The 72,089-nt window shown below is 35.2% G+C and overlaps 1 protein-coding gene across 1 annotated transcript; it reads right to left on the bottom strand.

Annotated features, from left to right (window-relative positions):
• Nucleotides 1-32,967: 32,967 nt before the first annotated feature.
• On the bottom strand, nucleotides 32,968-56,151 carry LOC131072264 (membrane-anchored ubiquitin-fold protein 3). The gene is made up of 3 exons (XM_058008395.2): nucleotides 55,520-56,151; nucleotides 50,959-51,129; nucleotides 32,968-33,600 (listed from the first exon to the last, which is right to left on the bottom strand). Exons 1-3 carry the CDS (start codon nucleotides 55,647-55,649, stop codon nucleotides 33,545-33,547), a joined length of 357 nt encoding a protein of 118 aa, XP_057864378.1. The 5' UTR covers nucleotides 55,650-56,151; the 3' UTR covers nucleotides 32,968-33,544.
• Nucleotides 56,152-72,089: the final 15,938 nt, after the last annotated feature.

The raw sequence follows: 72,089 nt of genomic DNA, 5'->3' as shown, positions 1-72,089 counted from the left end.
TGAGTCCGCCCTCGACGTGGAACTGTTTGAAGAATTAGGCCAACAGCAATGACCAAGTGACTATACTGATATACCTTGTTATCAATTTGGTATTCAGTGAAATGAATCCCATGTTGAACAATTTTAACTTGTTTGAAATATGTCCCTTGCACTACAACTGATCCTGCATGTACATGTATATAAGAAACGTGAGAAATTAAAAAATTTCACACAAGCGATTTGTATGTATGTACATATTCAAATCAGAACTCAAACCTGTGGAAAATGACATTCCATCACTCATCTCAGATTTTGATAACTTCTTTCTCTCTTCTGTGCAACACAATAAATAATAACTAACACCTTCTATATTTCCATCTTCTGCTATGACTGCAAAAATATCTCCTACAATTTGACACAAGTTAAATAAATTCTAAGTTATATGTCATTTTTAAGGAAATGTTTACATGTGTACGTCATGTACATACATACCTTTTTTAATCAATCCTGAAATATGATCGTAATCACCAGAAATCAAAGGAATGTCTTCAAAGTTTTCATCCTCATTTGAATCCTCGTATGTGTCAGAAACATCTAGTGGCACCATTTTCCATTCACTAACATATCCAAGCTCTTGGTTCTTGCAATCAACATAGTTTTCGAAAATGCATTCAGAACAAAAACATGAATAATCTCTAGTGTATAATGTCCATGGGCGATTATCTGTACTCATGACACAATGCAAAGATCTTGTCCTCTCCACACTCTTGCATCCATGCATTGATTTTCTATCCACATCTGTAAAATGTACATGTGTACAAGAATGTACATGTAGATCAAGTTGTTAAATTAAAAAAAAATAGAATAAAATACTAAAAGAGAACACGTACCGGTTATCTCCCAAAACACTCTATATGGAATGGGCTTATATGTTCTTGATGAGGATTCCCCAGGATAATTAGGTTGCTCAAAGTGTTTCTTACACCATTCACCAACATCGTGTGCATTTTCTATACGTTCTCCTGTGTACTTTATTTGATGCTTTCTTATAGCACGTTTGATACAAGCTCCTGCACCATCATGTTCACCCTTTCCATGACCACTCTCAAAAAAACTCCAAACATGTGGTATTTTGTCATTTCGATGATATCTACATAGTGCATAAAATGGCCTCAAAGATTTGAATTGTGCCGCACATCCATCAGACCAAACAAAATGTTTAACTATTGTTATGCCTCTATCTTTCAAATATTCAAAAAACTTCTTAAAGCAATGTTGTACAAAAAGTGTGTCATGCTCCTTATCATCACTGATATAGAAGTGGTACTCTTTCTTAATGACACGATTTTCAAATGTACTATCAACACCATCTAAATTCATCTGTGCATGTCGATAACACACATGCATGAAAATAGTGATTTGCTTTGAAAAATAATACTCTGATTGAATCTCTTTTTGATGCACAAAAGAGTAATTCTCTGCGAAGTCAACTACAGATAAAATAGTTCCAAGTGGGAAAGTGTCTCTTAATCTTTTAAATTGTTCTGCTTGCCACTTGGCAAAAAAACCATGGCATATGTATGGTTTTATCAACTTACGAAAATTTTCCATAAATGTTCCAATAGGTATTTCCTCTTCTACATAATCTAGTCTCGTAGATTCCTTTCCAAATTTTGTTTCAATTTTTTTGTACTTATAACTCTTGCAATTTACCATCTTCCTCATGTCAGTATCTTCATCTCTCAAAGGCAATTTAGCCAAGTCCCCGCATGTTCCACAAATTCCTCTTATGCAATTTATTTGACTGGTTGCATTATCATCTGATTTATCACATAAGATGGATGCTATGAATTGACTTGTTCGTTTAGGAGGAGCATTTTCATAACCATCATTATCTTCTCTAATCTTTCGAAACACCTGATAGTACAAGTCAAATTCGATGTGATAACGACAACAACAAGTTTCGAAAACTTTGTTTAACTTCACATAATATGGCCTTAGCTGTTCAAACATGGTTTGTCCAATCTTTATATGAGGGTTTGTTTTAGTAAACAATACATACAATTCATGTTTTGTTGTGTCTATCCAATGTTTTACATGGAGATCATAACGATCAGGACCAATCCTTTGCTTGATAACATCTCTACTATTTGATGAAGGGCGAGTATTATCATTCCAAAAACTTGTCACAAAGTTCCTAACAACATCTTCAATTCTATCAGAACGAGGAGCTCTACACATAATTGCCCAATTCCCTTCTGAGGTAGTATCATCCAAAATCTTTCTCCTTTTAACATATTTAGATATTGTCCTTCTACTAAAACCAAACTCAGATGACAGTGAAGAGATTTGTCTTTTTTGAGGCAATCTTTCATTTACTAAAGATGTCAACATCACTCTTCTTGAAATGGTCTTATCTAGTTTTCGAGATTTTTTACCAATGTTCACCAAACCTTTCTTAACATTATCAACAATAGATTTTTGTAGCTGAGAATATTTCCTCTTTTGATTTGTTGTATCTATACCCAACAATTTCATTGGATCTATTAAGTCTTTATGAGTAAGTACAATTGATAACAATTGAGCTTTTTCTAGTGTAGTATCAAGATTGTTGAAATGCAACATTATTTCTTTTGCACTTTTATTCATTGACCTCCTTTTAGTATGTCTAGGTTCTTCACTAAGACGTTTCAACTCATCCACGTCCATTTCAAGTAAATGATCTAAATTTTTATAAGAAATATTTCTCTTCACCTGTTTAGCTAGATCCACAATATGCTCATCCATATCAGTGGTAGGAGGTAAGGAGCCTGACCCCTCTCCTTCAAAGGTCTCCATTGGTTCAACTTGGACAATCTCCTCCCTATGTTCATCAACTATATTGTGTTCTTCAACAGGTTCATTTGCCCGTTCTGCACATAATTTAAGAGTTTGTGTAAGGTTTTTGAATTAATCAGAGATTATTCAATTAGGATTAAGAATAGGGGTGAATTTGGCTTAAAGCTTTACATGTTAAAATTAAAGCCCATTCAATTTGGTTTATTAAATTTAAATACTTTTAAGACCTTATTGTTATAACTCTAATTAAATTACTTGTTTAGGTTTAAAGTTCAATTTGTTCTCAGGTTAGGATTAAAGTTCAATCTCTAATTTTGAGCACTAATTTAACACATAAAATAAAATTTTGATAAATTAGAAATTCCAATTTTGAAAATTAAAAGTACAAATATTTTGATGCATGCATACGATAACTTAGGTGACCTCATATTAATTTGTTATGGACCATAATGTAAGTGGACTATAATTTGTCACATGTGAGTATATTTAATCTACCTATTATTGCATAATAGACCTCCTAATCTGAAATGTTTTTGCATGTACGTGAAGTTGAATATAAATAGTTCACCTAAATTATTCAACATGTTTAATAGGAGAAAAATGCAATTACACAACAAGCAAGTTGATGGAAATTGAAATTTGCAAATACACATGTATTATCTCAAATTAATTACATATGTTTTCCAATTAAAACAAAATTATTTTTAATCCTATTAAAAATATTAGATAAAAAATATTGAATTCTAATTAATTGATACGTAATACATATTAAATTAAATATCTTCTTTGTTATAAATTTATGTCACATTTAAGAACTATAATCAATGTAATAGTCCTAATAGGCCTTATTATTAAAATCAATATGACCACATTTGAAAAAACATTTCACAAAATTAATATACTTAACTACCCTTAAGACAAATATATTATGTGATATTAAAGGACCTATCACATGAAATTACTTGTACATGTAGATTAAATATTCAATATATATAATTTAGAACCTAAAAATTATGACATAATAGGTCTTATTAATTTTATGACTTAATAGGTCTTATCTATTATAAATGAACTTAATTATATAGGAGAAAAATGCAATTACACAACAAGCAAGTTGATGGAAATTGAAATTTGCAAATACACATGTATTATCTCAAATTAATTATGTTTTCCAATTAAAACAAAATTATTTTTAATCCTATTAAAAATATTAGATAAAAAATATTGAATTCTAATTAATTGATACGTAATACATATTAAATTAAATATCTTCTTTGTTATAAATTTATGTCACATTTAAGAACTATAATCAATGTAATAGTCCTAATAGGCCTTATTATTAAAATCAATATGACCACATTTGAAAAAACATTTCACAAAATTAATATACTTAACTACCCTTAAGACAAATATATTATGTGATATTAAAGGACCTATCACATGAAATTACTTGTACATGTAGATTAAATATTCAATATATATAATTTAAAACCTAAAAATTATGACATAATAGGTCTTATTAATTTTATGACTTAATAGGTCTTACCTATTATAAATGAACTTAATTATATAGGAGAAAAATGCAATTACACAACAAGCAAGTTGATGGAAATTGAAATTTGCAAATACACATGTATTATCTCAAATTAATTATGTTTTCCAATTAAAAAAAAATTATTTTTAATCCTATTAAAAATATTAGATAAAAAATATTGAATTCTAATTAATTGATACGTAATACATATTAAATTAAATAGAAATAAAATTAAAAATACATACTTGCATCATGATATCTTTGTCTTCTTTGTTCTCGATATCTTTCTTCCGTTTCGGGAGAATAATTCCTTGAAGTCTTATTTTGCCTTCTCTTCTTGTTCCCCATGCTTTTACAAAAAACCTTCAAATTATTTGCCTTCAAAATAATTTTCAAATATCTTCTCTCATCCAAAAATGCGAACTATTTTAATCATTTGAGTGATAAAAAGCGAAAAAAAATTATGGACATTTATACGATTCCACAAATGAAAAAAAAAACAAAAAATGCGTCGGCCCGAGTTCGAACGAAAGCCAACAGTTAAAAATTGTTGGGTTCGCTCGAACATGGCAGTTACAAAAATATGCGTGCCAAAATTTAGCTCGCTGGTTCGAGCGAATGGGGGTTCGCTCGAACCCATTTTGGTTCGAGCGAACCCAATCCGATCGAACACGTGTTCGATCGAAACCCCAAAATTAGAAGTTTCTCCCAAAAAATTTCAGAGTTCTGAAGAATTAATGACTTCGGAGCTCTGGTTCAGTACAGGAATGAAATAATCTTGATAACTCAAAAATATTAGATGGTAGTACTCGAAACAAGCTTTCCAACGAATATAATTTTGTTATATTTTGAATTTATTATGTTCTTGATTTTTTAATTTTATTAAAAGTTGGTTTTTCACCGAACATGAACTTCTCTGTTCAACGCATTGGGAAAAATAAGAAACTAATTCAAAAAAAATTTGAAAAATATCTATGCCCTTGGTATTGATGTCTTCTTTCTAACAAAAAAAAAAAATTGAATTTCGATTTATATAGAACAAGTTATGTGTTCAAACGTAAACCTATGTTTGAATTATGACTAGTCGGACTTCAAAACTTTATAAAATGAAAAATATTAAACATATCACTATAAAACCAAATGCAAGCCCTGGATATTGATGTTACAAACCAAAATTCAAAAGAATTGAGTTTTTATCATTTATAAAAAAAAAGTTATGCGTTTCGGGAGGCACATCACTCTTAAAAAATGTAGTTTGTTGTAAAAAACTACTTTTCGAGGGAGATGGAAAAAATTTTTAAAAATCTTTCAAAAAAAATTGAAAAAAATGTATATAGAATCTACAAACAAAATGCTAGAAATTACTAATTTACATCATCTTCAAATTTTTAATAGTTTAAAAGTTATAGTTCTCGGAAGTTGAAGATTATTTTAAAAATGTACATCTCAGTGTCAAAAGTGGCAAAAAAGTGGGAACCATTATTGTGAGTTCACCCGGCCTCTAGTATTGAGCTTAACTGGAATTGTACTCGAGCATAGGAGATGCTATACTTGTAGTTCAATCTTCATTCTGGATTGTAGTCTGATGTTTTATATAGTCAATGAGGCTCCTTTTGTGTTGAGAAGTGCGCTCTAGGTTGTTGGCCTTCCTGCATGTGCAAGCCCCTTCATATTGTAATCACATACTTGCTGCAGAAGTATTATTTGATTGTGGGTAGGCTTCCCATCATGGTTTTTTCCTTTATCAGGTTTTCCACGTACAAATCTTGGTGTCATGTGTTATGAATGGATGGTAATTATTCTATGATTTTATGTTTATATTTAATTGCTATGTCTGCTATTCCGGTATTTGGTTTATGCATTCTGGTATTGAGTTTATGTGTTCCAGTAATAAGGTTTTGAATGCTTAAAGTTCTATAATCTAGTGACAATTGATTCACCCCCCCCCCCCCCCCAATTGTCCTCTGGTTATCTGATTTGTCTAACAACATCTCTACGACATGCACGTAAGATGTAGGGTGGTTGTGAGGTGACCTTTCATGCTCACATGTGTGAGAAAGAGGGAGGTAGGGACACTTGTCACATGATGATAAGTTTAGATCTTGATCCATGTAGATGGATTCAAGGGCTAGGGTAGAGTGGACAAGGATTGAAGATAAGGTAGAATTAAATATTAGGGAAAATGGTAATGGGGGTTAATTAGCTTAAATCAAGTAATTAAGTAGGTATTAATTGATTGATTTAGTAGGGAGTGTTTGTAAAATAATATTGAGAATAATTAAATAAATATAAATTTATTTAATTAAAGGTGAGGGATAAAGATGAAGGTTAATCTTAGTTAAATAAACATAAATTTATTTAATTAATGGTGATGGATAAATATAAAGGATTAATTAAATAAATAATAAATATTTATTTAATTGGCTACAATGGGATAAAATCAAGTGTGGTTAGCCGTGGACAAATTTTATGTGTCTACACTAATGTATTGCAAGAATCTAATAGTTATTGAGTTGCCTCTAGATCTTTAGTTGGTGATACTCCTATGAAAGCTTTCTCTTCAAGTATATTGTAATCTTTTTTATTTAAAAATAATATATTGGGTGGCTTTTGGAACGTGGGATTTTTCTCTCAAAAAGGTTTTTCTCATGTGAATCAATATGTTTGAGTATGAATGGCATTTCTATTTATTTCTATTTAATTTCTACAACTATTGTAAAGATGTGAAATTTTTTTGCATAACCCTTCTTTCAAAATTAGTGTAGGGAGTTGTTCCACTACCTTAGCTTCCTTACAAGTGGTATGAGAGCTTGATCGCCTTTGGTTTCAACTATGGGTTGTCAGGTTTTTGAGCTAATCTTGTGCATGAGATACTTTATGATTTTGTTGTGAGAATTTTTAGATGGTAAGTTCATCAGGGAGAATAAAGGTATAAAATTTGTTTTAGTAACAATGTTGAGATGCAAAATTTGAAGATGGAAGATCTATTAATAGATCAAGATTTGTAGGATGTTATTGATGAGAATGTTTTATGGCCCACATATGTTACTTTGTCTACTCAATATGATGTTATGGACAATAAATCTAAGGTCTAATCAAATTATGCTTGGGAGGCTTTATTTTAATCAATATCCATAAGAGACCTCTACAAAGAAGCTATGGAAGAAATTTGATGAGATATATCAAGCCAATTTTTTAGTGAATAATATTTTCTTGATGAAGAAATTATATTCCTTGAGAAGGGAAGAGGGTGGATGAATTAGAAATCACCTAGAACCATTTAATATGTTGGTGATTCAATTGGCATCAGTTGGTGTAAAAATGGATAAGGAGAAGAAATGTCAGATCCTAATTTGTTCTCTACTTGATTCGTGTGATTCTCTTGTTATAGCTATTGGGAGTAGTTCTATTATCTCGAAGACTAAAGATGTTGCATGGTTTTTTTTCTTTCTGAAGAGATGAGGAGAAAGGTACCCACCAATGCTAAGGAGGCCCTAAATGTTCATGGAAGACCTAAGGAAAAAGGTGAGGGGGATGAAAAGCATGATGAATCTACTTCCAAGGAGAGATCTAAATCTCCCAAAAAGTCCAAAGTTATTGGTTAAAACTATGGTAAGCCTAGACACTTATATAAGGAGTGAAAAGAAGTAAAAAAGAGAATTTTGATTTTGATTTTGAGTTTAAGAAGGAAAATAGTGATACGTTCATTGTAGATTTGGCCACTCATACAAGTAATGATGGATGGTTAATTGAATTAGGTGAATCTTTCCATATGACCTCTAATAGAGATTGATGCACTAAAAAGGGACAGTCACAAACAAAGCTCAAGCGTCAATACGTTAGTTTCCAACCAAAACTAAAACAAATGAACCCAAAAACCTCTAAAATGCATATCAAAAGAGATTAAGAATACAAAATGGAGCATAAACAAAACAAAATAGAGAATAAAACTCCCTAAGATACTCTCATGTTGCTTGATAGTTCTCCCTTGTTCTTCTCCTCTCAAAGATCCAAATGAGTGAGTGTAGCTCTTAGTTTTAGCATAAAACCATGGATGCCAAGGAAGGACTGAAATGGTTGAAAATAAAACACTAATGTTATGCAAATGCTTATCTAGTGTTGCTATGAGAAAGCCTTAAGTGTTAGTATCTATGCAAGTATAATAAAAATGCTAAAATGTTTCCTTTTTTGCTTGAGGAATGAGTCTCTATTTATGGGCAAAATAGTGGATTGGAGAGTCAAGATTGATCTGGCTTGTGAAGGGATAGGATTGCATGATCTTCAATCCATGTGATAGTTTTCAAAGTAATCCCATGTTGACAAGTGTCACCATGAGAGGGCTTGAGAGGAGAGGGAAGAAGCATTAAATGCTTGAGAGGACATGAGGTTTACCCTCCATGGTTGGTGGTGCAGGAGCACCTAACCCAAACATACACCAGGAGGTTAAATATCATGTCATGAATCATTTCACTCATATTTGAGTTTATATGGTAATTTTAATGTATTTTGAGTCATTTTGTGAAGCATTGTAAGACATTTGCTCAAGATGTGTATTTGAGTCCTAATATGGTCTAGGAGGTCACATTGTGAAAATATGCCCATGGAAGGGTAAATAGAATGAAAAAGTTTGTTTTGAGTCCACCTAAATGTATTTCAAGTGCACAAGCAAAGATTAGGGGTCATATTTATCAAAATGTCAAAATTGTCAATTGTGTGAAAAAAAGTTGTCAAGCACAAATTGCATTATAAAGTTGCAAACCAAGAATGTAATTGATCTTAGGTAGTTGTAACTTCCATATGGATGTGTGGAGGTTATAAAAACCATCATTTGGTCGAATCCAATGGGTGTGTGTAATATTGGAGGAAGGAAATGAATAATATTTGAAGTTTTTACACACTCCACATTGTTTTCTGGGTATTGCAGTCTGATCATTCACATTTTTCTTTATGAAAAATCATTGGTATCCATTGGAAATGTATTGGATATGATAATGGCATGAGTTAACTTTGTTTTCCCTTTGGTTTCATTCAATTTCAATCATTTTGAAGCAAGTTATGGAAGATTTGGTGAAAACTGTCAAAAAACCCTCCAAATTGGGGTTTGTGGAGAGTTTCACTAAAATCTTTTGATTTCACCATTGGAAATTGTTGTAAATTTGGTGTTTGATAGAGGTTTGAACTATCTTTCAAATTAATTCAGTTTCAATGTGATTGGTTAAGTATTTAATGAGATATTTGATGCCCTAGGCGGACTGGGTATGCACATTTCTTGTTTTTTCTGTAACAGTCAAAAAGGTCTCGGTACAGAGGGAATAATTTTCAAATGAACTGTTGGATCGTTCTAAAATTTGGATATGGTTTTAGAAATCTACTTTTCTATAGCCTCACTGAAGCGATCTTCCAAATATGCTCAGGTTTTAAAGTTATTAATAACTGAGTACGGGTATATCAAACTGTCATTAACCGGGACAGCATAATGCATTTTTGGTCTTGATTAATGTTCAATGGTCACTAAAATCTTTTGATTTCACCATTGGAAATTGTTGTAAATTTGGTGTTTGATAGAGTTTTGAACTATCTTTCAAATTAATTCAGTTTCAATGTGATTGGTTAAGTATTTAATGAGATATTTGATGCCCTAGGCGGACTGGGTATGCACATTTCTTGTTTTTTCTGTAACAGTCAAAAAGGTCTCGGTACAGAGGGAATAACTTTCAAATGAACCGTTGGATCGTTCTAAATTTTGGATATGGTTTTAGAAACCTAGTTTTCTACAGCCTCACCGAAGAGATCTTCCAAATATGCTCAGGTTTTAAAGTTATTAATAACTAAGTACAGGTATATCAAACTGTCATTAACCGGGACAGCATAATGCATTTTTGGTCTTGATTAATGTTCAAGGGGTTATAAAATGATATGATTGGATTTGATATTGGATTGGTTGGTTGATATTAATATTGTTTTGGACTGTATAATGATGATTATGATCAGATTATGCCTCTAATGCAAGTGAAGATGTTGTGTTGAGATTGGAACTCCATGTTGATTTGGGGTTCTTGAAGGGTTTTTCATGATGCGCCGCATCAGTTGGGGTTATGGGATAAAGCTATTATCCAAGGGTAAGGTTATCACCCAATGGGTAAACTCTTGTGCAAAGTTTACCCATGGTTAGGCTTTGACCAAAGGGACAAAACTCATGTGGGTTAGTTTGTTGAAGAAGAAAAGCCATTAAGACTTTGTAAGAGTTTTAAATGGTTGAGATGATGGGTTGGTGATTAAGTTGGGATTAGGATTGTGCAAATGTTTAGAAGGGGGGTTAGGCTAATTTAGAAGGGGTTAGAAGAATCTAGAAGGAGGTTAAGATAAATAGGTGTTAAATGATTTATTTAATTAAAATAGGGAGTGCAACTTGCATTTGTAGGAGAATGTGAGTGGATGGGAAATTTTAAATAAATATTGATTTATTTAAATAGGGATTTGATTTGTGATTTTTAAATAAATGTTAATTTATTTAAATGAGAGGAAAGGGGGAATTAAATAATGTATACACCTAAAAATGGTCTGAAGATAATTAATTGAATAAGCAATTATTTAATTAACCCCCCTTCCTAATTTAATTGAATTCATTAGCAATTTGATTAAATTCTCCCATTCATCTACTTATTAATAAATCTAAGGATTTATTTAATAGGTTCATTTCAATAGTCTCCTTATTAATAAATCTAAGGATTTATTTAATAGGTTCATTTCAATAGTCCCCTTGATTAATTAATTCAAAGTAATTAATCCCTCCCCCCATTTAATTCATTTGTTCGAATCCCCTAATTAATTAAAACAAATCAATTTATGAGTTGTTGAAAGTTAATTAGCCTTTTCCTATTATTTGAATTTTAAATTCAAATTACCCACATGTCTCCTAACTTCTAACCACCTAACCTAACCATCCCTCTAACCTAACCCATTTCACCTAACCTTGGGTTTAACTAACCCTATCCTATCTTGCGCATCCTAACCTCCTTATCCTAACCTCCTATGGTGTGGATATTCTCCCCTTGAGACACGTGGCACTTTGGCCACATGTCTCCTCTCTTGGACACTTGCCCTCTTATGAGCAAGGCTCCTTGACACTTGTCACCACAGAGATGATAAGTGTCCCTGCCTCCAACCTCTTCTCCAACCTCCTCCAATTTCACCCTTGATATCTTTAGACTCAATCTTGACCGTTGATTCCTGCCACCTCACCCTTGGCCTTGGAAATCTTATAAATATCCCCCATTTTGAAGCACAAAGGATCCCATCTCATATCAATTTAGGCATTGTTACTATAGGCACATCCATTTTAGCATATCATTTGAGCATTGTTATTATAGGCAATTGCATCTTAGATCTAATTTAATTTGATCATTTTCTAGCATAATTGTTGAATCATGTAACTTAATCAATCTTGTTTCTAGCTTAATTGCAACATCATCATAGATTAATCATGCATATCATTAGCTTAATTAGACTCTTGGATCAATCTAGCATAATCAATCTCATCTAACTTGCATATCATCATCATTTCAAATCTTTCGTCTAGGTGTAGTCAAGTCACTGGGATTGTTTATCCAGATCTAAGAACAAATTCATACTCGCATCTCTTAGGAGGCGATAGGTCACTTTGTCATAGTTTATCTTTCATCTGCTTTTAATTTGCTAACCATGCTTGTAATGATCTATTGAGTATTTGTGTTGCAGCTGCAGGTACCTTACTTCACACACACAACATTTAAATTTATTAATTTATTTAATATTTGGACTATAGTTAGCAATTAAATAAATTTATGAAATTTATTTAACTAGAATAGCAGAATAGGCTGAGATGAATTAATTAAATGTAAATTTAACTAATAGAGGAATATTAATGCATTAAATAAATAATAAATATCCATTTAATTAGTGGACAGATTTATGTGTCTATAGAGATTATTTTTTAAAATATGAAAAATTTAATGGAGGTAAGGTGTACTGGGGTGATGATTATTATTTAAATATTGTTAGATGTGGTAAAGTTATAACTAGGTTTCTTGATGGTAGAATACAAAAGATTAATGGTGTGTTGCATATTCTTGGGGTAGAACAAAAAAAAATTATCTATGAGCAAACTAATAGATGTGAGTGTGCATGTACTCTTTTCGAATGTGTGATGTGGGATGGATAGAGGTGTTGTGATAATTGCTAGAGGTGTCAAATTTGGCACGTCGTGTAAGATAGATATATATAGTGTTGAGTATAATAGTACTTCTATCAAAAACATGTGCCTACTCTGTTGGAAGAGGTGAAGGTTTTATTTTTCGTAGATGGTCATAGTGTTAGTATTTTGGTATGGTTTTGTCATTGATGTCAACACCTACTGAAAACAAGCACTTTGGAGATCCAGCAACATTCGCCGACAAGCAAGTAACTATTGCACAATTACTGGTATATGGTTCACCGGCAGGATATAATGTTCACTGGTACCTGGAATGATATGGAAGACACTTGATAATGTCAAAGACATCATGTGGACACTTTGTTTTGAAGAATTGATCATTGGTATATTCATATTTGCATATTTACTTTTACCGGCAATTAGTCCAGGGTTATCTAGGGTTACACCAGCAGGTTTATCTTTTCCAAATCAGCATGGCACGCTACGGAGATGATTTATTATTGATGTAAATGCATTAAGCCGACATGTTTAATCAGTCATTGCATCGGATATTATATTGTATGTAAAATGTTTATTGTAATATCTTGTAGAGCCGACCTACTAAAGTTGGTCTTAGGTTATGGTATAAATGTAAGATCTTATTTGTAAGATCAAGTGTGGAATGCGAAAAAGAATGGAGTGAAGGTATATGCGAGATTAAGCAGAGGTATACACGAAGACATCATTTGAAGGTGAAGCTAGGTTTTTGTATAAGCATATTAGCATTACACCGGTACTGAATCCAGCATATGAAGATGCTATTTTGTGCAGTACATTCTTATTGGATTTAACCATCCAACTGTAGTCAGTGTGACTCCCATTTTGTGATTGAGCAGTGAGCTCTAGGTTGTTGGCCTTTCTGCATGTGCAGACCCCATTTATGTACGCTTACTATCTGTAGTAGTATCATCTGATTGTGGGTAAGGTTTCCCACTGTGGTTTTTCCCCTTACAGGGTTTCCATGTACAAATATTGGTGTTATGTGTTGTGGATGACTCTATGTTTATGTTTCATGCATTAATCTTTACCAGTATAGCAATTTACTGTTAACATTGTCTATCGACATACTTAACTGGTTTACCGGTATTAAGCATCAAGTTGGTTAATTAGTTTTTGGTTTGAATTTATTTGACAACTGATTCACCCCCCCCCCCCCCCCACCCTCTCAGTTGTCTCCGGGACCTAACAATTGGTATCAAAGCTTAGTCCTCTTTTGTAGAAGTTTAACAACTTGAAGAGATCCAATGTCTACTAATTACTTCAGGAAGGACAGTCCGAAACTTGATGGAACCAACTATGGGATATGGAAGATTAGGATGGAGACACATCTAAATTGCATTGGTAAAGACATCTGGGAAGTTACAAAGAATGGTTATACTGCTGCTGTAGCTGGTCAGACTGCTCCAACTACCTTAGCTAAAGATGAAGAAAATGATTGCAAAGCAAGAGAAGCACTTATGAGCGCATTATCAGATCAACAAATCATGGGATTATCAAATAGGTCTACTGCTAAAGCTATTTGGGATCATTTGGAAACACTAAATGAAGGAGATTCCACAGTCAAGATTGCAAAACTTGAAAGCTTCCAAGTCAGGTATGAACATCTAAAAATGGAAGAAGATGAAAGGATTTCTGCTTTTATGGAAAGAGTAAATGAAATTGTTTTGGGTATTAAATGTTGTGGAGGAACCCTGAGTGAGGATGAAATTGTTTCAAAAATATTAAAAGGATTGCCACCGGCATATAAAATGAAGGTTACTGCTATAAATGAGTTAAGAACAATGCCTAATACATCAGTAACTAGGGATACATTGATTGGAAAACTTTTAGCCTTTGAAATTGAGGAATTTGGTCCTGTTGCTACTATAAAAACTGATTTGGTCTTTAAAGCATCAACATCATCTGCTCCATCATTTGACAAATCAAACTGGAAAGCCTTTTATGCAAGAGAACTTGAAGAAACCAGGAAGGAGAATGAAGAGCTTGAAGAACTTGAAACACTATTTGCAAGAAAAATGCCAAAAGGTCCAGTTGGAAGTAAGTATGAAGGTAAAGCACCCTTTAAATGTTTTAACTGCAATAAGATTGGTCATATGGCTTCAAGATGCCTTGATAGACATGCTAGACTAAGAGAAGAAGCTAGAAGGACATACAAGCCTAATCCAGAATATCAGAGATACAGATTTAAGAAGAACAAAGACAAATCTTGTTACATTGCTGATGAAGGTGTGACTGATGATTCTGATGAGGATCCAGCAGACAATGGATGGGTTTTTGTTGCTATAACAGAGGATCAACCGGCACCTACTGCTCAACGGTAGAACAAGCCCTAGCAGCCAAAGTTGAAGCAAAGGATGAATGGATCATTGACTCGGGATGCTCACATCACATGACTGGAGAAAGGTAAATTCTTGAACTTTCAAGAATACAATGGAGGTTTAGTAAGATTTGGAGATGACAAAACCTGTTCAATCAAAGGTAAGGGTTCAATATCTCTTGATGGTAAGCATAACACTGACAATGTCTACTATGTTGAAGGATTAAAGCATAATCTTTTAAGTGTTGGTCAATTAGTTGAAAAAGGATTTCAGTTACAATTTAAAAATGGAAAATGCAAAATCATGAATAGAACTGGTTTGGAAATTGCAACCGATAATCAGACTAGAGGTAACATCTTTCATTTGAATAACAGTGAAAATGCATGCTTAATTGCACATATAGATGAAAGTTGGTTATGGCATAAGAGACTGTGTCATGTAAACTTTGATTGCATGGTAAAAATCAGTACTTCTAAGGCAGTTAGAGATCTACCTAAAATTGTGAAACCTCATAATACAATTTGAAAGGAATGTCAATTTGGAAAACAAGTTAGAGCTAGTTTCAAAAGTATTCCAGAAAAATCCAATAATGCTCTTGATTTAATTCACACTGATTTATGTGGTCCAGCTAGAACTAAAAGCTTACAAGGTGATAGATATTTCATGCTAATTATTGATGATTATTCTAGAATGTGTTGGGTTACTTTTCTCAGAGAAAAATCAGAAGCACTTGGGAAGTTCAAACTGTTCAAAGCAATGGTTGAGAATGAAACCAGTAAGAAAATCAAATGTTTAAGATCAGATCAAGGAGGAGAATTCACATCTAAGGACTTTAATACATTCTGTGAAGTGAATGGAATCAGAAGATAGTTATCAGCACCTCGGACACCACAGCAGAATGGAGTTGTTGAAAGGAAAAACATAACTATCTTGGATGCAGCAAGAAGTATGTTATCAGAAGCAAATCTACCACATGTGTATTGGAGAGAGGCAGTTAGCACTGTTGTCTATACATTCAATAAAGTTCACATCAAAGGTGAAACTGGTAAGACCCCTCATGAACTATGGTTTGGTAATACTCCTACTCTTAAGTATTTCAGATTTTTTGGAAGTAAATGTTATATTAGAAGAGATGAGTATATTGGAAAATTTGATCCTAGAAGTGATGAAGGAATATTTCTTGTTTATTCATCTAAGAGCAAGGCATATAGATGTTTTAATAAGAGATTGCAGAAAATTGTTGAGAGTACAAATGTAAAGCTTGATGAACAATTCAGAGGAACTTCAAGGTATATAGACTCTGAATCGGCAACAAAAATTGTGACAAATGAACCTACATTGAATCCACCGATACAGAATGAAGATCCAGTTACCCTGGTATCATCAGAGGATTCCACAGTAATTGAAGAACAACAACAAACTAAGACACCCTGATATGTAAGATTGAATCATTCTGAAGATCAGATAATTGGAAACAAATTTAAAGGAGTTATGACAAGAGGAAGATTGGCAAATGAAGAGGTATGTCTTATTTCTCAAATTGAACCATCATCTATCAATGAGGCATGTGAAGATAAATTTTGGATTAAAGCTATGGAAGAAGAATTAGGACAAATTGAGAAAAACAATACTTGGACATTAGTTCCCCGGCCTAAAGATAAAAATGTAATTGGAACCAAATGGGTATTTAGAAACAAACTTAATGAACATGATAAGGTTGTCAGAAATAAAGCAAGACTGGTGTGTAAGGGATATTCTCAGAAAGAAGGAGTTGATTACAATGAAACCTTTGCATCGGTAGCCAGAATTGAGGCAGTCAAATTATTCTTGGCTTTTGCAGCTCACAAGGACTACAAAGTTTATCAAATGGATATTAAATGTGCATTTTTGAATGGAGATATTGAAGAGGAAGTATATATTGAACAACCTAATGGATTTTCCTTGACAGATGACAATGATATGGTTTGCAGGTTAAGAAAAGCTCTGTATGGATTAAAACAAGCCTCAAGAGCTTGGTATGCAAGGTTGGATAAGTATCTTTTAAATATTGGTTTTACTAAAGGAAATGCAGATAACAATTTATATTACAAAATAACTAATGATGGCATCTTGATTATTGAAGTATTTGTTGATGATATAATCTTTGGAGGAGAATATGGATTATGTAAGGAATTTTCTATTAAAATTCAGCAAGAATTTGAAATGTCTATGATTGGAGAAATAAAATTCTTTTTAGGATTGCAGATTTCACAGACTGATAAAGGTATATTTTTGAGTCAATCCAAGTACTTGAAAGAATTACTAAAGAAATTTGGGATGGAGAAATCTAAACCAGTAAGCACACCTATGACTACAAATGACAAACTATCTCAAAGGGATGAATCTACACCTGTTAATCCAACTAGATACAAATCTATGATAGGAGGTTTACTGTATTTGACACAAACCAGGCCTGATATTATGAATGCAATATGTATTGTTTCTAGATTTCAAAGTAATCCTAGGGAAAATCATGAATCAACAGTAAAAAGGATTTTCTGGTACTTACAAGGCACAACAAATTTTGGATTATGGTATCCTAGAGATGAAAATTTTGATCTATGTGCATACACAGATGCAAATTGGGCAGGAGATGTGGATGACAGAAAAAGCACCACTAGAGGAGCATTCTTTCTTGGAAAGAGATTAGTTTCTTGGCTGAGTAAGAAAAAGAGTTGTACATCTTTATCAAAAACAAAATCAGAATATGTTGCAGTAGCAACTAACTGTACATAGGTACTATGGCTTAAGCAAATGTTGAAAGACATAAAGGTAAAATAACCCATTACTATATATTGCGATAACAATGTAGCAATTGATATATCTAAGAATCCGGTATTACATTCTAAAACAAAACATGTTTCTATCAAACTGAATTTTCTAAGGGAAAAAGTTGAAGAAAAAGAGATAAAACTGGTTTATGTGAATACTAAAGAACAGCTTGCAGATATTTTCACAAAACCTTTGCCTAAGGAGACTTTTGAATATCTCAAAGATCAACTTGGATTCATACCACCACCGGTAGAGACTTAGACAGTTGATGATTGTCATCAACCGGCAGAATTAAAAGACAAATCTTTTACTCTGGTCTTTGATGAGGAAGCTACTTCTCAAGGGGAGTAGTTGGTATTTTGTATGAACTTGATTTTTGTAACTTTGGCATTTGATGTCAAAGGGGGGGAGATATCTATGGAAAAACAAATTATCTTTTGAGGAGAGATTGGTATTGAAAATAAATCTTTGGATAAACTCATGTTGCTCCCAAAGGGAGAAATTGAGATTGTTGGTTTTTGGTATTTGGCATTTCTGTTTTGGCACTTTGATGGTTTTTCCATCTTGTGTTGTCATCAATACCAAAGGGGGAGATTGTTGGTATTTTGGTATGGTTTTGTCATTGATGTCAACACCTACTGAAAACAAGCACTTTGGAGATCCAGCAACATTCACCGGCAAGCAAGTAACTATTGCACAGTTACTGGTATATGGTTCACCGGCAGGATATAATGTTCACCGGTACCTGGAATGATATGGAAGACACTTGATAATGTCGAAGACGTCGTGTGGACACTTTGTTTTGAAGAATTGATCATTGGTATATTCATATTTGCATATTTGCTTTTACCGGCAAATAGTCCAGGGTTATCTAGGGTTACACCGGTAGGTTTACCTTTTCCAGATCAGCATGGCACACTATGGAGATGATTTATTAGTGATGTAGATGCATTAAGCCGACATGTTTAATCGGTCATTGCATCAAATATTATATTGTATGTAAAATGTTTATTGTAATATCTTGTAGAGCCGACCTACTAAAATTGGTCTTAGGTTATGGTATAAATGTAAGATCTTATTTGTAAGATCAAGTGTGGAATGCGAAAAAGAATGGAGTGAAGGTATATGCGAAATTAAGCAGAGGTATACACGAAGACATCATTTGAAGGTGAAGCTAGGTTTTTGTATAAGCATATCAGCATTACACCGATACTGAATCCAGCATATGAAGATGTTATTTTGTGCAGTACATTCTTATTGGATTTAACCATCCAATTGTAGTCAGTGTGACTCCCATTTTGTGATTGAGCAGTGAGCTCTAGGTTGTTGGCCTTTCTGCATGTGCAGACCCCATTTATGTACACTTACTATCTGCAGTAGTATCATCTGATTGTGGGTAAGGTTTCCCACCGTGGTTTTTCCCCTTACAGGGTTTCCACGTACAAATATTGGTGTTATGTGTTGTGGATGACTCTATGTTTATGTTTCATGCATTAATCTTTACCGGTATAGCAATTTACTGTTAACACTATCTACCAGCATACTTAACTTTTTTATCGGTATTAAGCATCAAGTTGGTTAATTAGTTTTTGGTTTGAATTTATTTGACAACTGATTCACCCCCCCCCCCTCTCAGTTGTCTCTGGGACCTAACATATAGTTGTTGAGAAACAAGGTGAAGAAAGCTTGCAACATTAAATTTCTGATGTGATTACAAATTTAAAAAGATTGTCAAATCTGAAACTAAATTTGAAATGAAGTTTGATTGCAACATCAAACATAAATATAAAATCAATCATACCACAAGATACACTAGATTTACATGGAGAAACACTTTTGAGAAAAAAAAAATCCACCAGAGAATGAAGGCAAGTATATTATTAATCTTCAAAAGAGATACTATAGCAATTATACACTTCAACTCACCTCTCCAAATGATCCCATAACTGCTTGGAAACCTCAAAGAAACTATAATGAAACAACTATTCCTTGGCTCCAATTTATAGCCAAATGGGAGAGGAAAACCCATTGTAGCTTTCCCAAAACAAGGAGCCAAAACCACTTGCAAAGACCACACCTTTGAAAATCAATAGCTAATAGGCATAATAAAATAATGAAACTCTTCAAGTGACTCCTCTTTAGATACCAAACCCAAAGCCACTTAGACATTAGACATTTGGAGTGCTTCATAACTCCTGATAACTATTCAGATCCCCAAATGGACACATTTTATCTTCCCAAACTTGGTATCTTTATGCGTGACCCTTAATGTCTCAATATGGACATGGGAAACATCATATTTTCTCTATTTTTATTTATCTTTATCACCTCTTCATGTTAACCTTTTTAAAATAAAATTACAAATAGCCATAAAGTACAAATATTTAATATTTTTCTCACATACCCTAGAGAACACTTTCCAAGGAACATGGATACATATGAATGACTTAGGATTGCAAGGTTAATGTCACCTTATCCTAACATTTTCCCACTTGAAATTATGCATTTAAATTACATCCAAGAGATACATAAAAATCAAATCAAATACCACTCAAGGCCCATGGCCTTCCTGCACGAAGAGAACTTTTATGCGATCATTGGCTTCATAAGAGACTCTACAACAATATCCAAAGTGTCAACATTATCTATCAAGACCTTACCATTCTCAACCATTTCTCACACAAAATCATACTAAACATCAACATTCATAGTACAAACATGATACATGAAATTCTTGAGCAAACATATAGCACTCTAACTATCACATCTGATCCTAATAGTCTTGCAATCAAAACCAATGCCAATACCAAGTCTATGTAATCATACCACCTCCTTAGAGGCATGAGTAGCAACCATTTACTATTCTTCAATGATGGACAAACCAATTGTGGTATGCCTCTTGCTCATCCAACCCATTGCTCCTCCAACAAAGTAAATACATAGTCATTAATGGACCTTCAATTGTCTAAGTCTCTTGCCCAATATGCATCAACAAATACCAATATGTCCAATGAATTAACCACATCATCAGTAGCATGATAAACCAAACAATAATCAAAAGTAGCTCACAAACATCTAAACACCTACTTAACAAAATTCTAATGCTTGTTACCAAGATTAGACATAAACTTACTAAAAAAATTCACTACTTGGGTATATCTAGTCTAGTGTAGACCATTTCATACATCAAGCTCCCAATAGAACTAGAATAATTAAATTTTGGAAAAAATTCTAAACTCGTCTTAATACCAACTAGAAATGGAATGCTAATTGGCTCGTAGTAATGCATATTAAATCTTTGCAAAATAGTATCAACATAGTTACTCTACCTTAACCAAATCTTTATGTGGACTCGGTCTCTATTTATCTCCATCACAAGAATATATTTTGTAGCCCCCAAGTCCTTCTATCAAACATGCCAAAAAGTTGAGCCTTGAGTTCTCTAATCATCACCTTGTTACCAATAAACAACATGTCATCAACATACAAGATAATTATTATTACCTAATCATCAATCACCTTAATATAAACATAATGATCTTCCTCACTTCTCATATAACCCAACTTCAATACAAAAGTATCAAATTTCTAGTACCACATCCTAGGTGACTATTTCAAATCATACAAAGATGTTTTTAACCTGCAAACCAATTGTTCTTTCCCTTTTACAACAAAACCATTAGGATGTCACATATAAATCTCCTCCTCAAGATCCCCATGTAAGAAAATAGTTTTAACATCCATTTTCTCTATCTCAAAATCAAAAGCAGATGCTTTAGACAATAGGAATCTAATAGAAGTCAATTTTGCAGTAGGAGAGAAAATTTCACCAAAAACAACTCCCTGTCTTTGGGAGTAGCCCTTGGCCACTAGTCTGGCCTTGTACTATTCTAATTGACCGTCTGCTCTAAACTTATTTTTAAATACCCACTTACATCCAATGGGCTTCCTTCCTTCGAGAAAACTTACAAGAGCCCAAGTGTCACAACTATCCAAAGACATCATCTCCTCCTACATGGCCTAAATCCAAGACTCACCGTCCTCTAAAGAAAGAGCCTCCTTGAAATATCTAGGTTCATCATCAGTATTCAATAAAGCAAATATAAAAACAAAAATCTTGTGGGTTATGCCTATCAACTTGATTTTGTTGCCTCGTGGGACCTCCTCAAGGAAAGAGTAATGAGCTTGTCTCGTCCATCTTCCTCTATGTGCTCATCCTACACATCATCTGAAATCTTTGAACCCTCTTCTTCTTCTCCATCCTCAGATCCATCTAAATGTTCTTCCACATATGCATCTTCCTGCTTCTCAATCTTTGTTTCAAAGTGCACTATCTTTATCTTCACCTTCAGTTATTCTTCACCTAAGTAAGCTCTAAACTCCAAGTGAAAATAACATCTCTAGAAAAAAATATTTTGGGGGTTTGAGGATTCCAAAGCTTATAACCTTTTACATTCTCGCCATAACCAACAAAGATGCATTTCTGATCTTTTGGATCTAGTTTAGATTGATTCTCTTGAGGAACATGAACAAAAGCCTCACAACCAAAGACTCTTTAAAAGAGTGCAACCAAAGGATTTCTACCTGTCCACACTTCATAAAGAAATTTGTTAGTAAGATTTGAGGAAGGAGATCTATTAATCAAATAACAAGCAGTACCAACAACTTTTGCCCAAAATCGGGTACCAAGCTTAGCACCACGTAACATGCTCATATCTCTTTCCATTATGGTTAGGTTCATTTTTTTTGCTACCCCATTTTGTTGAGGATTGTAAGGAGTAGTCTTTTGTAGAACAATACATGCATGCTTACATAGCTTATTAAATTCCCTGGAACAATATTCACCCCCATTGTCAATCTTCAACACTTTTATCTTATAGCCTAATTACTTTTACACTAAGGTCTTCAATCTTAGTGAAAACTTCAGATTTAGAATGCATAAAATAAATCCAATTAAATCCCAAGAAATCATCAATAAAAGAAACGTGTAATATTGAGATTTACCCAAAGAAACAACATCCACTAGACCACACACATCTGAATGAATAATTTCCAATGATCTCTTTGCCTTATAGATTCCTTTCGAAAATGATGATCTATTATGTTTACCAAACACACAATGCTCACAGAAATCATTTTTTCCAACAGAATAATTAGAAAGACCATCAACCAACTTTTTATTTAGAATGGTCCTAAAACCTTTTTCACCAATGTGACCCAAACTCTTGTGCCACGTCATACATGCATTTTCATTACTAGTTACATTGGCCTAAACAAAATGTAATGTCAAAAATTGTGTACCTTTGTAGTTTCATGCCATGTTTTGTTGCTTTGGTATCCTTTCCCTTAGTGTATTTGTAGACTCATTTCAACCCTTGCATTAGCCTTTTTTGTTCTCATGGTGCTCAAGACTTATTTCTTATGGTCATTTTTTGGTGTCATTACATTCACTCTATTTTCTTCTACTATCTCATAATTTTTTTCCCAAACTATCCAAACACTAGCGCATTGTGTAGATGTTCATGTGTTGTACTAACATCTTGTGATAGTTTGGTCTTTTTTTCATGTTGCCTCCATGTTATCCTTATATTTTTTATGATCTCTTATCATTTTTAGCAAAAATTGGTTGGACACTTGTGTACTTCATATATGTTCGCACATTGCACTAGTGTCCTATGATAGCTTCTTTTTTTTAGCATTTTTTAGCATTTTTCTATTTGTCGCCTCTCCGGATCAATGAAAATTGCTCAAAACGATTTAAATAGCTCATGAACCCCCTTTTTTCCCCTCTCTTTTTGAATCTAACTATTTTACTTCCTATCTCTTTTTTCACTCTCTTTGCTTTCTCTCTTGGCACTCTCAAGCTCTATAGCTTGTTACATCTTTCTCAAGCTCTCTTAAAGCATTATTTTCAGCTCCCATCTTCTTCTTGGCCTCCTCAAGCCTTTGCTAGTAATATTGTTCCTTTTTTTATTATTGTTATTACGAGCTTCTCCTTTATTGTACCCCCAAGCACCTTGGAATCCTCACATCCATTTCTCCTTCAATTTGTTTTGTCATTGTTCTTTCTTATGTTTGGATGCACTAAAAGTAAGAACATACTATTTTTCTATATATCTCTCTATTGGTTGTTGTGAAGGTAAAAATACCAAAGCGAGGATTTGACTAAGTTAAATCCTCAAACAGCCCACAACATTTTTATTTTTCTTTGTGCTTGCATATATTTTGAGAGCACTAATCGTACAAAGGTTTGCAAGTGTTTTTTTATTTGTAGATTCATTTATATTATTCATTTAAATCTTGTAAATTCTATTAATTACTTTATTTCTTTCTATTTTCATTGTATAATATTTGCTAATATATTTTTATTTCTAAATTTGCCAATTAGGTGAACAACTAAATCATATTTCTATGATTTATGGTATTTTCTATGCTATTTTTGTAAGATTGTTGTGCTTACACGAATGTTTGTGTAGTTACACAATTGTCAAGACGATAACTTCCAACTTTTGACCATAAGTTCTTTGTAATTTGCACTTTTCATTTATGTTATTAAAAAGTTGTAATTATTTTTCTATTAGCATATTTCTTCACCAATTTGTTTTCCTCAAGAATTTTATTTAGTTATTTTTATTTTTCTGTTCAAAATCAAACCTTTAGAAAATGGATAACTAGTGCAAATCTGGATAAATTCAAGACTGCTAGTTTATCCTAGAGTAAGGAGTGAAGTTAATTCTCAATATTTATTTGTAGAAGTTAATGTTTTCATCATTTACACTTTGTTTAATGGAGGTTGCCCTCGCAACGAGGCTCACAATATTTTATAATTTGATTATGATTTTAATGCAATATTACTCTCCTTATTTCACTTATGTTATTATATTAATCGATAACATGGAGGATCATAAGAAGGGGTCTGATACCAAATTGGTGTCATTTCCAATGAGATTAAAAACTACATATATGAAAATATGTGGTGTTTTTTTTACAACGTGTCAAATCATGTGATGATTTATCAAGATTCAACTATCATTTTGAATCAATTTTAGTGAACTTATATTTCATAACTAGTGATTTCTTGGTCATGTGAGATGTGATGTTGTGAATTCCTACAAATACAATATGAACCATTTAAGATTAACTCAAAACTACATATTGAATCCATATAAACCATCACATAATTTATAAATTATGAAAAATGTCACATGTATATAAATTAATGATTTGTGTAGTTTTCTAATTAATGGTTCATAAGAAACAAAACTTACTTAAAAATTTGCACATGGAGTAGCAAACTAGGCAAACTTAATTGTGGAGGAAATTCCATTATTAATTGTGATTGAGCTAGAGTAGTATTCATGGCCCTTTGTAAAGTTTCAATGCTTCATCATGATGATGGGTTCTTTTGAACCACTAATTATGAAATGTGAGTTTATTAGAATTGACATGGTTTATCTTGTTGTTTGTGATGTTAAAATAAACAACATTTATTTAGCTACTATTAAACTATTACATCACATCACTGATAAACAATAAAAAAAATTTACACACAACCAAAATTGGATTTCCTTTATTGATTCACAACAAAAAAATTCTTTACATGTTTACATTAACTTAGTTCTTCTAAGAACTATCATCGGATTTAGTGATGGGCTCTTCCTGTCCTTCAAAATCCGAAAAAGGTACCAAACGAAACCCGGGTCTAGCTACTCGGGGTTTCATGATTTCAACTGATATAACTTTGTTTTCTTCTGAAATCATATGGTTTTTCTCAGTCTTGGTTAGTTTATTGGCTAAAATGCTTGCCATAACTGCTTCCTTGCTAGAAGTTGTCCAAGGTTGTCTTTCTTTTTTAACCTTATGATGATTTTAGCAAGAGTTTCATCATCTGAAGTGGGTGAGCAAACTGTGTAGTTGTATTTTCTACTTGTGACTTTGAACAATCGAGCATAAACAAGTTCTCAAGATTTCTTTCATTTTGTAGTGTGCATCCGCATCCTAGAACAAAGCCTAAAATGTTTAATCTCAATTTCCTATCCTAGTTGTGGTGATGAGCCCTAGGTTCAGTGTCGAAGTCGGTTGCTCTGATACCATATGTAACAAGCATTCTATCTTACAGTTGGAAAACAAACTGAATAACAAGTTTTCAACATATAATTATGAAATGAAAAGATCTAAACATCATATGTAGCAAGATACCATTGTACAGTATTATGAACTAAATACAGTTAAAAAAAATAAAAAATGAAAGTAAGACATCACATTTTTGGCATAAAATTTAGATCATACTATCTAAATTGATCGAACTGAAAATGGAATCTAGCTGATAGGATATTACTTGTGTTATGAAGTGATGTTGAAGTTCTAATGTCTATTCTTTTGAGTTGGTCATTTAAAATTGGGGAAAGAAAACATCATCAGAGTGCTTTTCCGCCCAACCACAAACTTTTCAATCCCCCGTGTCTACCTACTGGTAGACCCAACCCTTCGCAGGGAATCCAAGAGCTGAAGTCATTATGCCATCTGAGGCTGGTGTGTCAACCCTATTCAACCCTAATCAGCCACACACTTAGGTTACTCCTACTTTGTATGACTTCTGACTGAGTTGGAAATCTGGGTTAAACGAACTGATACATGCTACACACAAACGGCACGTTGGCCAAAGGATTTAATTAATGCAAACACATAGTAAGTGTAGTCAGGTTCATCACCCTACTCGGCTGATTATAAGCATTAATCAATTTTGTTGCCTTCACACTAGTCCTTAGCGTACCGCTACTTGACTTTGGTGACCGCTGAGAAATTTATGGCTAAAATAACAGGACAAGGATGTTCAAAAAGCTAGGGTTATAATGCTAACAAAAATTGAATTGTTTGTAAAGAAGATTTTACCTTGCTTCCAAACATTAGACCATCTCACTTATTTGTATGTTCATTTTCATTTGTTATAAAGATTCTGGAAATATTTCTGAGCTCTTGAGCTAACTTCCAGATCCTCTCAAGAGTTCAGAAATATTTCCCTCTACTGGAAATACTTCATGAGCAGTAATTTCTGAGTTGCAAACCATTTGTTGCAGTCAAAATTGCTGGTTAATTTTCAGAATTTTAAACTATTTTGTTTAGTTTTTCCGAATTGAACTGTTGTTATCTTTTTCACTATTTTGGTAAATTTTTCAAGAATAATAATTTCATAAACGGATATATAATTAGTTCTTTAACAGTCTTAATAATATATGACTGAGAAAATCAGTTGGAATGATGTTAAAATTTAGTTTCCTCCTTGAAACCCTAACTCTCTCTTTTTTTAACCTTTTTAACAGCTTACAAAGAACGGTACCGTTCCATTAGATGGTAAACAAATCCTTTCTTATTAATTCTACAATTATCTGCCAATTGCTAAATATCTAACAGGCAGTGCTTATTCTATGATTTCAAGATAAATAAACTCAGAGGTACCAAATTAATGCTTCAATTATACAGTAAAATGACCTGCGCTTAGCTTTCTGCAATGTGAATGTAGCTAGGAATGGTTCCCTATCTGGCGTCACCCTCTTCCAAATTCTTTTCCAATTTGAAGTAGGTATCGTGGAAAACAAAAACTCCATTTCTGTTCGTAATGGCTTCTTCTTCCCTGTTATCGTAGTATTGTTTTCTTCTTTTCCAAAATCGAAATGAATACCAAAACCCTCATAAATATCTTTCTTATATTAATATTTCACCACCTTTCCAAGGCTTCCGTTATTTCATCTATTGTGCACTGAGGTCGTTGGGATGGCATCCAATGCCTTCAAAAATATCCACCCAATGATTAAAAATATTCCCATTAACATAGTGCTACGAGATCATATGATATCGTTTTCCCTAAGTATGTTCATTATTTCCTCACGACTTAGCATTGGTTTATTATCTACCAATTCCATTCATTTACTTCTTACTTAAGCATGCATTGCTAATACTTAGCATGGCCCACTCGTTATTCACTTGCATTTTATAACTTACTAAATATTAATATATATTTGTTTATGTATATATACTATATATATACATATATATAAATGTATTTTGGGTTTACTAGTAGGTAGGTAAATATGTGTGTAAAACTACACAACTATTTATCTACGTATTTTATATTCCTACCTATATATATGTGTGTTCATAATTAAATATTTTAAAAGAAGAACATATGCTCTATACTTTGTTCTTAATATCTTATCCACAATAAGCATATATTTCTAAATTTAAGAAATTAATACCAAGGTGATTAAAGACAAACAAGACCAAACCTACTCATCTATTAAGCTGACCTTACTAGCTTGGACTGGCTCACACAAGACTAGGTAAAATTCCTTGACTTGCCTTACCAACTCATCACCTACTAGGTTCATATGGCATTGTGATTCACAACTCTTTAGTATCCAATACTTGATGATGTTTTCCCTTCTTCTCGAAGGACGACGGTCTTGCATGCACTACCAAATACAGATAGTTAGCCAAAAATTCTAAATTAATGACATTCATCCATTACATGTATATAATTTAACCTAAATTTAACCTAACTTATGCATCTTAATTTATTCATTCAATATCCAAAATGACATGTGCGTGATATGAAAGCATCATAAACATAGTTAGGGCACAAATGGGGGGTGACAATAGCACATAAATATGATAAACTCAAATGCATCTTTACCCATGAAAGCATCTTGGTACATACACATTGATTGCATAACATAGCGACAATATTTTGCCTTATTCTCTTCGCCTTGATACTATTGGTTTCAAGTCCTATGTTGTTTTAATGATGGTTTAGGGGCTAAAACAAGGTCTACTTCTCTTGGTCACAACCAATTTGTTGCTTTGTGGTATAGGGTTTCTTGCATACCCTCAACTGTGAAGAATTAAATTTACATACGAGGTAGTTTAGAAATTAAATCATTTATGTTCTTCCCTTCTCGATTTACACAATTGGATCTTGGATTCATGGAATCTTTTCATCAAAACTAAAACCATGCTCTTCTCTTTATGTTATGGGGGCTTCTTCATTAGATATTTTGCCTCTTTAAAGGATAAGAATTTGGTGTTTGAGGACAGGTAATGGATGTGAGGAGAGGAGAGCACTTGCTCTTAGTCAAGCCTTGGACTCTCCTTCAATCCCATTTTTAACCATTCAATAAACTTGTGCGAGTTCAACTTTTGAGTTTTCCTTTCTAAGTCTAGGAAGATTTTTGTTATGAGGTTATTAGCAATGCCATTGGCCATTTTTCAAAAGGTTGGCTCTTACTTCCTAGATGGATCACATTATGTTTACTTGTATTTTGGTGACATTGATATCTCCAAACATTTTCACTATGATACTGTTTTGATTGTAGATCATAGGTCTTAAATTCAACCGCTTGACTATGAGGGTCTCCCCTTTAGATGTGAAAATTCTTTGTCATTAGCCACTTGGCTTTTGATTATCCACTTTCTTGATGCAAGGGTGCAATAACATGGGGAAAAAATGCCTACAAAGATTGCTCGACTATTCATGCTTTCAACTCTATAGTTAATGGTTCATCTTAGGATGACATGTCTTCTTAGGATGTTGGATCTCCTTTTATAGCTTTGATTTCTCATGTGATTGGTGCAACTCTTGCTAGAGGCTCCTTCGACTCCTATTGGTGAGTCCCACTACTTTTTGCTTTGGTTGCTTAGTTTGTTATTTCGTTGGCTTCAACTACCTTCAACCTACCCCAATGAAGATTACTCAAGATTCCTCTATTCCTATTGTGCCTATGGATGGCCTTTTATGGGAATCCCCTTCCTTCTCCCAAATCTGAGAACTTGGAAGAAAGTATTCCATAGAATATTGTACAAAGACAAAAAAAAAAAAAAAGGTCTTCCCAAATCTCTTTCTCAATCTCATACTAAAGTGGAGGGTATGAGATCGAGTAAAATTGGGTCTAGCATTCTTTAAGTTGGATGGCCATAGTTGTGTGTATTTGTGTTTGTTAACCTAGTTACAATTGTCTTACACATTTGGAAGTTTTATGTATTTGCCTTTGCCTACGTACTTGCTTGGTAATAGGATTAGGACCCTTGTTTCATATTTTATCTTATGAAAAACATACTATTTATAAGATTAGCTTGATTGCATAGCAACACTACATTTCAAACATGAATGAGATTCTTGTTGAAGTTACAATTCATAGTAAATCACATTATTGATGATAAGAAATCAATATACCACAAAATTATGTTCTACAAGTTGCATAAATGTATCTATGTTGATATTATCTAGTCACATTGTATATTAACTTGAAACCACATATTTGAATCCCAATAAGTTGTCGCATTGCCTATATTATTAATTCAAGGTTCCAACCAAAGTCCATCATGGCTCTAACTAAATATGTCATAATCAACCGCCCTTTCCAATCAGAAAAAAATGTTTTGGCTGGCACTTTTGAAGTTTACCCAAGGTTCAACCTAGAGAGACCCCACCTAAAAATGGATTATGTTCACCTTGCTAGGGACTAACATCACAAGATTTTCCCTAGCCAGAAACTTGCTCATAAGATACAACTCTTCTTAATCTTGTAGTCTAAACATTAACCCTATTAAATAGGTCTAGCAAGATCACCTCACTGAGTGCCAATTCTGCAAGAAATGCCCTAGTGAGAACTCTAGATGCACAAGCTGCAACCTCTTCACACATCACAAAACTCCATAAGTTGACCCTAAAACGTATCTTTGAAAAACAAATAAATGCAAGCACCTCAGTTAGGATAACACAAAATTCACCCTGGAAGACACTCAAAATTATCACTACGTTATAGGTTACGTGCTCAATCCTAATTTAAGATGAGCCCAGCCTCACATATGTCTACCGATGAAAGCATCCTGCTACAAACTCCGTTTAGTACGGAAGATAGTCACTACCATATGGGAAATTCAAGAATACTACCAAGACATACAAGTCGACATATATGACATGAGGCACACAAATGCTCCATTTCGTCCAATCCAACAAACTCAAGTAGATGATTGAAATATGAAGAGCAATCAACCTGCTACTCTTCAGATTAACTTAATTAATTCATGCATATCGACGCTACATTTCAAAGATGAATGGTTGGTGTCGGAGTTGCAGTTCATTATAGATCGCATCTTCAGTAATAAGAAATCAGTAGACCATAAACTTATTTTATTCAGGTTGTGTAAATAACATGATGATGATGATATTGTCTATTCTTTGGATTCCTCATTCAAATCTTTAAGGAATCCAAAGGAAACAATCCAACATTACACTCTTCCACGTAACACGACTCCTTTGTAAACTGGATACCAACTCTTAAGCTTTCCATGTGAAGAGGTTTTGAATTCCAACAAGTATCAAAAAATGCACAGTTTTCTCCCCTGTATTCTCTTAAAACTAAACACTAAATACAAGGAGTGCAGAATTGCCTCAGACATCTAGGTAAGAGTGCAAGAATATCTTTGCGTTAATACTGGTCTCCATAAAGCTCTTTAAAGTTGACAAATAATTGACACTTGACAGTATCTCCATTCTTAAGTTGAAAGGATTCTGCAGCTAGAAACCCAAAAAGATGTTCCTCACCCAAAACCTCTTTAACCTAACTTAAAAATAAATAATAAACATAAGAACTAGAAACATAAACTGAAGGTATTATTCTTACAGTCAATCTGCCTGCTCAGCCAACAATAATCTCAAACAAACGTAACAAAACAAAAAAACATAAATCCACCCTGACAACCTACTCTAACGTGAGGGGAACGTGAGGGGGATGACAAGAATCTGTTTGATTTCTGCCAACTGCCTGTTCGGCGAACAATAACCTCATAAAAAAAATGTAATAAAACAAATTGCATAAATCTGCCGTTAACAATCTACTCTACCAACACGGGTGTGATTGATTTCAAAATGGTGTCAAAACATGAAAAACCAGAGACTATTTCCAAGCATTGCCGTGAATATTTAATCTTGCAAACGATAGTCAATTAGGACACCTGAATCTCGGTATGAAAATGTGCTTCTCCTACTGTAGCTAAGCAGAAATTATCAATTTTCAAAATCTTAAAATTGTAATCAACAAAACGATATTTTTCTTTTTTAAATTACAGTCAGGATTTAAAACAATGGGGATCACAGTCAAGATGCCCATAAATAATAAGCAAGATGCATGGTTCTGAGAAAAGCACCTTACGACATCAGTCACAAAGCAATCCTCGTTTTACAGAATGGAAAGGGTGGGGCAGTGAAAAAACATAATTATCGGCTTCTGAAACCCACTATGCTAGAGTCCTTGCATTCAAAGATGGAATCTGAGAAGCAAAGACTACCATTAAAAGGAAATAAGATAGATGGATTGTGTGCAACTAGACTATCATTGGATGAATGAAGAGACCAAGAGAAAACTCTACATTACTATAGAAGATTCTGAGTATTAGAAAAATTGGCCTTGAATTGTATTTGAAATACTGATGTCAGGGAAAATGACTGTGATAATGACCAATACCCAAAAACAAGATCTGCTCCGCAACTTTATACTTCAAACATTGGACTAATGGATTGAGAGCGAGCATGTGATTATAAAATGTAATACACCTCGACGCAAGAAAATGTCATATTGGAATAGCGCCTACCAATGGATAGCCACCAAAATATCCCCCCACCACTGATTATATAAACACAGCGCAACGATCATTCAATAAAAACGATATATAAAATTATTTCCTAATGAATCTGAAATCATTAGCATGAGATTAATATCCTTGAACATTCCAAGGACTACAAATTACTAGAATGAATATTTAAATATATAATAATTACATTATTAGGTTGTCAGACATTGATTGTTAAATTTTTTGAAAAAGGTGTGTATGTATATTAAATGAGAAAAGTAATAAAATTGCAGCCAGTTAAAGTTACAACCAGTCATCAGCGGCCCGAAGGCCATGCCAGATAAAAGGCTGTAGTAATTCAAAAAACATATAATTTATTAATCTTCCATGGGATGAGCTCTTAGTAGAGTTAGTATAATAGATAGTTTATCAGAATCATGAGGAAATGTGGAGGTGAAAATAGTGATTTAAATAGCTTCTGAAGAACAAGAATAAACCTATTGCATTTCATATACAAAATTAAGTTAATGCAAACAAAATAACTAGTTCATTCAGAACTTGTAAAACATACAATCCTTTTTCAACGAATCTAGTGAAGCAACATGCAATGAAAATGACTCATACAATCAAAATCTGTGAAAGGAATATGATTTCCCAAAATAATGATGATAGTAATTAATATCTCATTAAAAACTAAGCCACTATATGATGATTCCATCAAACTTCCAGTGACATAGAATACAATTTTCAATCTCAGATATAAATCTGAGAAGTTCAAGCATGAATTTGGCCTAAGTGACAGCAGCATCCCATTTTTTGCCTGCTTTCATGTAACAATAGTATAATCTAGCTTCCTCCCCAGTTTCAGAAAACAACAATGCCTTTAACTTTGCCTCATTCTTGGCATCTTCAATCAAGACAAATAACAGCAACCCGTACACATGAGGCATTCTTTGTGAAAAGGATGTCAGTAACATTGAAGAGTATCCTGATCATATGGAATTTTCAGACAAATCTTTCACCAAGCATCTAAATACTGAAACCTAGAAGAAATGCTCAAAAAAGTTTAAAAATAATAGTCCTGCATGAACTGCAGCCAAGTCTGCTGGATCTTGTGACAATAACAATACAAAATACATACAAATTTCATACTCAAAGGGGTCTTATAAAACTCCACCAGCTTTATATTGCCCCTTACCATTATCTCCTTTACAGAATTGTGCATGAACATCTGTTCTTCTTTGGAGAATTTGCTTGCTGCTTCTCTGCAACAAAATTTAATCAAAGCACTGTGTAAGTTTCAACAGTTTACGACATATAAAAAATATCAAACAAGCATTCACAAGCACATGCATTAGACAAGTGCCAGATATTTCTTATAAATTAAATGAAAATAGAAGTCTCGAGAACAAGAGTGATTATCCAATAAGAAACAAAAAACATAAATAATGTTTTCTATTATATTAAAATAATGAAAATAATATACAATAATTCACAGGTACATAGGTTTAGTAACTCGTTTCTCAAACAGAAAATTCATTTTTTATGTATAAAAAGTGACAAGTGTAGATATGTGAAAGGGGATCATAATAAGTTTTTAATAGGCGGCCATAGCTGCAAATAAATTTCTGCAAAACCGTGCAATAAAAAGACACAAACAAACCAAGCTAAAAGCTTTTGAAATATAACCTCAAAGTTTCAACTAATCATGTCACTAACATAGAGTAAAGCTAAAGCTGGAAAAAAATAAGCAATTATTTGTGTATTTGTTCTTCCCAATTACTTACGCAGGAAAATAATGGAACCAAAAAAGAATGGTTTTTACAACAGGAGAAGAACAAGCTCACAGTGCTGCTTTCACATTCTTGACTTTCGGCACTTGAACTATCTCCCACTTTTACCACACAGGCCTTCCTCCGACCTTTTATTGTTTTCAATCAAAATACCACAACAATGTCTCTTCGAAAGAAAAGTAAGCAGTTATACCAGTTTATTAGCTTAATCATTCATGATATAATTTTTTCACTTGCTGATAACCATCAAAAAATCCCAACCAACACTAAGGTAAAAACAAAAACTTGGCAAATTATTTTCCGGGTGCTCATTTATGCCTATTGTTAGGACAAATTGTAGCTGATTTTCTAAGTAACAGTCAACAAGGTGCAACCTAAAAGTTCTAACATATCCTCAGCATGGTGGTTTAAAAAATATATCTGAATGAAAACAAGTCTCTGATCTGCACAGCAGGGCCCAAGGTGACACAGAGGACAACTAGCTAGTACCCTTTTGTGTTATGCAAACATGTAATGGAAATGGACACAAACTATTATTACATATTCATGACGAACTAGCCAGTACCCTTTTTTGTTATGCAAACATGTAATGGAATAGGACAGAAACTATTATTACATATTCATGATAACCATGATCAAGATAGCTGAAAAATGTAATTTTATTCATTATGAACGAGAAATTTAAATAAACTATATTGTACAAAGTTCCAGAAGACAGGAAATAAGAATTGCTATGATCAAGAACTAAGGATAAGAATCCTAGCTGTTTTGTCTAGAGATCAAATACAAATATATCTACAATTACAACACAATCCAGGATCAGTTCCATAACGGTCAAAAATTCAGTTTTCTGCTAATGTGCCAGTCTGTCTTCTTCTCGCACAGTCGTGCTTCTGCACGGGCTTGGTCTCCGAGGCAGAGTGCACAGTGTAGGCACCACTTGGCATGGAAGTCAGGGCTGGTCATGTTTTGTGCATACGCACTATTGGCCAATCAACATAGCAAGCATGAATCTGCAACTTAGTCTCTAGACTCTATCCTATGCCATTCTAGGTGACATAATCTACATGATAGATGACAAAAGGTTGTGAATGCCAATCAACATGGAGTTGATCTGCATAAGCCCATCTACACAACCAAGACCAGTGTGTAACTAGCTTAGAATGTGCTTAGATCAGTGGTTTCCACCATGTCTTAAGTTAGACATGAAAACTGAGTCAGAAGTTGCTGAAGTTTATAGCACATAGCCTAATCATCATATTGCCTAATCTTGACAACTTTGAATAAACGAAATGTGCCCTGGAAGATGTGTACTGGTGATCTCAATAATTATATCCTTTGACACTGTTTGCAGGTGTTAATGATTGAAGTCAACGAGCTGTCAAGATGTGGCCAGCCCTAGCAAAAGTGGAAATAATGGCTTTATGAGCTCAATACTGAATATTGGGTGAAAAATCAAGTACGAAGGCATTGTCCCCACCTCTGTACAATATGGTATATGGAAAATAGGCTATAGCACAAATGCTTAGCATCTTATCTTCTAGTGTGGGCCTTTGAATCACTCTTTCAAGTTTCTAGGGATGCAGCCAGACCTTATCACCAACCCTTATGGCATGTGTGATGTACATCATGCCACTTTTTTATATTTATTTTATTGCTGTAGTAGAATCTGCTAAACCTGCTTATAAACCTGTTGAACGTGCTGCTGGAAAAGTCTTTGCCTTATCATCTTTCTTATCTTGTGTGCATTACTAGCTGCTTTTGTGTGTGCGACTAGGCACTTGTAAGCACACAGTAGATAATATGATGTGGGCCAACTGAGCACCAATAACATGTCTCAAATGGATTGTAGCCAATAGGACCTAAGTTACCAGAACAGATTCAGGTTCAGGAACAGGATATGGGGGTTTTGTTTGTCATTTTATATGGACCTTTGGTACTGTTTGCTGATGTTCAGGTTCCAAGCTAGAGAGATGTGACGTCTTCAATTAGATGTAAAAACTAAGTCTGGAGTTGCTTAAGGTTGGACCACATAGCACAATCATCATATTGCTCAAACTTGACAACTTACAATATATGATGTATTCCATGGCAAGAGTGCATAGTAGTGGTCTCAATGATTTGATCCTTTGCCATTGTTTGTAGATGTTCAAGAAAAAAATCAGAAAGATGTTGAGTTGCTGCAGGCTCTAGTAAAGCTCTAAATTATGGCTTGTGAGCTCAATATTGAATTCTAGATGAGGGCACCAATATGAAAATTCAATTAGAAAGATATCATGTTAAAGCACCAAATAAGGTGGAATTTTAAATACTAAGATATTCTTTTAAGGTGCCAAAAGGTGGAAATTTCAACCATGAAGACACCCCCAACTATAAAGATTGTTCCTTTAATGTGATCCTTTTAAGCACCTAGATAGCTTATTGCTAAATAAGATAAGATATGTGCAATCTATGTCATTCCACACTTTGTAATTATTTTGATGTTGAGCAAGAGTTTGCTAAACCTGCCGATGCATTTTGTTAAATACATTGCAGGAATGTCTCTGCCCTAACCACTACCCTCTCATGTGCACACCTTGTAGGTGATGTCTGAAATGGGTTGTGCCCCATTAAATCTAAGGTATTGATACAGGTTCAAAGTTAAATTCAAGTACAGGTATGGGTTTGAGATAAGGGTTTGACGGTTTGCCATTTTATTTGGACCCTGGCTACAGTATGGCTTAATATATCCATATAAAAATTGTTTTATATGACAAGAAAGAATTGAACTTAACATATCCATATAAAAATTGTTTTATATGACAAAAAAGAATTGAAGTTAACCATAATATCAAAGTTATATATCATACAGAAAACAAAATATGCTGATTACAAATAATTTAAAATTTTTTTTTTTTTTTTGGTAGGTAATAGGCCAAAGGCGCAATATTTTGAATTATTATTAAATTTATTATGTTTGATTAGATTGACCCTAGACCTTCCCCATTTTTATGGAAGGCCAAGAGTCACAGCTTAGAATTCCCAAAAAATTTATAATATTAGATAAGTCAAAATCTGATATAATATTCAAAAAATGGAAAATAATATATATTTAATGGTCATATTCAAGTTCAAGACCCACATGAACAAATAATCAGATTACTCTTCATCAAGGGCATCCAAGTCAGGAATTGGTTCATTAGAAATGAATAAAGTAGGAATAGCAACAATTTACTTGTGTTTTTTTTTAATGTTCTTTTACTTCTCCTTTTTTGTCAATTTTTCTGTCTTCTGTTTTTACATTGACTATTGTACCTCTACTGCCATTTTTTTTCAATAATGTTTTTATTATGATTATCAGATACCCAAAATAACAGAACCCAAGAGATGCCTAGGAAGTACATGGCCTAGTGCTAGAGTCTACTACCATAACAACAGTACAGATGCAAAAGCCTATAGGGCAGTACCCAGTAATGTAGCCTAAAACCATGAAAAGCTGTCCTAGAAATGTTGAGTCTAGGGCGAGTTACCATTCCAAATTTCCAATTATGTGGATGTGCACTGTCACACATTGCCACATACATGACAAATGGGCAAGCATTCAATATTACTTTTGTTTTGAATGTAAGGTTTTCACAGCTATGAGAAAGAATAGAATGCTTCAGGAAAAAACTGTGTATGTTTTGGTTTTTAATCGATGTCAGGCCACTCTATGTGATCAATCATCAGAGTGTGAATCAAATGCTGACGAAATACAAAATGCATTCAGCTTTTATCTGAAGCATTTTACTATTGTTTTCCCATCTGTCTAAGCATGGAGTGTAATAGACTGGTCCAACTCAATATCCAAAATTCCCCACAAGCCATACTAAAAGTGGCCAACAAAATTCAGGCCACAAGCAGATAACATAGGTGAGGGTAGTCTGAAACAAATCCAAACACTGGAAAAATTTATGCACTAACTTTCGTTAGGGCGACCATCAGAACTCTCTTAGAAAATCAATCTACTTCTCCAGGCATTGAGCCATGTTAGTGCTGTTTCATAGACAGCCCAAAAAAATGTCCATACTGGTAGATTCCCTAGACCTGGAAAGAACTAGCAATGATTCATAAAGCTCAAGCTTATTATTTGTTGGCTTGGGAATGCAGCAAGGAATGCATTATTAATTTGTTTATTATGGAATATTCAGCTAAAATATTACTGTTGTGTCCATCACATGTCTGATCAGTCATCTAACACAATTTCCTAAACTGGTCACTCCTCTGAGTCAAGCCAGTCCTCTGAATCTAATGAGCGCCCCAGAATGTAGAAAGTATCTTGCTAACCTCCAACTGTCTTGGAGTAGTGTATCCCAGTGGAATTGCTCACAATTGGCAATGTATTCCTTATGTCGAGAGATGCATAGATATGTCCGAAGTCTATGTTAACTTAAAGAGAGAAACCCAGTTAGAGAAGATGTTGCTCTAAGTGTCAGGCATTGTAATGAGCACATTTCCAGCTTGCTCTTTGTATGTAAGACTGAAGTGACATTTGATCACAGTATGATGGTCTCCTACGCTAGGATGTAGTGTCCCCATTGTTTTACAACTTGAACAATGATGTACAATTCTTTCTCAAGTAGAATACAGGTGCACTTTGCTAGTAAATTCTGAGTAGTATGCAACCAGCCGTCCATGTTGAGGACTATTGGACAACTAATAATTAGATGTCCTGGTCCCAATCTCAAAGAGCCCAGCAATGTCTTGCATAAAAAGGCAAGTGCAACAGAAAGGCATTGTGTGACCTCTTCAAAGGCATATTGGTGTACACACATTCAATTAAAAGTGGCTTTAATGCATACAATTTGATTCAGCAACCATGAGGTGTGAGAAAATCTAAGTACAAACACACGGTAGAAATGTTTAAGTCCAAGTAATTTCCTGGCATCTCTGAGATTACATAGGATCGGCCAATCTTGGGTCACTTTGATCTTCTCTGGGTCTATATGTATAGTATAATGGTTGATGATGTAATCTATATACTAGATCTATATGGCTAAACATACGCTTGTCTAAGTTCACTTGCAACTTGTGTTTTGTATGATGAGTCTAAGACACACATGACACTCTCAATGTTCTCCTAATTCTTGCTAAAATAGAGGATATCATCCAAGTAAACAACAACAAATGAGTTGATGAATACCCTGAGTATGCCATTCATCAAACAGTAGTCAAACCAAATGGCATAACCAACTACTCATACAGTCCTTTTCTTAGTTTGAATGTTTTCCAAATGTCTCTACAATTAAGTAAGAACTTTATGATAATTCAATTTCAAGGCAATTATTATGAAGTATTGTGCAACTCAGAACTAGTTCATAAAGTCATCCATGCACAACAGTGGATAACGATTCTTCATCATGATTTTGTTGATCACCAAATAGTCAATGCATAGGCACCATGAACCATCTTTCTTTGCACTTCAATTAACAGAAGCCACAAAGGGAGAGTTTCACTGCATCTTTCTTTGATTAATGAGCATTTGAGCCCAGCAATGAATATCACCATACTCCCAAATTTATCAATGATAGACGGACTATTTGGAAGTGGACATCCTAGGACCAAGTTGATCTAAGATGTTACTTTGCAGTGTGTGAGAATACATTTGAGTTTCTCAAACACATCTTTGTACTACTGCAACAAATTTTCTTGTAGTTACCATTGTGTTGTAAGCGAAAGTGAGCCCCTACCTAGAGCATGCTTATGTTGTGCTTAGGTGTCTCTACACAGACCATGAACAATGTTCAGCTGGGTACTTCGATACATAACTAGTTTGTGCTCCTTCCTTTTGCGGTAGTTCCAGACAAATTAATTAGAAACTATGGAATTTTAACCAGGAGGAAAGCTGCCTACCCCATCCGCCACCATCCCATCTTCTTGAGGTCAAGTGCAAGTATCTACACAACTACGAGAAGATTCACTTCAGTTTGAGAACAATATAAATGGTTTGGCTCTGTAACCGTCAACAGTTCGTCTTCATGTCAGTTTGGCAATTGCACAAGCTTGATCTCTGAGGCAGCTCTGACCAAGGTGGCATCAGCAAGGTAGGTAACACTCAATGAGGAAGCTAGCATTGTGCAGGTGATGTGCTGAGGCCCTTCTGACTAGTGTAGACAGAAGGAGTACAAGTTTACAAGAAACTACAAAATCATAATGTAGTGTCATTCCAAGGGCACCAATCTAGATGGTGCATGATGTTGGGTTGTGGACATCAATTGGCATGGTAGAATCTGCATGAGCCCATCTACACAACCAAGCCTAGCATACAAGCAACCTGTTCACATCACCCTCCTTACTTTTTGTTGTAGAATTAGAAATAGCGTATTCTGTCTACTGAATTGGAAAGATTGTATTTGGGTGTAATCAGCTCCAAGATATCATGATCATATTGTATAATTTGAAATTGCTCTATATACTTGTCAGTGCCATGTGCTTCTTCCTTCAGACATTTTACTTTTGGTGGGATTAGATATTCTATGCCAATTAATGAGTGGCTAAAGTAGCATATAGACTTCAAAGAGACAACATCAAGTAATGTTGATATCTGCTGTGTTGTATTAAAAGAACAGTATTGAAAAAAAATCAAGCTTTTAACTAATATTGTCAAAGCTTGCTATCGTGTATGTGTGCAAAAGATGTATAATAAAGTGGCTGATAACTTTGGTGTGTACATAAGCCCAGTGAAGAAAACTGTGGACATGGTGAGTTTCATTTTCATGGAAAACCATAATGTCTTTGAAAGCTATAAAAAAACATGGAATAAAGACAACAGTAGTTGGAAGTTGGAAGTCCATTACCTATCCATATATTTGCAAGACAAATGGAAATATAATGAGCTATCAGCTGAGATGGACTTCTGGCACAATACAAGGGTAGTCACCTTTGAGAAGTGATCGCTGCCACAATAACATGATTGCATTGTCCCTGTAGGGTGGGTTGCACAATGGATGATAATTGGGCTATTGTTTCATCCTGCTGTGAGTCTGTGACAGGTAAATTAGAAGTAGAAAAATTCTAAGAATTGTTAAGATGGCACTGCTTGAGCTGATTAAAAATACTTTAGCTCATGGAAGAGCTTCAGGCACTCAACGGCATTGGACTCCAGTGGAAAGCATGATGCACTACAGTCAACTTGTAAACACCATTTCTCTTCCCCATGAATGGAATTCTGCAAATGTTGATGACATAGAGAGGTCCTATGTCACATGACTATGTCCTTGAAACATTTAATGTACATTCCTTCGCCATGTTGATGAAGGCAACAAAAGATGTAAGTATGTGACATTGCTCCAAGGTTGAGCCTCTAAAGTTCAGTTTACCATTATCAATAATGGAAAACGAGTCATTTTATTCTTCAATATCTAGTTCACTTAAGGTTTTCAAGGTGTACTAAGAAGTTGTGAGAAATATAGCTTGAAAGCAAGCACAACTTTACCCTTGTTTTTGAAACAATGCTAAAAGATTTTGTCAAGCATGGCATTTATCATTGAAGTATTAATATGACTTTTGGAAGTCCAACATTTACCTAGTTTATGATGTGATTTATTATTAAGTTGTGATGCTTCTGTAGGGCACCAAATGAATCTTTTTCTTCTCTTATTTCTGATAATTAGATCACCACTTCACAGAGTCTGTTTGGTGATGTTGTTTTTGTGCTGCTTTACAAAGTTTGGCTTGCCTTCCCTAGCATAGGCTTCATCACAAAATTTTATCTTTAAACTTTAGAGTTGTAGATGTCTCCAATAAGATTAATGATGACAAATTCCAACTTTGTGGGTACATGCTTTAAAATTGGTCTAGTAAATGAAGACCTTATTTTGCTCAGTTTTATAATTCGTCAATTTTGCAACCATGGTGTGTAGTTTTTGGTGCAGTACTAAACAGTATGACCATGACTCTGGCAGGGTCATTGCCTCTTGAAGTCAAGGTCATCATAGTTCCTCACAAGATAAAATTGGTTACTAAGAGCTTCCTTGAACTATTATCAAGTTCTTACTAATATAGCTTCATGACACGGCAATAAATCTTCTATTAACAAAACATTGCCAACAAGATCTATACAATTTTAAACTAAAGCCATTTGATAACATTCAAATCAAATAAGAAGGTATATGGAGGGATAGTTGACAGGAATTGTGTGCTTCTTGTAAATTGGTTTCATTCAGCAGATATTGCCACTGGCACAAAGATGCTTCTAAATAAACCTGTGATAAAGATTGAAGCATCGATGTTTCCAATCTCACTCCAATATCCATCATCGGGATGAAAATATGACAATATTACAGCATAGAGCTCCTCGTATAGATAACTTCATAAGATCATGCAGATGTCTACTGTAGGAAATCTTAAATCCAATCAATTAATTAATAGATTTGACAAATAAAAATTGCATGGGTTTGTGAGTGACTCGGTGCATCCCAACGGTTGTCTTCAGATTTCAGTGGCCTTGGAAGGATCAATGGAAGCAACCCACGTGGCTTTGGGTAAGAAGGGTGCCTTCTTAGAGACAGTTTTTTGCAGAAATGAGTATCAGGCTGGAGGGTGCAGTTTTTCAGCAGTATGGTCATGGAGTTTTCAAAAAGGAAATAATTGCTCTTTTCAAAATGGTATTGAGGGGGAAAATCAGGATCTGCAGAAAGCATCAGGAGTTAGTGACATTCCTTTGGGCAAAAGACAGGAACTGGCCCACAATAAGGTAGATCATCATAAGAAATGCATTTCTATTGCTGACTCAATGCCTGTGGTGCCGGTGGATGTGTCTTTAATAGATAGAGGGTTCTTAAATTTTCAAAATTGTGCTCTTATTGGGCATGGGGGCAGAATGGTGGCCATTGGTGCAATCTATGCAGGACTGGGTGGCAAACATGTGGTCTTCTTTGGATCTCCTTTTTACCTAAAGGATTTTTTATTCTAGTTTTTTCTTCTCCTAAAGAGTGAAAGATCTCTTCCTCAGGCACCTAAAATCAAATCTTGGTCTTCAACAAGCGTAGATGATAGAGATGTGGATTTGGCTCTATGGCCTCCCACTAGAATTCTAGGATCCAATATGTCTTGTGGCTATTGGTAGGAAGTTAGGAGGTTTGGCTTAAATAAATTTTATGCATAGCCGAAAATCATAAGAGAATCAGAACTGCCACTTCTGAAAAAGGTTTTGGTGCCTGCCTTCTAATGCTTATGTGCAAGATATGGATAATGAGGTGGAAAAATACCATACATTTTATGCAGAGCTGAAAATCATAAGACAATGAGACCTGCCACTTCTGAAAAAGATTTTGATGCCTGCCTTCTAATGTTTATGTGCAAGATATGGATTATGAAGACAGCACATTCTATTGTTTTACTTATCATCAAGTGGGGTATGAAGAGAAGGATTGTAAATCTAAGAAACTCATCTCTCTGAGAAACCTCTCAAAGTGTGTACTTTTATTACAGCCAAGGTGTGGAAATCCAAAAAGGCCTGAAAGCTCAAGAGGACTTCTATTAAGTTGTGCAGCCAGTAGTGGTTCAAATCTGATCTAGTAAAGCCTCCTGAGTGGAAAGATTTCCTAAAGGATTCGCATATTTCTCCTCCTCACATAGGAACAAGAACCTCACATTGGTTTCTAATAATAGTTCTTACTCCTCTGAGAGGAAAAAGCTTCAGTAGCAGAGAATTCAAATGATTGCCTAGAGAGAGAAGCATCACTGGATGAGCTTTGTAGGATTAAAAGGGCATCAATCTCCCACAAGAAAAGGAGAATTTTCCACAAGAACCATGAATGGCCTCTCCTAGAATGTTTAGGGGAATCAATGCCCCTAACAAGAAAAGGTTTGTAACAGGTTAGATTTTGTTCTTCTACAGGAAATGAAACTTCCAGATGAAAATTTCACCTTCTTGCTCAAATCCTCTAGGAAAAGATGGCAATGTATTGCAGCAGCAACATCTCACTTTTGGGGAAATTTTCTAATTGGATTTGCTGCTCTTTTAAGACTAATCATTTCAATTCCTCTGATGTTATATTTAATGTTTATGGGCCTTAATTTACTTTTCAGAAGAGGAGGCTGTGAGAAGAATAATCAGGTCAGCTGGTGATGCTCCAGGATAAAAATGTATTATTATGGGGTGATTTTAATGCAATAGCAAGTTCCACGGATAAGAGAGGGACTCCCTAAGAACTAATAATCAGGGATAGAATTAAAAGCTATTTTGGAGAGAAAATAAGTCTCCTATACATAATCCCTAGGAGATCTCTCTCACTTGTAATAATAGGAGAAAAGGATTATATTAGATAGCTAAAAGACTTGATAGATTTCCAATTTTTCCAATGGCTACAACAAGGATGTATTTCTGAAACTATTAGGAGGTAATATGATAGCAAGTTCCATGGATAAGAGGGCGGACTCACTAAGAACTTAATCTATAGCCTGTTTTGGGGAAAAAAATGCATCCTATACCTTGTCCCTAAGGAGGGCTCTTTAACTTGGACCGATAGGAGGAAAGGATTATGTTATATAGCTGAAAAACTTGATAGATTTATGGTTTATCGCAATGGCTATGGCAAGGATGTATTTCTGAAACTAATATGAAATATCCTTCCAGTAGTTAGTTCTGGCTCCTCCATTCAGATTCTCAGCCAATTTGAATGCTGGCAGAATTCCTGCCCTACGGTTTAAAGGACTCCAATGTAATGCTTTGCTCAGAATTTGAGGTGTATTCCGCAAAAAAACTGGTACGAACAATAATGTTTTTAGCAACATTTTTTATGATAAAATTGCCATTGAAGTATCTCTTGAACAAGTTTATATAACCACTAAACAATTAGGGCTATCTAATGAACTTTTAGAAGACAAACCTAGCCTTTTTTTTATCAGCAAGACCTTTGTCAGGCTCAGGAGGAAGTCTTTTGGTGGCAGAAACTTTAGGATAAATGGATTCAAGAAAGAGATAGTCAGATACAATATTACAAACAATTCATATTTCCATCGAAGTAATGGTCACAAGGAAGCAGGCGAATGGAATTTCACACGTTTTGGACGAACAAGGGAATCACTTGGAGCAAGTAGTTGAACAATGAATCTGTGTCATTTTTCTCTGCTTCTCCCAAATAGAGATATAGAGGTGGATAATAGTCTTTAGGCAAATGACCCTATGGTCTGCAGCTTGAAGACAATGAAAAGATTCTTCTTCCTCTCTCACAGGATGAAGTTAAAATGCCGGGGTTGGATGGGCTCCACACAGATTTCTTCCAATTTTTTTGGGATTATGGAAAAAGAGTTGGTGGACGTAGTTAATGACTCTCTAAAGTCAGGTAAGGTGTTTAACAAACTTAAAAGTACGTTTCTTGGTTTAGTTCCCAAAACAAATAGTATCAAGTTCTTTAATGATTACCACACTTTTGCTGTGTGCAACACAATGAAAAAAATTATTTCAAAAGCTACTGCAGAGCACTTAACCTTTACTACCAAATTTAATAGAAATGGAACAAGGAGGATTTGTAGGAGGTAGGCAAATATTAGTTATAGTACTGATCTCTCATGAGATTATGCATATGCTATCTCAAAGCAAGGATAGTAGCATGAGAATCAAATCAAATATGGCAAAAGCATACAACAGGATTTATTGGAGCTTTTTGCACAAACTTCTAATTACTTTTGGCTTCAGCAATAGATGGGTGGATTGGGTGTTCAATGTAGTGAGAAGGTAGTAGTTTTCTGTATTGGTAAATGGAAGTCTAGCAGGTTTCTATCACCATTCTAGAAGGTTAAGACAGGGAGATACATTGGCATCTTATCTTTTCATTCTGTTAACAGAATCTCTTAGGAGGCTGATAAACAATTTCAGAAGATAGGGAGATCTAAAGGAGTAGGTATTTCCCCTTGGAAGTGATTTCTTACAATCAGTTTGTGAATGACACCATTCTTTTTAATATAGCCACAAGAGCAGAAGCAGAAGTGTGGAATGAGATTTTTTCTGAATATGCACTAGCTTCAGCCCAATTTATAAAAAAGGTGAAGTCAAAAATCTTATTTTTCAATACTTCTCCTAGAATTCAAGGCCAAATAGCAAGGCCTTTGGGTTTCAATATCACATTTCTTCCCTGTGGTAGAAATAAACTTCACTGTGGAAAGCAGTGGTAAACCAAATTCAAAAGCATTTAGAGTCTTAGAATGGGAGTTAACTCAGTTTAGCAGAAAGGACAATCAAAATAAATGTTGTTTTGCAAACCATAGTGATTTATTTTTTGTCAACTCTTCCTGTCCTGAAGCCTACTTTTTTGAAGATAAATAAGATATGCAAAAAAAATCTGCCAGGGTAATTTAGAGGAATGCAAATTTCCTCTTATGAAGTAGCATAAGATATGTTTCCCTAATAATCAATAGAAGCAAGTATAAAAGATTTGGAAGTCCAGAATATAGCTAGGAACTATATTAGTATGAAGAATGGTAGAAGAGCCTGAAGCTCAATAGAATATTTTGCTGAAAGAGACTTAAGGGGCTCTAGATACTTATGCCTTTCTAAAGCCGGAAAGGATTCTGAGGGGCTGTGATATGGAGTCAAGCACAGAAGGTAATAGGTGAAAAATTGATTTGGGATTTAGGAGATGGATCCAGGGCAGACTTTTGGTGTGATTCCTGGATGGGGAACACTCCTCTATGTAATTAATCTGCTGTAGAGGAGGCAAGAAGAATCCAGACTACTTCTTGGGGTTCTAGAGTATGTGATTTTTGGCAAGAATGTATTGCCTATAGTTGTGTGCTTAGAGTATGGAAGAGCTTTGAGGTCATTGGAGGAGCAGAAGTTGTTGCTCTATTCTATATTGTATCTTATTATGCTCTCCAGCTTTAACTGCCAAGATTATACAAAAAGGAATGGTCATCCTTCCCAGCTTCATGAGTATCAGCAGGATACTCTTCACTAAAGATAAGCCACTTTTTATCTATAAAGAACTGGCTATGAAAGTTATTATGGTGCAAAGAGGCACCTCCAAAGTGTAATGCCTTTACTGCTCTTAATAGAATTTTGACATACAATAATCTAAAGAAAAGAGATTTCAATGGGGCCTTCAAAGTGCAGTTTATGTGGTCAAAAAGAAGAAACTGTTAATCACCGACTTCTTCACTGCCCTTTCTCTTCAAAAATATGGTATAATATTCTAAACCTAACGAGTTTATCTTGGGTTATTCCTAAAACAGTGAGTACGTTGATTTGTAGCTGTGCAGTGGGCTCCAAAAATATAAGTGGGCTTTGAAACCCAAGTTAGGTTTGGGGGTTTGGTCAAAAAAATTCAAGCTTGGCTTTGCTTTGGGTTTGCCCATATATATATATATGGACAAACATATTTACAGCCTAAAATCACTATCATTAGAGGCATCTAATATTATTAATGTAAAAAATTATTTATAAGCTTTACACGATATTAATAAAATTAATATATAGTATTTTAGTATAATAATAAGTTAAACTTAATAGTAATAATTATTATTACTATTAATAATAATAGAATTTGCAAAATTAGATGTCTAGCTTCACATCTACCAATTGCATTTGCTTAAATGTTTCCAAGGCCTCTCAACAAATCTTTTTGTGTGTATCCTGCAAGCATAACATTCCAAGAGACCACCAGTTATTGAGGCATATTCTCAAACAATTCATGTGCCTTGAGTATGCTTCCACACTTCACATAGATATTTATCAAGGCATTGGCACGTTCTAATACCTGATAACAATCCACTATCAATTTTTCTTTGATGGATATCCATACCATAGTTCCCATGCTCAGGCTTGACTCGAACTCAACAATTAAAAAAATTCTTAAATTTCTTTAAAAAAATATGTATTTTTATGCAAAATACAAATATAAAATGTATCAAATGATTGTAATTGGGGTCTAGCGATAGCACCCTCAGTGGGATCAAGAGGCAATGCCCCTGGCAAGGGTATCGAGGCAGCACAACTAGTGGGGTCAAGGGGCAAAACCTCTCACAAGGGTCTGTGGGTAGTGCCCTTAGCGAGGTCAAGGGATAATGCCCCTAATTAAGTTGACAGACAGTACCCCTAGCACATTCCCTATCACAGTACAACGCAGGGTCAAGGAGCACAGCCTCCACCACCAACCCAAATGAAGGCTTTTCAAAACCACATAGACCGTCATGGCACATCCCATTTTCATAATTTTAAATAAAGCAAAAAACCATGATTTTTTAGTGCAAAATCAAACTTTTTTCCATGTTTTTTCCACGTCCACATTTCTTAAAAATTCTTGAAGCTTCATCAAGAACACCATTTTATGTATATCCTACAATCATTATTATCCATGATACCACATATTTTTGAGGTATCTTGTCAAACAGTTCACATTCCTTGTGTGTGCTTTCACATTTTGCATACAACCAACCACAATATCTGATTAAAAAACCAGTCTCTTATGTTTTGATAGATGACAATATCATGATTTGAGGGTCATATATTGGCATAGATTAAAGCATGCTGGCAAAAGTGAATTGATGGTTTAGACTCCTGTTCATTGCATTTGATAAAACAGTGTCAATCTTCGTGAGTATACCCATGTTTTCTGTTAACTACAAACTAAGGCATTCCATGAGAAGATGTTTCCTTTTGTTAGCTTCAAATACACTTAAAAGCAGTACAGATAATGATGAATTAAATGCCGATTAGAAAACTAGAAAAAATCACAAAAAAGCAATAGATTCATAGCAGCAGGGGCAAGAGGCAAAATTTGGAACAATTTTGCCCCAAGTTCATCCCAAATGAACCAACAAAGATTTTGCGAAACCTTGGCCAAATCCCCTACCAAACCGAACCTGAATCCATATCCAAGCCAGATTGGACCCAAACCTACAAGTCCAAGGAACCAAACCACTAACACAGTTTGAAATATAGCAATTATTAGTACCTTATGGGATCTCTAATTAGAGCACATTGCAGGTATTTTTAGAAATCAATTTTCCTCAAGAGGAAGATGTTGGTCCCATATTTGTACAGTAATAAAAGAGTATGCAATGTTAATGTTAATTAAAGTAATTTCCCTTTTCACCCTCTAAAAATGCTATTCTAAAGAGACAAGGAATTGATAAGCTAATACCCATGCAAGGTTAGGAGCAAATCAAATAGGAAGAAAAAAGAGAGAAATGCAAAACCAATAATTCAAGAGGTATGCCGTAGGTAGTCACTTTATTAAATAAAGTGTTCTTCTAGAATTTTTTTTAAGGAGATTAATTTGGAATCTTCTAGAAGATTCAGGTTGGGAATTTTAAAAGGAGATGAAGGCAACTCATTTGGCATCCAATTCTTGACTTGTGTTTCAGAATTTCTTGGAGAGCTAGTGTTTGCAGGTTCAGCATGCACTAGGACAAAACCCTTGGTTTTCTTGGTGGATTGGACGAAAACCCAATTCCATCCACTGGTGAATTTGCTTCAGAATTCACATAGAGCTTATTTGCTGGTTTGGAGCTTCAAAGAATAAATTATTGCAGGTTGACAATTTTAGAGATTTGTTAAGTCTTCATGGGAGACAAATTTCTGATTTTTTGAGAGGGTTAGGGCTATGGATATGTTGGTATGAATTTTATATGAGCTGGATGAACGTTTAATGAGATATTTTCAGGTATTTGTGGGATGATTCCTAGTGCTGGGCAGGATCGTGGATAATAAATGAGGAGCTGGGTGAAAATCCATCAATTAGCAGCACTGCACCCTTGATGTGAAGCTTTGATGAACGGCAGATATATGTTTGAGCAATTTTATGGCTGATCACTGTGATAGATTATTGATTTGGGCGACTAGGGTTTATGTTTATTAATGGGAAAATCAATAATACCCTAGGCGTGAGATTCTAATATAGGGTTTAACAATAAATAAAGGGAAGATTGTGGAGTTAAAATCTGAGCATAGTATTGACTGAAATCACTGTTTTAGACATAAGAATAAACTACATAGCTGGTGTTAACCTGAATGGATTTGCAGAAGAAGTCAGTCCCACTTCTGAGGGTAAAAATTGCAGAATTCTGGGCAAACTGAAGAACAGTGATAGGCTGGACGAGTAAAGGTTTAGCTAGGCATCTCTAATATCTTATCCTGCTGCAACATTGAAGTCTCAGATCTGCAATTTCTAGCCGCCAATGACATCCTCAGAAAGCATCCAAATTGCATATGAATGTACTCTTGTTTGGGACTGCACTGCGTAAGTAATCTCAGAATTAATTCTGCCATATGTGTGCTGTTCAAGGGTCTGTTAAAGGTCAGAAATAAACTCCTAAATCTCTGTAAACTCTGAGTATTGTTTGCAAATAAGAGTTTGAAAATTAATGAAATTTATTGTTGATTTATCACTGTCACAGTACTGTTAGAAATTACTTGTGATTGAGTTCATAACTGTAATGCATTTCATGCCAAAAAACCTTGCAAATTGAATATTCAAATCTCCAAAAACAAATGCCTTCATGGTCAGAAGTTTACCAACTGTTTGACAAAATGAACATGAGCAACAACACGCATTTTCAGTGATAAATTAGAAGGGCTTCCTACAGAAATAACTTTTAAAAAATGCTGAATATAAAGAATTAAAGTTTAAGCTAAATAATAATAATAAACCTACTAGAGAGAAGCCATCAAAACTCACATAAAGAGCAATAAATGATTGTAGCATTTTGTGCACAAACAACAAAATTTCAACTTGCAAAACTCAGAGACTTGTAGATTCTAACTCTTTCAAGAATGCTAATTAATAAAGGAATTCTCCACATTTATAGTTATAGATTAAAACAGGATATGAAAATATTCAGCTTTGACAAAAGCGAAAAAAGCTTACATACCACTGTTTTTGTCTGATGATGGAGGGCGGACAACAACATGCATTGTTATAACCCCACCAGGAAGCTCAACAAAAGGAACTCTCGATTCTGCAAGTGTCTTGTTGTTCTCTAATACTTTTCCCGCATTGATGAGTTTCATATCATTAATGGTTTTGGGAGCATTTTCCTTGTCTGAAACAATTTAAGGATTTGAGGACTGATTAGCAGTACATATTTCAAAAAGAAATTTAATTTCCTGAAATTATTTTAAAAAATCGATCAACTAGCAAGCAGATTGTCTTAAAACTCTGAAGCAAAAAATCAAGGCCAAATCATGATGAGAAACACCTATTTATACACTAATCTGCATAAGCTCTACCAAAAAAACAGACACACATCCACTAAGATCCAATAAATTCAGTACCTGAACTCAAATTAAAAACTGGGAGAAACAACTAAGAAAATAGATTCATCATTGCCCATTGAACACAAACTTCAGATGATCAAAAAAATTACAAACATGAAAAAGACATTTTACAAACAATTAAAAAAAACTACTCAATATCATCTGGGCACTCAAAGCCTGGTTCTCAAATGGATCTGGGATTCGGGTTTGCCAGTATGGCAAAAAAAAATCCTGGGTTCCGTACAGCTGGGGTATGCCTGTACTATATATATATATATATGGGACGCCAGCGCGACGCACGGATGTCTCTGCAGCACGCTGGAGTCTACGAGTCAAATAGGCAGCCGGGTCGGAAAAGGACAAGGTGGAGGCTGACAAGCGAGATGGACAAAAGGGCAAGGCGATGAAGAAGGTCTCCAATCAGCATAAAGCGGAGGCACTTATGTAGTGTAGAATTATATGGGCTATATATATATAGAAAATTAATTAATATTGCTTCTGCTATAAGGCCCCAGGAATATATTTTTCTTACAAGCAAGTACTGCTTAATCAGACACTGGAGGAAAAAAGTATTTCACGAACAAGCTCTATTCCGTAAGCTTACACGTAAACAGTACAAATCCATAACCTTTTGCAGAAAATAAATTGAAAAAAAAGCCACATATACAGAAAAATTCAGACAGAACACATTCCAAGCCATAATATACTCTGACTGTTGAGACATGGACCAGCTAGGACTCGAACCTAGGACCTTCCATACGCTGCTGGGGTGCTCTACCACTGAGCTACTGGCCCCTCTTGGACCAGTCCATCGTTGGTCTGGGTGTGGCTTATTTCCAACACCAACACCCCCCCTTAAGCCACACCTCTCGTGTGCTTGGGGCTCCTAGCCTGGACCTGGCTCTGATACCATGTTGAGACATGGACCAGCTAGGACTCGAACCTAGGACCTTCCATATGCTGCTGGAGTGCTCTACCACTGAGCTACTGGCCCCTCTTGGACCAGTCCATCGTCGGTCCGGGTGTGGCTTATTTCCAACACCAACACCCCCCCTTAAGCCACACCTCTCGTGTGCTTGGGGCTCCTAGCCTGGACCTGGCTCTGATACCATGTTGAGACATGGACCAGCCAGGACTCGAACCTAGGACCTTCCATACGCTGCTGGAGTGCTCTACCACTGAGCTACTGGCCCCTCTTGGACCAGTCCATCGTCGGTCCGGGTGTGGCTTATTTCCAACACCAACACTGATGAGCTATGCCACCACATTATACTTTGCTCAATATGTAGAATCTAGATATTCCTACTTTGATATTGAGATTCAGGTCAGACACCCTGCACATTACAGGCAGTCTCCATTTCTACATTGATAGTGCATACCCTTACAGCCCAATTCATTGCTTTATTCAATTTTGAAATGTGATAAAGTCAATATTTTACTAGCTCCAAGCAAGGACCAGTAAGTTGACTGGAGCCAATGAGATTTATAGCACAAGAGAATGTGTGAAATGGAAATCTTGTTGGATTAGGGTTAGATAGTTCATTGATGAACTGAATAATAGAGGCCAGAAATAAGACATTAGAAGTACCAAAAGAATGGAATAATTTTCAATTTGAGATCAAACTGCAACAAGAAAAAGATACCAGCGCATTCAGCTGATCTCCCGTTGAGAAATCTAACTTCTATAAACTAGAATTAAATATAATACAAGATTTTGATTAGAAAAGTGCTACCAAATCAGCACATGACAAAGATAGCATGGCCCTAAAAATTGCTGATCAAAACTGTGTAGGAGCTCAATTAGACAAAAAAAAAACAATAAGTAAACAAGTTCTGCGACTGACTTAAACAGTTAAACAACGAATTAAAAATTGATAAAGACACCTTAGTAGCTTTCTGAAGTGTTCTGAAAATTTGGCCCTTATGCATAAAAGTTGCATTACTGATTAAATCTTTCTCAAATAAGTGTGATATGTAATGTGCTTTATCATTTCCCAATTGATTTCACTTTTTTTCAACTGAAGCATTATTTGTCAAAGCTGTTTGATGGAAAGAAATGTCAAAAAATATTGAGCGCAAGATAAAAACATTGATTAGCATATACTGAGCACTGAAAAGAAGTGTGGAGAGAAATACTTCTATAAGTTTGCTCAAGATTTAGAAATATATGTGAATCAGAACTCGGAGACATCAAGAAAAATAAATGAATTTTGAAGTGTCATGGCAGGTTGCCTCTTAAACAGTAGCACTTCAATCAAAGGCATACAATGAACATTGCTCTCCTGCATCTCTCAGATAAAAATTTACTCTATGTGAAACTCAATTGTATGGAAACCTTCTCCACACAATGCTATGCCCCTTCAGCAACTTTAGTTTTATTTGCATATCTTTCTTCCCTCTTCTCCCACTCTTTGAAAATTAAAATAATAATTAACAAATGAATACCATGTTTGAAACAGCAGGAGAAATTTGCAGTAAAATCGATAAAGTGTATGGGAACTCAGAGATAGGATTATCCACTTGACCATGCCCACATAATAGTATGGTGTTATATTTGTCAGAAAAAATCCAATCGGAATTTGCATCATGAATTAGACCATACCCACATCAGAATTTAAATGAAAACGAGTAAACATCACACACACTCCAAATACAATTTATTTTATGAAATGAGCCAGTGTTGCTTCAGAATTCTGAAATATCAGCCATATATTTTGACAGAACATACTTGCTTCAGATTTTAGGGTTTGAAGTCTACCCACTTCAGAACTTGGAACTATAATCATATCAAATTCTGATAGAACTCTCTCCCTCATATTATACCCACTTCAGAAATTATGACTATGCCCAGCATCACAACATGTAAGATATACATTTAATAATATTCAGACTGAGCAAACCCACTTCAGATTTTAGGGTATGTATCACAACCCCTTCGGAAATTACTAATATTAATGTCTACCTGTTTGGTAAAGTTATTTTAGTTTCAAATTGTTTCTCACTGTACCAAGAGATGCAGATTTAACAATTTAAGGAAAAGTGAAAACATATTAACCTATTTCTATAGATTTCAATTTTAAAATAAAATTCTTCCTTAGGTAACTAATGAAGTGAATGAGTTGGTTTTTCTTGATCACTCCAGGCAGTTATAAAGTGAATAGGTTAGTTTCCCTGTCCCAAACAAATTACCCACCGTCAATAAGATTATAAGCCTTCAAGGAAATCGTGCAAAAGAGACCTCATCCACAAAAAACACCTCCACTGTGTCTTCTTACTGCTGCCAATCCCTTCTTTCACCTTCTACATGCTGGCCACAACATTGCATCATCAAATAATTTCCATTGAGATAAATCCTGGCAATGTTCAATACAGAACTTAGTGCAGAAACACTCAGGTAAGATCCAACTTCATGTATTAGGGCAGAAACCTTTGGGTTAGGTCCAGCTTCAGTAATTAAAAAATTGGTCGCGCCTGTATCACAATTTTGACGTGCCAACAAATATAAAAATCAGGATTCCGCTCTATATGCAACAGACCACATCTGCATCAGAAATTAAGATGCAATTTTGCAATGTAACAATTCTGAGTTGTATTCCATGGCCAACAGAAAGCGATATGTAGGCAAGGGAATGTCATAGAAGAAAATATTAGAAAGGGTAAAGCTATAATAGACCTAGAGATGTAGGCACAAGTGTATAAGGGTACAGCTATTTTATATTTAAAAATAGTTACAGAACCCGAGTCTCGTGTTGACTTATTATATCCATATTTTCAGAATAGACTGACATCGGCTTTAGAGTTTACAATAACGCAATTCAGAAATTAGAACAATAATCATATCAGCTTTGGAATTTAGACGCATAGCCTTCACATAAGGGCCGCTTGAGACAGCAACCTACCATCCGAATATACGAAAAATGACCATTTAAAAATCCGAAGCCAGGTATATATCCATCAACAGAGCAAACTCATATCATGCCAATATAGACGAATGATGGAATTTAGACATTGGAATAATACCCGCGATGGAATTTAGACATTGAAATCATACCCATAATGGAATTTAGACATGTTCTCAAAAATAAGCATCTGCCCAATTCTCCATATGCAAATTTACAAATCTAAACCTCCGCGCCCTCATTCTCCCTACCCAAAAATGCAGAAGATATTACTAACCTTGTGGCCAATGAGATAGTATGATTTCTTTAAGAGAACCAATGGTAGTAGCAGGGGCATATTTATTGGGACCAATATCAGTACCATCATAAAGCCTAAATTTAAGCTCCAACAAGTCCTCCGCTGCCATAGCAGACGATCCTCTTGTCCACCCACCCACCTCCCCTGCTATATCTCAATCCACCGACACAAAACCAAATCCTCGTTCATAATTGAAATTAAATTCACCATAAGATTAAAAATTACCCCGCTAGTAATTCATGCCTTTTCACCGATCACTTCTGAAGAATTTTATAAAACCCTTTTTCATCCAAACGCCAGAGAATTTGCACTTGGATTTTTCAGGTGCAATCCAAAATCTGTTATATCCAAAACCCTCCTATGCTGTCAGACCAAGAATATGTATAACTGGTGAGCATTAAAGCCCGGGCAGTTTCTGCGGATCCAGTGAAACAGAGTCGACAGAAGGGTACACAGATCGTATCAATTAAAGCCAACCGATCATCGCATCATAACGTTCTCCTGATTCAGCCCAAAATGGTCACCAACAAAATGCAGAATTATCGTGCGAGAAGAAGCTTTTCGTGCCAACTCTTATCTTTTTTTTCTTTTTTTTCTTTTTTTTTCTCATTTTTATGCTAGAACCTTTCTTTTCCAATGATTTTAATTAAATAAAAAATCTAAATTTTTTGGTTCCAATGTAATTTTCTCGTCTAGGTGACTATATTGGATGTTATGTTATTTTTTATTTGATTTTGCTGGCCTAAGAACCCTATGGCCACGTAGGCTTTTGGATTATGATATGATTATCTAAAGTAGTTCATTTTGGCACGTAATAGCATCTTCCACCTTTTTGGTCTGCTAAAAAGCAATTAATCTAATATTCCACCAATTTTCTATTTGTAATGAAAGGTTGGGATTTGAAGGCCTAGGATCTATCAACTTGTTGGATTGGTTGACCTGCCACTAGTGTGAAGGGAATGGCTTTCATCCTAGGCAATTAATTTTAATGGTTGTTTGTGGTCCGGAGATTAAAATATTAGTAAGTTTGTGCTTGTAAAGGAATAAAATCATTGTGCAATTAAAAGATGATATGATTTAGTCTAAATTTAAATAATTGGTTGTAAATTAATTTTGTAATATGATCATTACTTTGGATTGAATTTATGTTCTTTTGGACCAATCGCAAGCTCCTTGGAAATGACTTAATTCATGGAATTAATTGGGTAACTTGTAGGAACAATCTCAAGCTCCTTAGAAATGACTTCATTTGTGGAATCGATAGTGTAATTTTTGGGATTGATCTAGCTAAATGTACACTTTTGCGATCAATTTCACATCGATCACTAATATCTAATAGTGTGTAAGGAAAGGCAATATTTTAAAATGTCTTCAGGAAGTTGTTGAATTGTGAGGTTTCCTTGATAAATCAGCTTTACGGTCTCAGCCTCATGATTGAAAACAACAAACTCAAGCATATAATGGCCTATATATAGATCCTATTGTAAAAGATTTGTTTTAGCATTCTTCAAATTGAAGTGTTCCAAGGATGAGTACTCCTTATAATGTGGTTTTTCTTTCTTGTTCCTAGATTATTCGTATTGTATGTTATAAGATATTAATTAATTGTGTGTATTGTGTTTTAAATACAAAGACATAACAATAAATCACACAAACGTGTACCGCATTGGATCCTAACTTTTAAGACTCTGATTGATGATGTTAGATTTTTCTTGAGTCCTAGTTCTTTTGTGCACTTAGGCCTCAATGTTTCCATCACATATAACCAAGATGAGAAATCTTTCTATGGGTATCCATTTGGTGTCTTGTGTTATCCTATATGTTCCTATCAGTGTTTAAGTTACAAAAATCTCAAAAAAATAAGTGTGGGGGGGTTTATGTTTAAATTCATAAGGACCCTTTTTTTGTGTCAAAATTTTGAAGATGTGGGACACCCTTGGATCTTATCTCTATGTCCTCCCATCCCCGCTTTCTCAAGGACCTAAAACCTTGACAAGGTTTCAAGGTTCCTTCGAACCTCAAAACCCCAACTCCTTGACACCCCATTTTCATATTTTGCTCCCTACTCTCTCTTCACTCACCTTCCCATTTATTTCACAATCTCAACCCTTAAGAGACCTCACACTTCCAAACTTGGTTCCAATTCCTTGTTTCCTCCTACCTCCCCACCCCTACCAATCTACTCATTCATCTCCTCTAGTAGATTCACAAACTTCTTCAATAGTATGAAACCTAGTTCAAGGCCCCTTCTGGAAAGCCAAATTTAGCCTAAAAACCATAGTACATGATGCATTGTTTTACCTATATCCTTGCCATGACAAGACCTTTCAATAACTAGAATGAATTTATGTGGTCTTCAAAAGATTTCTCCCACCATTTTGTGAGATTGATGTGTGCCCTAACATACCATAACCAATTCACCATTAATCATGAGGATGATTTGTAGATCAAAGAAGGGTCTCTCCCCATGCCCTATGAGTACAACAAGATATCATGGGTCATATTTTTTGGCATGACTTGAGGAGAAATGATGCCCAAAGGATATATATGTCCATCTATTGCATAGTGCCAATTAGAGGAATTTTTAGCTTAATGTTGATTTGTATGGCCTCTTACATTGGTCATAGATTCTTGAGTTCTCAATCCCTTGGCACCTGTCACCCATGAGCTATAACCTAGACGTAGGATTTTTAAATGTCAATTGGTTCCATATTCAAAGGGTTGGTCATGTTGTTTTCGACAAATCCCCATACTGTGGGAAGAGTGTAAGGTTTCAAGTCATGCCACAATAAGTTTTTCGGAGCAACATACTTGATTCAATCTCAAGGAGTATAAATTTTGTAATCGTTATCTATAAATAAGTGTCTTCATCATAGTTCATATATTTTTAGACAAAAATGTTATTCATAGATAGGGTTTATTATGTTGAACACAATGTACCACTGAGAGGGGGGTGAATCAATGGTTCCTAAATTATGTTCTCTTTTAAAACAACCTTAGAATATCGGTTATTATCCTAAGCACTTAAACAGTCAAATTGGTAAGACAAATGAGGATACCAATAGAGTTAAACACACAAATGCAATCCACAATAGAAGATGTACGAGGAAAACCCAATATGGGAAAAAACCTTGATGAGAAATGTTGTTGGAAACTACTGCTCTAATCTAGCCTCACAAGTGAAACAATGAATTACAAGGATTTAGGGCACCAACCCAAGGAGCACCAACTCCTACTGATTTAGGGCACCAACCCCTACACCAAGCTCTGACTTGGTGATGTATTATGAAATACAATTTTGATACAGTTATAGCTTATGTTTGCAAATGAGTTTTGCAACACTAGATCAAATAGATTTCTACTAGTTAACAGTCTTCTCTTCTTCACTGGATCTCACAATACCGGTTATCAGATTTCTCTCTCTGATTCTTGGCCTCTCTTCTCTCTCTCTCACAACCTCACAGCACACTGTGTCACACTCGGATTCCTTCTTGATCAATCACACCTCACCAGTTAGCTTAACTATTAGACCTGCAACAGTATACCGGTACACTATCTTTGTCGGTTTAAACCCTCTCACCGGTTTGTCTGCTAACTCACTCTACAACTTACTTAGAATAAATTTCTAAGAAAGATGATCTTCTTTGCTCAAGCTCTCTTCACTCTCCTTCTTCACATCAAGCATTATACTTTTCTGTCTTGAGCTCACATATTTATAAACTTGGATTCCCGCCAAAAACACATTCAAACAATGTCGTGTTAGGTTTTTCCTTCTCTAACTCAATCCAATTCTTATTTGATTTGATCTGCTTTTCCAAGGATAAGATCTTCATGGCATCGATCAATCACCAACAAAGCTTCGCATTCCAACGTGCATTTTCTAAATCTGGAGGTCTGCATCATGCTTTTCTGCTCTTCTCTGTCATCCACCATTAATGGTTTTGTTGTTTCCTTCAACAAACAGGTACGAAGATCAAATTTTCTTGCAGGATCAGTTCAGCCACTTTTCCAGCTTGCCTTCCTCGAGTTGCAATCTTCTAGCATCCTCTGTGACTTGTGGGCTGCTCATAAAGGTCGACCTACTTGTTGATTTGTTACGTCGATGCACACTCCACCGACCTATGCAATATCACCACCTAGCATCCAGTTGCCATGCTTGTCGACATCCACCTCTGCTTGGATTACTCTATCAGTTTGTCCTTCATTGTTGACCAAGGTTGACTACCGGTTTAGTTAGCCTTACTGGTATGACCAACAAACATCCTTTGTGCCGACAGCACATCCTCTTTGTTCTTCTCACCGGTTGTTGTGCCTTCATAACAAACAAACAACCAACCTTCATCCCGATTTATGCTTTACCGGTAAGCCTTCTTTACCGGTAGATGACATAAGACATGTGTACCGGTAGCCTTCCTTCTGTCTTGCTCTTCTTATATCGATCACCACTTCTTACTTACTGGTGACCTTGCCAAACTAGTTGTCATCAATGACAACTTAATGCCAATAATGCCAACATATTCTTTATCGTATTTGTTATCACAAACTTGTAATATTAAATTTGATAAATGCGACAACATTCTAATGCATTAAAAACCTTAGAAATTCGGTCTCTTCCATATTATACATGGATTATGTAGCTTTGTGATGGACTATTAAGCATGATTTGTTATTGATACACATATTTGATGTATGTACATGCATATCTCATTATTCCTTGTGATTTCAACTTGATTTTCCTTTAATATAATGTGACTATATTGCCTAGTAGATAAGCATCAATCTTGGGAATTAATCATTTAATTGCACACCTTCAAACAAAACAAAATATATAACTAGTAATGTAGGAATTAGTTTTAGTATTCGTGTCAATCTATTAGTTAGATGTTTAGTAGGATAGGCCAATCATTAGCTCTATCAAATAAATGTGTAGAAGGATAGGTCAATAGAAAAGATTTATCAATTAATTGTGCCACAAGATATGTCAATAATGCATTTTTATCAATCAAATATACAAAATGATAGCTTAATAGTGCAACTTTGTTTATAAAGCAAATAATTTTAGGTCAATAGCACAATTTTGTGTGTCAAAAGAGAACAATTTTAGGTCAATATCATATCTTTGTGTGTCAAAATCATAATTCTATATTGGGATAATTTGAAGTATTGGAAGACATGAAACAACAAACAAAATGGTTGGTGACTCTTCAAGGTATAAAAGCTAAATGATTTGTATTGGTCTTATACAAGAATACATAACATACACATTAACATCCCTATTATACAAGTAGGTGTGTCTTTTCTAGTGTAGGCCCAATAATAAAATGCCTCCAAGAGTCTATAAGCAGGGATCTAGTGGCACAAGGCTTCACCTTGTTAAGCACATAGATATACTAGGAGGGGGTGAATCAGTTATCCTAAATATCAACTTCAAATCCAATTCATCATTAGAATAATCTCAGGTCATATTTTACGTGGAAAACAAGAAGGGAAAAACCATAGTGAGAATAGTTGCTTTAGCCTCACAAATAAATATGAAACGTACAAATGTGTATGGGCACTAACCCACCAAAGACACCAATCCCCTTACAAAGAATTTGTAAGCAACAACATATTGGAGACACTAATTCCCTAATACAAGAAATGAGCATCAACTCAAATTATGAGGCACTAACCTCGAATACACCAAGATATGAATTATGTGGACCTTCCAAACTCAAACTACACCATCATCCAAATCCGATTTGTGACAAAATACTCTCTCAATGTGTATAGCATTTGCAACTTGTTTCACACAACTTAATTCATCTTTGTTATCTGAATATGAAGCTTGCACAACTCTTCTACCATCCTTACTTAACAAGCATGCTAGGAAAGAACCTAGATCAAGAATATATACATTGCATTGGTAATTACATTCACAAGTTGACCTAAAAAATAATTATAAAATCTACAAGTCATCCTCATGTTTATTCATCAGTAAAATGAATAGTCGGCAAGGTCCTAAAGCCCACATTATACCAAGAGTGTGGACACACTATGCGTCACTCAACATAGACTCAACTGGCCCCAAATAACATTCACACACTTCCTCTAACTAGTACACATTATCTTCCTCTTGTGCATCAATCTGGAACATTAGCACAATCAACTAGCTAGAATTGTGAATGCTTTGTCATCTCTAACTCTCTATCCTCTTAACCAAATTAGCTAATACTTTGGAATATGGTACCTCATGTGTAGTTTTACTTTGCTTCCAAATTGCAAGCCATAACTCTCAACTACAACAAAATTGAGAGCCAAACAACATGATACTACAAGTACTTCTAGATGATAGCACATGTGCTAGAAAGTCAAGAACAACTAAAAGAAAAGCATAATGATAACAATGGTAGAGATATCAAACTCAATTGACTTTGTCTTTCCATAACTCAAATGTTATTCGATATGACATGACAGTAATTGCAATCTTTTGGATGCCTTAACATCAATGACAACATTGACCAACACCTTTGACATCAATAACAATACTATATCTAATAGTGTCCCCCTTTTCATTGATGACTATCCAACAAAATTCTCCTCCTAAGAATAATACTCCTCTTTGTCAAATGAGCATTTTGGCTTTCTCTCTCTCCCCTTAACATCAATGGAAAATAAGATAAATCCTTCCTCTGAGACATTATCTCCCCCTGTTTGGAAAAAACCATGCACTAATACATCCTCTATTTCACCACAAGACCACCAAGCCTTCTTGTGGTGGGGATTCAACATCCCTCCTGAACTTGTGCTACTTTTAAAACATTAAAAAGGAGAGAGATCCCTCTCTCTTATTTTATTCCTGAAGAACTCAAATATATTATCATACTCTTCCTTTTTATACCAAGACCAACTTCTATCCTTTTTGTCCCAACAAACATTCTATTTCCTTGGTCTCATTTAGATCCTCACCTTTTGTGTTGCAACCGTGCACTACAAACTTGTCATAAATTTATTATATGGCTTTATATTCTTTCATATTAAATGCATTGTAGCCTTTATCTCTGAATCCATCGCACATCTTAGTTTGGGCATGAAATGTATTATGAGGGATTATTGCTTTTTTGAAGTTTTGTTCATCTTGACTTCTTTTCCACACCTTAGTTTCCTTTCTCTGATTAGTAGAGGTTCTTTCCTTTCTATTTGGTTTAGAGGCTTTCACAAAATTTCTTCTACAGTGTATTTTAACGTGTCCAAAGTTGTTGCACTTATAACATATAGTATTGAAGTCAACCAAACCTGAGAAAATGCATTTCCACTTACAAAGATTTGTTTTCCTTGTAGGAAATCTTCTAAAATATGTTGCCTTATGTACATAATGATTGCGATTAAAATTGTAACTAAAGGAAGAATGATCAGATCCTAAACTTCTAGAACCACAATCATTTGGATCTTCTGCACTCACCCCAATTGAATGCTCAATAGCCTTACTAATTTGATTTTCATTTAATCCAATGTTGCTCTTGATGTGTAGTGTCTCTTGACTACATATAATCTCATCTAAGATCTCGGTACTCTTTCCAAAATTTAAATTTTTTCTTAGTTGGCTATTTTATTTCTCAAATTCCTCTCTCAAGGATACTTAGTATGATTCATCTTTCACAATCCTCCATGGTCTTTAAATTTGTTGGTATCGCATCATTTCCCTTTTTGCTTCTTCCAATTGACCTTTCAAATACATGATTTGTAACTCTAATTTTTCTTTGAATTTGCAATCTTGTGGAATATGTAGCATGCTTGTTTCACTATATTTGATCTCCTTGTAAGCATGATGAAGTTCTTAAAAATCCATTTCAACATATTATTCTTTATTTTTGTAGTACACACCTATTGTATCCATACTTAGGGTTTCCATTGCCATTAGTAGAGATTTTTTACTTTCACTTTGGAGACATGTTAATCATATTCATTAGATGACTAACCATCTTCCTCAGCATATAGGTCATTCTTCTTATGTTGTGACATTTTGTTTCTACTTGTTCCTAAGTTGCACTTTGATGCATTGTGACCAATCTTACCACAATTGAAACCTTTGAATGGTAGCTTACCTTTATACCATGAGGGCTTCACTTAGTGAACTTGGGTTATAGCACATGCATTCATGGAATACTAAAGAATCCCCCTATTTTCAAAAAATATTGTCCTAAACTCTTTTTTTGTCACCCCCGCTCAATACAAAGCTTGAATTAAAAGCCCCCCATTTTCACCAGATATTGTATTTTTTCATATCTAGAATTAAAAACCCCCTATTTTCACTGATAGGCAATATATTGCACCCTCATTTTTGGGATATTAAATCCCCCAATATGAATGTGTGTGATATAATATTGCCTAGCCTATGAAGCCCCCGTGCTTTATAATTTCTAGAGCCTCTTTTTAATTTCCTCACAAAGTTTGCTTCTTCTAGATCAAAATATTCACTTCAATCTAAATCCTCATTTTCCATATATGCTTTGAAAGCAACCTCTTTTCTTGAATACTTTTCATTCATAGTTTTCATCTCATAAGCATTTAGTCTCTCATGTAACTCATCCATAGTCAAGCTATTTAGATCTTTGACTTCTTCTATTGCAGAAAATTTTAAATAAAACTTAGAGGGAAGAGATCTAAGTACCTTTTTGACAACATATGATTCTTCTTCACCAAGTCCTCTAATGGCACGAACAATTTTACTAACCCAGAGTAGGTATGCAGCAACATTTTCTTCCTCCTTCATATTCAAACATTCATATAGCCCTTGGTAGATTGAAGCTTTCCTCCTTGACCTTATCATCACCTTCATAAATATTATAAATATTGTCCCAAACTTTTTTTGCAATCCTACAGTGCATTATCTTCACAAACTTAGAGTTAGCTAAACTGCATAAAATTGTTGGCACTTGACACATCCTATCAAGTAAATTTTAGGCAATTTGGAGAGAAGAACATGGAGCAATTGAGCAATTTTGAGTTAATGTTTGTTGTAGCCTAGAAGTTAATGAAGGAAGGATCTGAGGACAAACAGGTGATTGAGAATTGTTGTCAAATGGGGAGAGGTTGGATGTAAAAAATGTTAAGGGACGTAAGAAGTAATGTATAGCTAGGGGGAGCAGCTTTTTAAGATCAGTTTTGGGAAGTTTGTGGACAAGAACTGGAACAATGTCATGCCCAACTCTTGGGCACGGACGGAAATTTTTTTTTTTTTTTAAATACTTAACTATTTAACGACTTACTTAACAAATAAAATCAACTAAGTGTGATTAACTTAATGGATAATGCATTTTGAGATAGGTCAAAACTATATTTGTATAAAACGGGTAAATAAACTCAATATGATGACAAGGTTTACTAAGCCATCTACGAGCTAAATTCTCTCCCAAATGGATTAACTCTAATCTTCATGAATAAATATGACGCTTAACCTCCATATTTACAATGCTTCTTAATTAAAATTTTAATGAACTCTAGGTAATGTTCCAACTCCCAATTGAGTTATCAAACGCCTACAACCGATTTAAAATTACCTATATATATATATTTATATACCTACATATTGGTATGTATATATATAAATACATATATATCTCTCTTTTTTTGTGACCATTAACCAATTTGCTTGTTTATCCTTCCATACAAATATAATTTTCTTGTAAATGATTTCACATTCTTATACACTTAATTTTAAATCTATATATATATATATATAAACACATATATTAGTATCCCTTATTTAACCATTTACAAAAGTTATTTTTTTGTCTTTTGTTTCCAAGAGAATTATAGGGATTTGAATTTCCCTCACTTTCTTTTTTTTTAAACAACCCTAAAAGCTTATTGCTTTTGCCCTAACCCGAAGTTAGGGTTAGGGCGTGTGTAAACTTTTGCTTCATCTTTTTTTTTGAGAATGACATTTGTGGATTTGTGCCGGGGGGCGGTGCGAAGGGGACCGAGAGGGGAGAGATCGACGAAACCCTACCGAACGCCATTTATCTGCCACTACCACACGCGGGGTTCTGCGAAGAGAAGGAGGGGAGGCGGGGGTACCCGCAGCGCGGGCGCCGCCGCTGCGGACGGCGCCGCTGCAGGCTGCGGCTCCCGCAGGCTGCGGCGTCGCCGCCCGCAGTCTGCGGGGAGCCGCAGGCTGCGGCCGTCGCCGCCCGGGCGCTGCGGCCCGCGTGAACCCTGCGCCACGTTAACCCGGTTGCTATACGTGCTCCTCTCGCGACTTGGTTGTTAACGCCTTTGTTTTATGGAAAAAAAAAAAAAACAGGGTGTGAAACCCCCCCCCGAAAGCCTTTTCATGTATTTTTCTTTGTTTGTTAACATTTATATATATATATATATATATATAAATGTATATATATATATATATAAATGTATATATATATATATATATAAATGTATATATATATATATATATATATATATATATATATATATATATATATATATGTACTTTTATATGTATATAGTTTGGCAGAATATAATGCACAAAGTTTTCTGTACTGGCAATTTACTGATAACAGGGATATGTATATATATATATATATATATATATATATATATATATATGTTCTGGTTTTTTTTCTTTTCCTAAAAACAGGGGTTTATTATGGTCTGCCAGATACAAATGTATATACTTGTATTTATATATATATATATATATATATATATATATATATATATATATATATATATATATATATATATATGTTTGTTTTTATGAGTATATCCTTGAATCTTCTTTCTGTAACAGGTTTAAGTGCAATGAATTCTCTTATCAGATATGATTCAGTTTTATTTCTTATATATATATATATATAAGATATGGAAATTGGTTTAATAAAACATTTTTTTTGTTTCTTAAACTGGGATATAACTGAATATCAGAATATAATACAAGAAGGAAAATGTATTTAAATGTATATGTATATTTGTTTCTCTCTTTTTTTTTTTGCTACTCTTCTAAAAACAAGGAAAATATAACTAGATTTATTTTCTTGCCACATTTACAAAATGGGAGGGCAAGTAGAATTCAGTTTTATTACAGCTGCAACTAATGTTACCTAATATTCGTTTAAACAATAAAAATTATGAAGTATTTTCAGAAACCACTACCATTTTCATTTCTTTTCAAAAACTTGGTAAATCATAAACAAACTTTCTGTCATAATACAGTCCAGCAAGTAAACATTAACTTTATCTTACTATCCATAAGGAAAGATTTCTATTTCTTTCATTTGCAACTAACTAAAATAGGAAAACATCATATATTTCATTTTATTTTGCAAAACTACCAAGTAGGGATAAACATGAGTATTCATTGACAAATATAATTTACAAGATCGACAAGGATACAAAATAACATTAATACAAATGGGATGAAATCCCTACAATGCTTCTTTTATTCTACTACAACATAAAATCTATCTTTTTTCACCCCTTTTTTTTTTTTCTTTAAAAACTCTTTTCTGCTACACAAGAAAAAAAAACAGCCACATAGCTCTTTATTTCATCTTTTCCCATTCCCATGCAACCTGCAATAAAACACTTTTTTTTTTTTTTGACCATGGGAAGCTCACCTCCCAGCCTAGGCTTACTAGAAGCCACCCCCGAGCTTGGAGAACCAAGCACTAGACGGGATACAAACATGCAACCCCACAACAAACATAGAAACACACTTTCATGCAAATATCCCTTCCCAAGCTACACATTCACCACTTTCATGGTGACTCTTCCATGGGTGGAAGTGGACCAAGTACCTATGGGGAGAATGCATGCCAAAGACAATACAACATAAGCCACCTCATGGCAACACAAATGCAACCAAAAAAATACTTCCTCATACCTTATGCCCCCCCCAAAAAAAGGCTCAAGGCCATATATGCTCCCCTTATGACCCCCAAATGCATACACAAGGCTATGCATCAAGGGCCACCAAGGACTCCCTTGAGAACACTCTCCATAAGGAGAGCCTCTCACCCATGGCTGTCATACTCCTTCCACCCCAAGATCTTCCTACCCTCCCAAGGATAGGAGATCTTGGACACTCCCAAAAACAACAAGAAACACAAACAAACACATAGAAAAGAAAACTGCACATTATAACTTCAACACAAAAACTTCATAAAACACAATCTTTCAAGCAACTCTTTTCTTTTACAAAACATCATAAACTAACATTTACAACATAACAAGAGGAAGAAGGGAGTAACCAACCTTATTCTGCCAAAAGGTTTGCTAACTTTAGTTGGGGATGAGCTGCCCAAATTCCACACTAACTTTCTCCAAAATTCCACTAAAATGCCAAACTCCTACTAATTTTTTTTCAAAACAAGCAAAATCTCCAAGAAAGGAGAGTGGGTGATTACTCACTAAGTTTGCAAATTCTTGCCTAAGAAGGCTTCTCACACACTTCCCAACCCCTTGGGTGAGGTGTGAGTTCCCATTGGTTGCCCTTCCCAAACTCTTGCACATTACTCAAATTGGAAAGGGAAAAGGTGGAAGAAGATGGGGAAGAGAGTTTAACTTCTAAAAGGAAGGTTCTCTATCCTAGGAAGAACTTTCTAAGTTCAATTTTCGTGCATCTTGAAAACACCACTTTTTGAAGTGACTTCATAGTCACATGGGAGAAGCCCCATGTTGCATAACACCCCTAACCCATAGGTATACCCTTAGGCCCTTTGGAAAAGCCTAAAAACTTACCCTAGGAGTCCATTAAACCCTTTGGAAACCCCACTGAAGTTTACCTACGGGTCAAGCTTGAGTTGACCACTCCCATGACTCCCTACCCAAGGCAGATTTGGGACCACACTCATGTTTTTGAATGGCTTTGGTAGAAACAAAACTCCCTCCAAGAGACAAGTCAAAATCAATGACACTTAATCAACACATGTGTCAAGTGATACAACAAAAATACAATATAAAAATTACACATGGAATTTGTCCCTTGAAGGATCACACATTTACATATAAATTAAATCTTACACTCAAGCATTATACACATCACAAATAAAATACATTACAAGGGAAGGGTGTTGTCTCTCCAAATAGACAACTCCGGGCTTAACAAACACACATTGGTCTAGGCTTGGTTCTCCATTAAATTCCATGGTCACATGGATAATTTTCCTGCGCATCTCAATTAACACATTAGTAACTCCAAATAATCACATTTATACAAAATCAAATACATGGATTTCATTACACATCAAACACTCATACATTTGACATCGATAATTCAATATCTCATTTGTTTAAAATTCAATTTTACCTATGCAATTAACATAATTTCCCAAAAATGAACCATTCATAAATATGCATCATTTTTCTTTCATCAAAATAAAATCCTGCAAATTTCCAATAATGACATTCACCATCATAATGTAATTCTATTCTAGAAATCATATCTAAAGTTTCATAATCATCATGCATGAAATAAAACATCACATATGTCAGTGTGATCCAAATCATGGAATCATATAAGTTCTAAGTCCATAATGCATAAAATAAAGCATCCATAATAGTCTCAATATGCAAATAACTGAAAATGTCAAACTGAATCGGGGTAGGGCCTCACACCCTCCCCCTCTAGGCATGAACTTCCTCCTGGAGTTCATCAAAAAGGTGGGGGTACTGCGATCTCATCAGTGCTGCATCCTCCCATGAGGCTGTGACCTCATCATAGCAATCCCACTGGACTCTAACCTGGTCCAGCTCTCGCCCTCGAAGGCTCAGCGTCCGGCGTGCCAAAATGCGAATGGGCTCCAAAGCTAGCTGCCCGTCCGACTCCACCTCACCTGCAAGGCATCCCAATCTAGAATATGAGACTCATCATAGATATACTTCCTCAAAACTGAAACATGAAACACATCGTGGATGCGTGACAGGCTAGGTGGCAATGCTAGACGGTAGGCAACTGGCCCTATCCTCTCAAGGATCTCAAATGGTCCTACAAATCGAGGTGCGAGCTTAGAACCCTTTCCATAACGGATTGGACTCTTATGCGGTCGCACTCTCAAGAAGACTCTATCTCCAACTGAGTAGCTACGATCAACCCTCTTTGCATCTGCATATTTCTTCTGTCTATCCTGTGCCTCTCTAAGACGCTGCCTAATCAAATCCACCTGCTGCTCCATATCCCGAACTATCTCTGGACCAATAGCAACCCTGTCCTCTATGCGGTCCCAACTCAATGGTGTCCTACAAGGCCTGCCATATAATGCCTGATAGGGTGGCATCCCCAAGGACGTGTGATGCCCATTGTTATAGGCAAACTCCACTAAGGGAAGATACTCCTCCCATCTGGTCTGGTGATCCATGACATACATGCGAAGCATATCCTCTAACACCTGATTAACTCTCTCGGTCTGGCCATCCGTCTCCGGATGATAGGCTGTACTGAAATTGAGCTTGGTACCCATAGTTGCCTGTAGCGCCTTCCAAAAAGAGGAAGTGAAGAGGGAATCCCTGTCGGAAATGATCTTACGTGGAACACCATGAAGTCTGACAATGTCTCGCAAAAACACCTGTGCTACTGCTGGTGCTGTGAAGGTGGTACGAACTGGTGAAAAGTGAGCCACTTTGGTCAACTTGTCAACCGTCACCAAGATGGCATCATGGCGGCGAGATGACATAGGGAGACCAATGATAAAGTCCATGGATATAGTGTCCCACTTCCACTCTGGTATAGCATGAGATTGGAGCAACCCACCTGGATGGCTGTGCTCCGCCTTGACTCTCTGACACTCAAGGCATCGGGCTACCAACTCGGCGATAAGCTGTCGCATTCCTGGCCAATGATATAGTTCTCTCAAGTCTGCATGCAACTTCTTGACCCTGGGATGTGCTGCGTAAGGAGCTCTATGTGCCTCTGTGATAATGAACTCTCGCAATCCCCTGGTAGAAGGTACATAGATGCGCCCTCTATGGCGTAATAAACCATCGAACTCTAAGGAATAATCCACATATTTCCCTTCCAAAGTTTCCTGAGATCGAATAGCCTCGCAAACCTCTAAATACCATCTGTCCTCTGGCAATTGCTGCATGATCCGATCTCTCAAATCCGTGCTCATCGACATGGTGAATACCTCGTGACGTCTCCTACTCAAAGCATCTGCAACTACATTTTCTTTCCCTTTGATGTAGTGAACGTCAAAATCATACTCACACAAGAATTCCATCCATCTCCTCTATCGTGCATTAAGATTCGGCTGAGTAAATATGTACTGAAGGCTCTGATGGTCTGAGTGCAACTCAAAGTGATGACCCAAAAGGAAATGTCTCCATCTCACAAGTGCATGTACTACGGCTGCAAGCTCAAGGTCATGAGTAGGGTAATTAAGCTCGTGAGTCTTGAGTTTCCTAGACTCAAAAGCTATAGCTCTGCCATTCTGCATAAGTACTGCTCCTAAACCATCTAGGGAAGCATCTGTGCAAACCATGAAATCAGCTGAAGGATCCGGTACTACAAGGATAGGTGCGGTAGAAAGTGCCTTTTTAAGTTCCTGAAAGGCCTTCTCGCACTTCTCCGTCCACTCAAACTTCTTCCCTTTGCGCTGAAGAGAAGTGATAGGATGGGCAATTCTAGAGAATCCCTCAACAAAACGTCGGTAATAACCTGCTAAGCCCATGAAGCTCCTGACCTCTGTCACACTGGTAGGTGCTGGCCAATCCATAATGGCTCTGATCTTTGATAGGTCTACTGAGATCCCATCACCGGATATAACATGACCAAGGTACTTGATCTCAGTTTTAAAGAAAGCACACTTCGACAAACTGCCATACAACTGATTTTCCCTCAAACACTACAAAACCTGCCTCAAGTGTTCCTCATGTTCCTCCTCATTCCGTGAATATACCAAAATGTCGTCAAGAAACACAATCACAAAGCGGTCGAGGAATGTACGGAACACTCCATTCATGAGACTCATAAAGACTGCCGGGGCATTCGTAAGACCGAATGGAACCACGGTGAACTCATAGTGGCCATATCTAGTGCGAAAAGCGGTCTTGTGGATATCACTTTCTACTATCCTCAACTGATGATAACCTGATTTTAGATCAATCTTGGAAAATACTTTGGCACCTTGAAGTTGGTCAAACAAATCGTCGATCCTGGGCAATGGATATCGGTTCTTGATGGTTACTTTGTTCAACTGACGGTAATCCATGCATAGTCAGAGGGATCCATCCTTCTTCTTCACGAAGATGACTGGTGCACCCCAAGGGGATACACTAGGGCGAATGTGGCCCTTCTCTAGGAGTTCCTCAAGCTGAATCTTGAGCTCATTAAGCTCATTTGTAGTCATTCTATATGGTGCTCTTGAAATAGGTTCGGCTCCTGGAACAAGGTCTATATGAAAATCAATCTCTCTACGGGGCGGCATACCAGGTAACTCTGAAGGAAAAACATCTGCAAATTCTCTAAGGATAGGATGGTCGTCAATAGATGGTTCCTTTTCCTCTTCTTCTTCTCTATCACTAATGGTGATGGCAAATAACTGACATCCCTTTCGTATGCTCCGCTTAAGCT

The sequence above is a fragment of the Cryptomeria japonica genome, chromosome 10 (assembly GCF_030272615.1).
Source record: "Cryptomeria japonica chromosome 10, Sugi_1.0, whole genome shotgun sequence".
In the NCBI taxonomy this organism is placed as follows: Eukaryota; Viridiplantae; Streptophyta; class Pinopsida; order Cupressales; family Cupressaceae; genus Cryptomeria; species Cryptomeria japonica.
Note: the sequence above shows the minus strand (reverse complement) of the source record. Positions and strands in the feature narration are given on the sequence as shown.

Excerpts from the sequence above, each read along its gene's own strand:
- LOC131072264 (XM_058008395.2), bottom strand. The coding sequence starts at position 55,649 with ATGGCAGCGGAGGACTTGTTGGAGCTTAAATTTAGGCTTTATGATGGT. Across the intron at positions 51,130-55,519 it reads ACTATCTCATTGGCCACAAG|ACAAGGAAAATGCTCCCAAA; the intron begins GTTAGTAATATC and ends AAATTGTTTCAG. Across the intron at positions 33,601-50,958 it reads ATCATCAGACAAAAACAGTG|AGAAGCAGCAAGCAAATTCT; the intron begins GTATGTAAGCTT and ends ATTTTGTTGCAG.